General features: G+C 39.9%; 1 protein-coding gene across 1 annotated transcript; it reads right to left on the bottom strand.

The window, feature by feature from the left end:
• Nucleotides 1-13,868: 13,868 nt before the first annotated feature.
• Nucleotides 13,869-49,143, bottom strand: DERL1 (derlin 1). The gene is made up of 8 exons (XM_027854009.1): nucleotides 48,933-49,143; nucleotides 33,187-33,298; nucleotides 29,016-29,080; nucleotides 27,807-27,833; nucleotides 26,569-26,664; nucleotides 25,417-25,469; nucleotides 21,475-21,585; nucleotides 13,869-15,609 (listed from the first exon to the last, which is right to left on the bottom strand). Exons 1-8 carry the CDS (start codon nucleotides 49,083-49,085, stop codon nucleotides 15,468-15,470), a joined length of 759 nt encoding a protein of 252 aa, XP_027709810.1. The 5' UTR covers nucleotides 49,086-49,143; the 3' UTR covers nucleotides 13,869-15,467.
• Between the last annotated feature and the right edge of the window lie 22,946 nt (nucleotides 49,144-72,089).

The raw sequence follows: 72,089 nt of genomic DNA, 5'->3' as shown, positions 1-72,089 counted from the left end.
GTGCCACCCCATTGGTGATTGTTTTATTTGGCCTCTCAGCTCTGGTTAAATCAAATACCTGGATTTGGGATTTCTAAAAAATTGGTACTCGGGAAATGAAATGATCTGGAGCTTTATTGTCATGCAACTTAGCAAGCAGGTAGACAAAATGCATTATGGCAATATAAACAGAGCTTTACCACCACATGCAAGAAACTCATCCCAGTCTGAGGGTAAAGGAGACATGCTGGGAAGGGAGCACGCTCAAAGTTGGGGTTCATGGGACAAAATTATATGCCCTAAAATGGGCTTGGTTAAAAACAGGCAATCAGTGCCAGAGGTAGGAGGGTGCATTCCTGTCAGCCTCAAATGTGGTGGAAGAGTTCTCAGGGTCCCTTAGTGATACTTGACTTGAATGAAGCTCAGGGTAGGGGGAGTTCCTTTATCAGGACCACAAACAGGTGACAGGGTTTAATGTTAACTAAAGCAGGAGGAGAATAACTCAAGGCCTCTACAGTAGGTCAAGAATTTGTCCCATCAAAAACTGCAAATGTTATCCATTTGACACAGAGTTAACAGTGGAAAAATACAGCTGTCTGTTTTGCCTATATATGTCTATGGACATTAGGATCACTTAGCCTAAGAGATTCCACATTGGAGTCCTATCATTATAATATTAAACAACAACATCAAACAATATAAAGTTTGTAATTATCACAGTGGCACAATTTTCAGGTTATCATCTCTCTGCCTCCAGCTCTCCCTGGCTTCCTTCAAGTCCCAGTTAAAATCTTCCCTTCTATAAGAACTCTTTCATGATCCCCCTCAATTCTAGTTCCTTCCCTCCGCTGATCAGCTCCAATTATCCTGTATCTATATTTTTTGGACATAGTCGGTTATATATTGCCTCCCCCATTAGGTTCTGAACACCCTTTGGTTTTGCCTTCCTTTATATCCCCATGTGTAGTCCATTTTAGGCACTTAATAAATTCTAGTTGACCAATGGCTAATATCCAGTTCTGTTGGAGGGCTCCCAGATCCTGGAGTCAATAATAACTTACCCCTAGGATCTCAGAGTTGGAGAGGTCTTCAAAGTCCAACCTGTATTGAAGAATCTTCTTTAAAACCCCAGTAAAGGACTGTCTCCCAAAATAGCCCGTTCTACTTTTGGACAGCTCCAATTGTTAGGATGCTTTTCCTGATACCAAAGCTCAATCAGCCTTTCCAGAAGGAACTGGTTCCTGAAACAGAAATCATGGGAACCATGGAGGGGAATGATCACTGATAAAGAGTGCAAGGAAAGTCTGGCATAGTCGGGCATGCAATCTATTTTGAGAGAGGGGATTTCAAAATGCTGAGAGAAAGGATAGGTAGAATCAGAGAATCATACCTGGCCACCATCTTTACGATCTGACTTGCCTCCTTCATTCATGCCACCCATCCCCACCATGCTAGGACAACAGAAGAAGTTGTTGGGCTTCTTGCTTCTTACTACCACTTTCAGACTCTTCCCTTACCTCAATGACTCAGCGACTTCTCCTTTAAGGTTCATACTATCTAGTTGTATTCTAGTAATAGGGGATTGGCCAAAGAGCCTGATCCTTATGAATATATGCTATGCATTCTACTAATTCAATTTACACATGGATTTCATTGAGGCCATTGGAGAATACCTTCCCATTGGGAAATGGGTGGACATGAAAAGGTATTATTTTCTGCCTTCTTGTCGCATAAAGGAGCTTTTTGGTTGGCTGATGAACCAGAAATGAGGTCTTTCTTGCTCAGCAGCATTGAAGTAAGGAGTCAAGGACTTGTGGAAGCCTTCCAGTGGGAAGAAAGGCCACTGCTATGTGCTGTTGCTTCTGTCTCTGTTGTGTCTATTTCCTACTCTTCTGTGAAGGAGTGTCAATCTAGGCAGTGATCTCATGAGCTTCAAAGGAGAGCAGAGGTCTGAAAACTAGAGTCTAGGCCAGACATTATGATTCCTCCCTAAGGAACAACCAGGACATAGCCTAGCAATAGAATGACTCTGCAGTCAAGATGCTGGTTTCTATAAGAAGGAGGAACCTGTCCATCTGCTATGCTACATTTGAAAGTGAAGTTGGTGGGGCTAACATGTTGTAGAAATTGTTTTGAGTCCGCTCTCTAGATTAGATACACAATATATAGAAGCAAATGAGCACAGCAATCTAGTTTTGAGAAACCCAAAGATCTTAGCCATTGCAGCAAGAATTTACTATTTGACAAAAACTGCTGGGAAAACTGGAAAGGAGTCTGGCAGAAATTAGGCATAGACTAGTATATCACATCATATACCAGATAAGCTCAAAATGGGTATTTGATTTAGACATAAAGGGTGCCATGGAGGCAGCTAAGTGGCACAGTGGATAGAGTACCAGCCCTGAAGTCAGGAGGACCTGAATTCAAATCTGGCCTCAGACCAAACACTTGACACTTACTAGCTGTGTAACCCTGGGCAAGTCATGTAACCCCAATTTCCTTAAACAACAAAAGAAAAAAAAAAGAAACATAAAGGGTACTATGGTAAGCAAATGAGGGGAGCATGGAAAAAATTAACTGTCAACTCTATGGATAGGAAAAGAGTTCACGAACAAACATAGCGAGGTTCATGGGAGTTAAACCAATGCAGACAAAATGAGAAAAAATACAGGAAACTGGGGGGAGGGGAAATTTACATCAGATTTCCCTGATAAAGGTCTCATTTCTCAAATATATGGAGAACTGAGTTAAATTTATTTTTTAAAAAAACATTCTCCAATTGATAAATGGTCAAAGGATTGAACAGTTTTCAGAGAAAGAAATCAAAGCAATCAGTAGTCATATAAAAAAATCTTCTAAATCACTAATAATTAGAGAAATGAACATTAAAACAGCTTTGGAGTATCACCTCATAACTATCAGATTGGCTAAGACGACAGAAAAGGAAAATGATAAATGCTGAAGGAGTTTAGGAAAAGAGGTGCATTAATGAACCAATGTTGGTGGAGTTGTGAACAAGTCTAACCATTCTGGAGAACAATATGGAACTATGTGCAAAAGGTTATAAAACTATACCTACCCTTTGACCCAGCAATACAACTACTAGGAGAGCAAAGAAAAAGGAAAAGGACCTAAACACACAAAAATACTGAGAACAGGTCTTTTTGTAGTGGCAAAGGATTAGAAACTGAGTGGATGCCCATCAATTAGGGAATGGCTGAACAAATGATAGTATATGAATGTGATGGAATATTACTGTGCTGTAAGAAATAATGAAGGGATAGTTTCAGAAAAACCTGATAAGACTTTTTATATTCTTACATAGTTATTTTTTAATAATATTTTATTTTTCCCAATTACCTGTGAAGACAATTCTAATAGTAATTCTTTTAAAAATTGAGTTCCAAATTTTCTCTCTTCCTCTTTCCCTCACCTCCCCCCTCCCTGAGATGGTAAGCAATTTGATATGAGTTACATGTGCAATCATGCAAAACATATTTCCATATTAGTCATAACTGTGAAAGAGGACACAGACCAAAAGAAAAACACACATACACACACAGAGTGAAAAACAGTATGCTCCAAACTGCATTCAGACTCCATCATTTCTTTCTTTGGATAGCATTTTTTATCATAAGTCAGTTGGGAGTAGTGGTGGATCATTTTATTGCTGGGAATAGCTAAGTCATTCAGAGTTGATCATCATACAACATTGCTGTTCTGGTGTACAAAGTTCTAGTTCTGCTCACTTTACTTTGTACCAGTTCATGTAAATCTTTCCAGGTTTTTCTGAGAGCATCCTGCTTGTCATTTCTTATAGCAAAATAATATTGCATCACAATCATATACTACAACTTGTTCAGCCATTCCCCAAATATGGGCATTCAATCAATTTCTAATTTTTTGCCACCACAAAAAGAACTGCTATAAATATTTTTGTACATGTATGTCCTTTTCCCTTTTTTAAAAAAAATCTCTTTGGGATACTAGACCTAACAGTGCTATTGCTGGGTCAAAAAGTATGCAGAGTTTTATAGCCTTTGGGGCTTAGTTCCAAATTTGCTCTCAAGAATGGTTGGATCACTTTACAATTCCACCAACAGTACATTAGCGTCCCAATTTTCTCACATCCTCTCTAAGTTTTTCTTTTCTGTCATATTAGCCAATTTGATAGGACTGAGGTGGTACTTAGTTGTGTTAATTTGCATTTCTCTAATTGATAGTGATTTAGAGCATTTTTTTCATGTGACTAGAGATAGCTTTGATTTCCTTATCTGAAAACTGCCTGCTCTTATCCTTTGATCATTTATCAATTGGGGAATGGCTTATATTCTTATAAATTTGATTCAGTTCTCTATATATTTGAGAAATGATGTCTTTATCAGAGATACTTGCTGTAAAAATTGTTTTCCAGCTTTCTGTTTTCCTTCTAATATTGGTTGCATTGGTTTTGTTTGTGCAGAAACTTTTAAATTTAATATAATCAAAATTATTCATTTTACATCTAGTAATGCTATCTTTCATCTGGTCATAAATTCTTCCCTTCTCCATAGATCTGATAGGCAGACTATTCCTTGCTCTCCTAATTTGCTTATGGTATCACCTTTATATCTAAATTAGGTACCCATTTTGATCTTATCTTGGTATATGGTATAAGGTGTTGGTCCATACCTAGTTTCTGTCAAACTTTTCCCCTGTTTTCCCAGTAGTTTTTGTCAAATAATGAGTTCTTGTCCCAAAAGCTAGAGTCTTTGGATTTTCAAACGTTAGATTACTATGGTTATTTACTACTGTGTCTTATGTACCTAATCTATTCCATTGCTCCGACATTCTTTTTCTTAGCCAGTACCAGATAGTTTTGATGATTACTGTTTTATAATACAATTTGAGAGCTGGTATGGCTAGGCCACCTTCCTTCACATTTGTTTTCATTAATTCCCTTGATATTCTTGACCTTTTGTTTTTCCAGATGAATTTTGTTGTTATTTTTTCTAGCTCCATAAATAATATTTGGGTAGTTTGATTGTAGATGTTTATGAACTGATAGCAGTGAGTAGAACCAGGAGAACAATGACCATAGTTAACACCAATATTGTAAAGAGAAACAACTATGAAAGACTTAGATCAATACAAGATTCATCACAACTTTGAAAGACTTATAATAGAAAATGCTACCCACCTCCAGATAGAGAATGGATGGACTCAGAGTACAGAATGAAACTTTTTTCTTTATTTTGATTGACCAGGAAGGGGGGACGGGAACATGGCTAATGCAGAATATGTTTTGTATGACTTCATAGTTATAATGGGTATTGTATTTCTTGCCTTTTTAATGGGTGAGGGAAGGGTGGAGGGAGGGAAAGAATTTGGAACTGAAAATTTTTTTATTTAAAATTAAAAGGAAAAAGTTTGGGCCCTATTCTCCCTGGGGACCAAGGTGGTATAGAGAAAAATGTGCCCCCAGGTATTGGAAGGAAATGTTATACTTCTATAGTTGCTAAATCTTCTCAGCAAATATCACTTTGTAAGAGTTAATTGATGGTAATTGGTTAAATTAAATGGGGGCACCAGTCACTGGCAGTTAATATTGGGCAGAACACACTGGAATAATCAGCTCAAGCTGATGGCATTTAAGAAGAATCACCCTTCAAGGATTTCTTTAGCCTTATTCTGGGCCATCTGATTCATCAGTGTGTGTTGGGATAATGATCCTGAGAGATTACAAAGGCAATCTCATCCTATACTGATCCTGGTGGTTATAATCTCTAGTTTCCAAGTCATTCTTCCTTTCTCAAAATGTTCAGTACATGGCTCACAGCTGCCCTCTCTTCCCCAAACTTAATCCTCATACTTGAGAAATTTATATGCTTATGTCCCCTCAAGAACTCTTGCTTCCCAGTTCATTGACAACCTCAATACCCAAGTCCATACCTTCATTCCATGGTAGCCATACTAAGGATGCTCATACCCTTGATCTAATCACCAGTATGTGTTCTACCTCCACAATGTTTATCCCAATGTTGTTCTATCTGACCATAGCCTCTTACCTACCTCCCCTTTGTGCCTCCCTTCACCAAACCTGTTCTCTATCATCTCCACAACCTCCAGTCACTCTACCCTTCCCTACTTTCCCAGTCCATTACCCGTGCTCTGGCCTCACTCTATTCCCTTTAAAATCTTAACCCTCTAGTTATCCAGATCAACTTTACACTGTCCTCTATCCTTAAATTCCTTGTTCCCTTGACCTTTCACACATACCTTGCTCAACTAGAATACTCCCACCATCCACCTTTTTTGCTTGTATAGATATGATGTTGAACTCTGAAACAGGAAGCCATGCAACTATGCTGACTTTATCCTGTATATAGTGTGTTTGTATATAGTTGTTTGCACATTGTCTTCCCCATTAGACGATGAACTCCTTGAGAGCAGGGACTATCTTTTGCCTTTCTTTTTATCCCTAGAGCTTGGTGCAGTGCCTGGCACATACACAGTAGGGACTTAATAAATATGTACTGCTTGACTGAGAATGCCAACCAGTTACGGATGTTACGGATGTTCTTTACTTCAAGCAGATTCCTTCCCAGCTCTCTTGTTGGGAAATGCAGAATAGCACATAACCTTGCACAATGTCTCTCCTTTTCTAAGTATTTCCTATGGTAAGAACATCAGACCCATGAGCAAGGACCATCCATGTGCCTTGGAAAAAAATAACTATCCAGCAACACAACCCGGTAGAGTTGGTTTCTGAGGAAATCACATGACAGGAAAAGGGTTCAGCATGGGCTACTGAGAACAGGTAGATCATACACTACAAACATCTGGAGATACTGCTGTGGGGTATATATTCAATATTAACAACTCAACTTACTGATTTCCCACTATATGTCAGGCACTGTGCTAGGCAATGGGGGTGTCAAGACAAAGATAAAAGAGTACCCATCTTTGAGTTTACATTATATTGGGAAGGTATTGTGTACACAGGTAACTAATCACACAGGGTAATTTGAGGAGAACGAGGGCACTACCAATGGAAGGGGAGAAGGGAAACCAGAAAAAGCTTAAAGGAGGAGGAGGAAATTGAATAGACTAGAAAGCCATTCTATGATGCAGAGGTAAGAAGGGAGTAAATCCTAGGCATGGTGGACAGACTGAACAAAGAAACGGGACATGAAAGCTTGAGTTCAGGGAATGGTAAGAGGACACAACGCCTGTAATGTAGAGTGTGGAAACAGGGGAGAATTTTCAAATAAATTCGTAAAATTAAGTTGAAGGCAGATTGTGGAAGGCTTTAAATGCCAGGTGAGGAGTTTACCTTTCTATACTGGAAGCAATGGGGAACTACCAAAGATCTTTGAAAATGAGAGTAAATCAGATCTGTGCCTTAAAAATATTATCCTGGAAGCTGTGTGGAGGATGCATTGGAGAAGGTAGAGACCTATAAAGGGAGTCCAATGGGGCTGTTGTGGTTCAGATACTAAGTGATGAGGGCCTGAATTAGGGGAAGGGCCATATTAAATGGAAAGGAGAAGTTGAACATGAGAAATGTGAAAGTAGAATTGATAAGACTCAGCAACTGACTTGGATATGGGGAATTAAAGAAAGAATCCAGAATGACCCATAGGTTGGGAACCCAAGTGACTAGAATAGTGGTGCTATTGATAGAAAGAGGGAAAAGAGGCAGGTTTAGAAGAGACGATTGCATTTTAAACATGCTGAGTTCTGAGTTGCTAATACATCCAGGTATTGTAGCTCAGGAGAGAGAAATGGTTAAATGTATACAGCACTTATCTGCATATATATAACAACCCATTGGAGGAGATCACCAAGAAAATGCAGGAAAGGAGAGGGCCCAGGGTTTATTATGGAAGACATATCCCCTGAAGCATAGGTAGTGATGATCACTAGAAGCACCAGCTGCATATACTAAGTGAAGTTATTCACTGAAGTAGAGGAGTAAGGGGAAAGTCATTGCCTTTAAGATGATGAAAGTCACTTAGAGAAGAAACAGAAGTGTAGACATGAACTGATGCAAAATGGATTGAGCAGAACCAGGAGAACATTGGAGACAGTAATGGCAAATTGTACGATAATCAACTGTGAATGAATTAGCAATCCACCACAGCTCCCAAAGGACACATGGTGGAAAATGCTATACACTCCAGAGAAAGAACTGGGGAATTCTGAACGCAGATCGAAGCATACTATTTTTCACTTTATTTTTTTCTTTCGGTCTGTGTCTTCTTTCACAACAAGGCTAATATGGAAATATGTTTTGCATGATTACACAATGTATAAACTGCATCAAACTCCCTACCATGTTGGCAGGAGGAGGGGAGGGAGAGAATTTGGAACTCAAATTTTTTTAAAAATAAATGTTAATAACTGCCTTTTCATGTAATTGAGGAAAAAATATAATTATTAATTTTTTTTCTTAAAAAACAAAAAGCTCTTTATAATCTGGTTCTGTATTACGTGACACATCATTCCCCTCCTATGCCCTAGACATAATGACCCTCTTGCTGTTCTTCACACATGATGCTACATTTCTGTGCTTTGTAATTCCTGGCCTCCTTCAAGACTCCACTCAAGCATCACTTTGTGCATAAGGCCTTCTTTGCTCTACCCAGCTGTTGGTACTACCCCCTTCGAAGTTTTGTGTAGCTGCTTTGCATATATCTGCTTTGTATATCTCAATGAGGTAAGTGGACAACAAGCATATATTAAGCACCTACTGTGTCATAAGTACTTTGCTAACATTAGGGATACAAAGAAAGGCAAAAACATGGTACCTGATACTAGAATGTAGGTTCCTTGAAGGCAGGGACTCTTTTGGACCTGACACATAGGTGATTATGAAATACTTAGCTGATTGTAAAATGGGGGGACAAATAAAGTATATAAAGCACTTTGTAAATCATAAAGTATTATTTGTCAGCAAACCATGTTCCTACCCTTTTTTTTTTTTCCAAAGCCTGGTCAAACTTACATCCAGGAAGCCTTCCTACACCGATTCATCCCAAATCCTCGTTGGTATAAGTGATTTCAGCAGTTCACCTTAGGGAGCAGTTGATAGTACATACACACATACTCCCACACACATATCTTCCGTTCTTGTAAATACTATATTTTTTACGGTAAATTCCTAGAAGGCAGGGACTTGTTTTATCTTTAGAGATGCTCAACATGGAATCACACATTACAGCAGGAAGGAAACTCAAGATCAGAGGACCATAGCTGTAGAGCCAAAAGAGGCCTCAGAGACCACTGAACCCCACTTGCTCATTTTACATTTATTCAGGCCCAGAAAGCTTAAGTGACTTGCCCATGGGCACACTAGTAAGGGCTGAGGGCAGCAGGGACGGGGGGGGGGGGGGATTTAGAATGAGATCCCAAGTTCAGTACAGTCTCTGCTATGCCAAGTTCATATAGTCAATCCCTTCATTTTACAGATGAGTCCCAGTGAGGTTAAGTAATCTACCCATGGTCACACAGATGCTAACAGAACCAAAACTAGAACCCAGGCCACAACTAGAACCCAAGCCTCAACTCCTCGTCCAATATACTTTCCACGGAACCATAGATGCTACAAAACCCTACACAAAAAAGATATACTTATTTTGGTGCTAAAAATATAAGTTCTCAGCAAACTTCTCTCTGCTTTAATGGTAATTTCAAAATGCCTGCTGGAAAATTCAATAGTTACTAACAATTGGCTGACCCTTGATTCTTTGGGAACAAGCAGGGATCTGGTACCAAAGTCAATGCCAGCAGATACATTTTCTTAAAATAAATAGTGCAATGCTGTATTTTAAAATGACAAGTTAAGAAAGCCAATACTCCCAATGTTAATAACCTCCTTGGACTGAGGCTGTTCTCTGCAGGTCTGTCCCTTCATGTGGAATCAGATCAAGTTTAAAAAAGCAATCAAGTGTAAACCACATTTGACTCCTCTGAAAAAGCCAGATTCACACAAAAGAGGATATTTGGGCAAAATGTGCATGGAACTTCAATTGTAAAGGAAGCAACCAATACGAAAGTTGCAGAGCCAAAAACAATCATTTTGGATCCTGGGAGAATATGGGGATTTCAGGGGTGGAGGGGAAAGGGAAGACATTGCCCCATGGTGGGGAGGGAAGAGAATCAATGGGCTCTAAATTTCAGCATCCTTAGGCAAAGCCAGTTGCCTGTCACTGTTGAATGAGATTAGGAACTCCTAGACCACTAGCTCTATTAGCCTATCTTTAGCAGTATCAATGAATGATGACATTTGATGCTAACTCCCGGGCATTATTTGCAAAGAGCACCATGAGATCTTGGACAGAGATAAACAGGCGCCCTGGGTTCAGCCTTTGCAAGTCACTAGTTGTTTAAGCTTGGACATCACATTCCATCTCTGGATCTGTTTACTTCTTTGTAAAAAATATTAAAGGATTTCCCCTCTGTGTGGATGGTTAGGGAGGCCAAATTCTAATAAGAGATTACAGATCTGATTTACAAAGTTCTGGATGTAAACTGATAGCAGCATATTACTAATAACAAAAAACTCTGTGTAACAGTGTATATGCTCAAAGAGATGTATGACCAGAAAGGAAGGCAAGCAAGTCGTGTGGTATAAATGAAGGACCACTGATGGGCAGCCCATGTGGTCCATCTATACCAACCTGACAAAAGACCCAAAAGATGCCCCACCATGTTCAGTAGACCTACTGTAGATACTATAACACATGGAAGAACACAGACAAAGTGCATGGATGAAAAGGTCTACACCACCAGAGGGAGTACCCACATGGATGATATTAAAGAAACAAAATGGCAGGGCAGGGGTGTTGGCCTAGAAGATTTCTGAGGTCCCTTCTAGTTCTCAAGTCGCAGGATAGAGGTGAACAGCCTTTTGAAAGGGTAGCAAAAGGCCTAAGTTGCCAAGTGACTTGAATATTATCCTGTTTGGTATTGGTAAAACCAATACCCTGGCAGAATCACCTAACTTTTCCGCTCCTGCTAAACTTCTGTGTAAAACTTGCTAAGTGCCCACTTGCTAAACAGCTATTTTCTATCACATTATTCTGGCTGCCCCCAAAACAGCAGCTGACATTATTTTTGCTGCTCTGATTAAAACACAGCTTGGCCTTACTTATAGGGAGTAGCAAATTAAAAGTATTTAGAGAAGTCCAGATAAAAATGCAACTAACAAGTGTCAAGGATTCTAAATATTTTTATTCATTTGTATATTAACTGTACCATCAAATCAGAGCAAAGAAGGGACCATAATCATGGGATTTGAGGTGTAAAAGACCATAGAGATCATTCAATTCAACTTCGTGGGATCATCACCACAGATTAAAGGCTAGGAGGAATCTTAGTGGTTCAGCTGATCCAACCTCCTCCCCTTTGATAGGTGAGGCAAAATGAAGGCCAAGAGAGGTTAAGTGATTTTCCTGAGGTCACCCAGGCAGTAAGTGGCAAGGCTAGGATGTGAACCCAGTTCCTCTGGCTTCAAATCCAGTGTTCTTTCCTGACATGGAAATATCTCTGCAGAGCCTCCTACTGCTCAAGTGATTTTAAGTCTCACTTAATGGGTTTTTTAATTACTATTACTGCGTTGCTTCAATTTATCTTCCTAATACTAGACTCTCAAGTCTCACACTTGAAAATTAGCTCACATTTATAGAGAACATTGTAATTGTCAAAGCACTTTGCTCACAAGCCCATGAGGGAGGAAGCATTATGATGAGGCCAGAGACATTGCACACAAATGGTTAAGCATCAAAGAAGGGGAATGAAGCAGTCTTTGGGCTAAAAGTCAAGTGCCCATGTTGGCAGGTCCAACAAACATCCCTCATGCCCTCCTCCTAAGTAAATCCTTTCCTTTCAGTAATTCAACATGTCTAGCACCCTACATAAAAACCAAATTTCCAAGAACCTCTCACTGGTGCTTAGAGAAGAATCAACCCCAGAAGAAGATAGGAACTTGTTTCATTCTAAAAAGAGACACATTCCATACAATAACCTCAGTTAATATCAAGTGGTCTTTCACTGATACCAAAAGAGTCTGGTCGCCATTAGGTCAACGAAAAATTCTGAGAAGGACTAGAATTCTAGCTCTGCTTACCTTTTTAACACCCCATTTTCCACCGATGCCATAAGTATACACAAGTATACAAGGTTTCCTGAGGTGGGGACCCCTCGGCCTTGGGGCCACATGTGGTCTTCTAGGTCCTCGGGTGTGGCCTTTTGACCGAGTCCAACTTTTACAGAACAATTCCTTTTTTTAAGGGGACTTGTTCTGTGAAGTTTGGATTCAGTCAAAGGGCTGCACTTGAGGACCTAGAGGGTCACGTGTGGCCTCGAGGCTGCAGGCGCCCACCCCCCCCACCCCCCCCTCCCCCGCTTTAGACAACACGCTGTCCTTTATCCTGGGTCTATAGTAGGAAACTTGAAGGTTGATTTATGTCTATGTTGGCATTTCTGAAATGCATGCATGAAAGTCTCACATGCCACAGACACCTCAACCTGCTCGCAATCTCTGCCTATCAAAAAGCCATTTATCTTGAAATACCTAGTTCTAACAGCCCCTCTCCTCCCTGACTCTTTCCTAATTCCCTGAGTTACAAGTAATCTTTGTCTCTTCTGAAATACAACACACCCACTTCAATGCCTTATCACTGCTGCCTTGTTTTATGGTTATTTGTGTGCCTATCTTAACCCTCTATATGGCCATAAGTACCTCGCTAGAAGGAACTTCATCTCATACAATGCCTCCCATACGCTGGAGCTCAACAGTCTTTAAGTAGGTACAACATTTATGAAGTAGACATGCTCCGAGGTTCATGCTGAAAACAGTTTCATTCTTCCATGAATTCAGGTGGTTTTGTTAAAAGCTTGTTTTGTCACAGCAAACAGAAAAGGTTGTAAAGGGGATTGGGGGAGGGAGGGCACTTGCTCTGTCACTAGTCCACAAACTAAACATGCCCAAGAACCACTACCATATAAATTATGTAACTTGATGACAGTGATACCTTGTGATAAAGCCACTATATTCCAAGTACAAGTCTTCACTGTCCTCAAAAACCAAGACAGGCATAGGAAGACAGCTGCTCTAGTCAGTCAGTCAACATTTATTACGCTTTAGACAGTGCCAGTTAACTGTTTTGGATATACTACTGAGCATGTGCTGTCATTCATCAACAAAAATGAGGCTACTGCTTCCTTGTCAGTAAAGTGCTTGGAGTTGGTATCCAGTTATGGGAATGGGTGGCAATGAGTTACCCGTAAGCCTGTACTGGACCCCTTTGCAAATGGCTGAGGCTAGGAGTACAGTCTGCAGCAACAGGGCGCACAGGGTATGAGGTAAGAAGCCCCAAGGGCTCAAACCCATGACTTCAGTCTCACGAGCGCCATCCCAGAAAATGGTACTATGAAACTGATAGTACAGAAAGTTTAAGGAAACTTACGACATACAGACGACCTTCAAGTTGTAAAATTTAATTTATCATCTTTATGCCAACAAAATGTTTGATTACACAAAGAAATATTCTCAATACAAAAGCACAGAGATTCCACTGTCATCATAGGCTTTAGTGAGCTGAACACGTGTAAGGAGCACTATTAGTTAAGATCACTCCAGTCTCAAGCATAAGGGATCCTGAAAAGATCAATCAACTATATCTCTTTAGAAGTGTTTCAGAGAGAGAATGTTATGATGAGCACAGTGCAGATCACTTGTGAAGCTTTAGAAACCCCTGCAGTTGATCTTTAAACAGCTGGTGCTTAGCTCACCATCGGACTCCAATGTAAAAAAGAAAGTATCAAACCAGTATCAAAGACTACTCCAGAGATGCCCAAGACCACAGGTAGTACAGACAAAACACAATAGGAATAATGGCTTCTAAAATTGTATAAGGAAACTTTATTTATGGCCAACAGCAGAACATGTACAACAATAAGTTTCAGATGCTCTCTGCCTAATTTTTTTAAAAATATAAATAAAAATGGACGGGAGAGGCAGGTGTTAAGAAAGCAGACGTAAATTCAGTATTGAAAATAAGGAACTATTCTTCCACCAACAAAGCCCCGAATAACAACACACATAACATCCCTGAATTTCTTGTACATGCCTGTGTATGGAAAAACAAAATGCATCACTAGGGCCCAGAATGGTGCCTCTTTCAATGAGGCTGAGGAGCAGAAATGTTTCAAGCTAGTTCATCCTGACTCAAATTTGTGGAACTACTATAAGGACATCACAGCAAAGTCAGCTGACTTGAGACTAAAAACATACATTGAAAAAAGAAACATTTAGCTGTGTAAACACTGTAGGCTTCAAAAGCTTTATTTGGTGGCAAACCTTGCTCTGATGGGGAAAAAAAATAACCCACTTAGGAAAAAGACTTCCAAATTATTTTGGTTCACAAAAGTTATACACTCATGTCTCAGAATGACAAAAACAGAAACAATTCTAAATAACTTGATAATCCAAAATGTATTTGCAATCCATTTGGACCTTCTTGTGTTCACCTTGAAAATATTTACCTTTCAATGTATAATGCAGTTTGGGATCAATTCACATGTTTTATTTTGTTTGTTTTTTAAAAAGGGGGAATCTGGCAAGCAACACTCTCCCATTCATAATCCATGATGGACAAGGTTGTTAATCCTAATACAAATCTGCATGGCTCAATGACTCAATAAAATGTCAAATGAAACATAAAAATATCTAGAGAAGTGTGACAAATGGTCACGGGTTAGGTCTGGCTGCAGCTCTGCAGAAACACCTGCAGAGGGGTCAGTGCTGGGCCTCTTCCAACACCCAACATGCTAAGAGTCAGGGCCAAAGCCAGCTTCTGTCCTTATCTCTTCTTCCACTCTCAGCCAATCTTCTCCCCATCTTCTTTCTCAAGTTCTGATGCCCTCTCTTCCTTTCTGCCACCACAGGCAAGGAAAACTGTCCTTCCACAATAGCTCCTGGCACTCAAACCAACCCCAAGAGTCAGCATCATAAGGTAAGAGAGCTCACCATAAAGGCAGCATCACAATGAACGACTTTCTCTAAATTTCAAAGGGTGATGGCATTTTCAGTAGGGTGGGGAGAGGAGTGGGGGGTGGGGATAGGAGGATTTTCCTTAGAATCAGTCTCTTGACAAAGTTTGGTTACATTGCCACAGAAACAAAAATCTACAGAGCTATTCAAATTTCGGCCAGGGTACCCTGCCCCCTTCAGAAAAGGGGGAGGAGGAAGAGAAGACACAAAAACAGCCGCTGGTTTTGAAAGATGCGGAGTGGATGTTTCTTTCTTCAGAGTAGTAAGAGTAGAGCGTGATCACTAATTTGGAGGGAAATTTAACATTTCTCTTCGGGACTTTTAACAATTTGTCTTGTATTGAAAACATTACATTCTGCATGGGCCAGATCCACCAGCATTAGATAAAACACAAGTCTTAAGCACAACCCACACCAGGATCACTGTTTGCTGAACTCCTCTGAGTTTCTCACTGATCTCCTAGTCGGAAGCCCTGGCCCCAGTTGTGCCGTCCACCTCCACCAAGCTGATGTTCTGCACCTCGACGCATGCTCGCAGGTGGAACACCAAATCCAGAGACGTTTCCTCTCCTACTAGGAAGCCACCGGTACCTGGAACAGGGAAGGAAGAGGCAGAAGAAGAGGGAGGAAGAGAAAAAAGAGACATAAATTTCCACATAACTGAAGCCTTAAATTCACACCTCTAAAAAATAAATTCTTACTGGGTAAGCATTCCTCAGTTGCAGAATATAAAAATACCAACTCATACTTATGCAGCATTTTCCTCACAAATATTTCCACAGCAGCCTCTTTCCCAATTAAGTACTAGGAAGGGTTTTTTTATAAACTTCAATTACATCACCATGGTTGTTGCATCCAAACAAAAAGAATCCTAATTTTTTATCTCCCTTCACATTACAGTCTTTAGTCCTTCTATTTTAGAGATGCACAAAACTCTGCCAATGCTTCCTAATGCCCACTGGAGTTCCCATGCATTTGCCTGACATCCTGAGCCCACATCTCCAGGCCTTTCCACCTAGCACAGTACTCTACACTTTTAGGCACTAGCTGTTTACTGTGAATACAAAATAAAATAGAAACCAACAGAGTAAATGATTAGGTTTAAATCATCCCTGACCTTTGACCCAGCAATACCACTTCTAGATCTGTATCCCAAAGAGATCATAAAAATGGGAAAAGAACCCATATGTACAAAAATATTTATAGCAGCTCTTTCTGTGATGGCAAAGAATTGGAAATTGAGGGGATGCCCATCAATTGGGGAATGGCTGAACAAGTTGTAGTATATGAATGTAATGGAACACTACTGTGTTATAAGAAATGATGAGCAAGAAGACTTCAGAAAAACCTGGAGAGACTTGTATGGTCTGATGCTGAGTAAAGTGAGCAGAACCAGGAGAATGTTGTACACAGTAACAGCCACGCTGTGCGATGACTAACTTTATTAGACTTGGCTCTTCTCAGCAATGCAAAGATCTAAGATATCTCCAAAGGTCTCAGGATGGAAAACACTAACCAATCCAGAGAAAGAACTACAGAGTTTGAATGCAGATTGAAGCATACTATTTGCTTTTTTTTTCTTCTGTTTTGTTTTGTTTCCTCGTTCATGTAGTTCCTCCTATTGGTTCTAATTCTTCTTTACAACATGACTAACGTGCAAATATGTTTAATAGGAATGCATACGTAGAGCCTACATCAGATTGTTCACCCTCTTGGGGAGGGAAATGGGGAGGGAGGGGAGAAAATTTAAAATTCAAAAGCTTATGGAAGTGATTGTTGAAAACTACAAATAAATTAATTAATAAACTTCCTTAAAAAAAATCATCCCTGAGCATCAATTTCAGAATAGGTCTGCCACCTCCCAGCTGAGAAGCTGCTGTCCTAGAAAGACATTTCTTACCCTCCCCAGTCCGGGATAGTAAGAAAACAGCTGTGTAAGTGTGTTTAGATTTGCGCTATTACATTCAAAATATATTTTCAAGGTTTGGAGCAGGGAAAACAAAGCAGAGAGCTGAAGCAGCTTCAAGCTACGGGAACATTACTTAATAAAAAAGCTATTAAATGGATAGAGCCATATCCTGAGTGGAATCTAACTCACCTGTGCTACAGCAAAGGGTACAGGCCCCAGGAGCCCTCTCCTTTGCACACTGCAAAATCCTCCCCATCCTTGGAGGCCTCGCTCCAAAGCCAATCCCTCCACAACAAAGCTTACACCAATTACTCTAGCCCACACTGAGCATTCCCTTCTCTCTGAACTCCTATTCCAGTTAATGTTTTCTAGCACCACACAATCTGGCTCTTTTATTACCTGCTGATCTTATGTTGCTCTCCTGTGGCTTCATATGTGTTCTGTCTCCCCAACAGAAAAAAGGCCAGGTTCCATGAAGACCTTTACCCCTACTTTTCTTTATCTAGCATGGCCACTTAATCAGTACTCAATAAATAATTCCTATTTAAACCCAGCATGATGATTGAGAAGTACCAAAATAGTACCTGTATGGATGGGCTAATAAATCATGCTCTTCTTATGGACAGTTTGGACAAATGGGCGAGTTAAATGACTACATCGTGGATTCAGGCTGCATAACTGAACCCAAGGAGTAGTCACATTAAAGGGGTGATGTTGATTTGCTAAAGAGTACCCACGGGACTGATGGTGGACCCCATGCTATTATTCAACATTCCTATCACTCAGATGGCATCCTTACCAAACCTGCAGGTGACACAAAAGGGAGAAGGGCATGGATGACTGTCAAAAACAGAGATCTCCACAAACCAAGATTTCCAAGTCTAAGATGAAAAAAGTCAACAGTGATAAACATATACTATACTTAGGCTCAAAAAAACCAACTTCACAAGTAAGGAACAGGGAGATAGTGCTAAACAATAGTTTCTCTGAAGAATACCTGGGGGTTTTAGTGAACTGCAAATTCAAAATAAGTCAATACTGCAATATGCCAGCCAAAAAAGCTAATGTGATCTCAGGAAGCATTGAGAAAGAGGCACAGCATCCATAATGGGGGAAGTGATAGGACAGATACAACTAACTACTTCATGTATTGGTCAGCCCATATCTAGAATACCATACTCAGTTCTGAGCACCACATTTAAGAAATATATTGACAAGCTAGAGAATACCACCTGGGGACATTCAGCCTGGAAAAGATAAGACTTGGTGCAGGGAGAGGTCATGATAACTGTCTTCATGTGGCTCTCATGTAACCCTGCCATATGTGGCCCCAGAGGGCAGAACGAGGAGCAACGCACGAGACAGGAAGAACTTCCTAACAAGTGAAACTGTCCAAAAGTGGCCCAGGGAGTTACGTAGCTGCCCCTTCATTTGAGGTTTTCACCACTCAGAAACATCCTAAAGCCGAATGGCTGGACTAGATAGATAGCCTCTGAAACCTCTTCTAACTCCCTTGATTCTGGTGCTGACCATTCTCAGTCTTATAAATGAAACCTATGATTTCATTTCCCCCGACATGAATATCATCTCTCATTGCATTGTTTTCTTTCTTGAGAAGCACAATGAATCGCTCTTCGTCAGAGAAAAGTAACTACAGGAGCTATCTAACGTTACCCCTCTGGGATTCCATTTCAAAATAGAATGCCAAAAACACTGCCACATCTTAGCATTCTAACACTGACATTTCCCCCGCTTTAAACAAATAAATGTTGAATATTAGATTAAAGTACATTTTCAAAGCCTCTTTTTCAACAGTATGATGACTGGTTCTAACATAATAACATTCATACAAAAAAAAAAAGACACCACACTAAGGGCAATTTTGCTTTGCTACTGTAAGACAATACTGAAGCTGTTTCTACTGCTCAAACATATTACAGGGAAATTAAATGCAAGTAATTAGTATAAAAAGACACCCAATTATACATAATCAACAAAAATTTATGGTAATTTTGAAGCAGTTATTGCTTTTGCAATGAACACATTTTAAGTTACATTTTGTAATCTGATCATCTTACAAAATTTAGCAGAAAGGCTTCCACCAGCCGAGAAGCTCCAGTAGAAAGCAGGGGCTCTGGTGCCATTAGAAATCACAGAACTGTCTACCTCTGTGCATGACCAATCACAAATCTAACACAGACTGCTGCATTCAGTGACCCAGGATGTATGGAGGCTGGGAAGGAGCAGGCAGAGAGAGAGAAGAAGCTATCTGCTTCCTCCAAAGGAGGCAAAGCAAACTGTAGCTGATTTCGTTAATACAATTATCTTGCACAACCAGAGAGATGTGACCCAGAGATGAAAATCTGTTATTCAGCTGGTGCTCCCTATGATCATTTAAAAAGCAGGTTTGCCATTTGTGTTCAGAGACTAGAAGCGACAGAGTTCACAAGAGAACTAAGCGCCTTCTGTGCCTCCAGTCCCCAACCTTTAAACCCTTCTCCTGACCACAACCCCCCACGCACAAACAGCACACGAAGGCTCTTCCTAAACTGTCAGTTTCGGGAATCAGGACAGCAAATCAGCCAAACTGACAGGGTGACAAAACGGTTTAAAAAGTAAAAAAGCACAATCTAGACACGAGTTGTTAGGATTTCAAAACATTTTTGTGTTTCAGACTTGAGATCAGACGTGCCTTGCCAGCCAGGCTCGGGCATCCGGATGGCTCTGTGGCTGACCCATTCTTAACAGGCTTTTGCTTCTTTTATCAGATGCTCACAGAAAATCATTGGATTCCACTTTCTGAACCACGGAGCCTAACCCCCTCATTTTACAAACCAGGGAATTTAGGCAGGAGAGGTTAATGGACTTGCCCAATGGAAGAGCAGAGTCAAAATCAGAACTAAAGTCCTCTGACTCCTTGCCCCATTCTTATGCCTGAATTTATGAGGCTATATTCTTTTTGTCTCCTTTCTAGTCAACAAGAATCACGTAAGAGCTCACAGGACCAAAGACCGGAACAGAACTTAAGAGTCTCATTCAATCCGTGCCCTTCATTTTACAAATGAGGAAACTGAGGCTCAGAAGTGAAGTGATTTGCCCAAGGTTATATAGGTACATTAACTATCAGAGGCATGATTTAAACCAAGGTCCTCCAATGCCAAATGCAGTGACGCTCTTCCCTTGAGCATGATTTGGGGCTTTCCCAAACTCTAGGAAGATAGCTGTACAGAAAGAGGCCACAAATACGTATTCCCAAGGCTTAGCATGGTTCCTGGCACACAGGCCCTTAATAAATGCTTGTGGACCAACTATCAGGATTTTAGAGCAGGAAGATGGACACAATGATGCCATCAGCACATTTCCATCCCTGTGGGGACCTTGACATCCTACCACAGCCTGGGTGAACCCTTCAGAAACCTCCTCGTACTAACTGATTTTGTTATTATTTGTTAATGCTAAAAATTTGAGAATTGGGGCATATAAATGACATACAGCTAAGGAGCTCAAGTTAGTAAGTTTTTTTTGGCACAGGTTAAAAGCATTAAATAATTCTTTTTATGCACTCTCTAGCACTTGCTTTAACCTGGATTCTTACCTTTGGGGTTCTGACCTCTCTACTTCTCCCCTCTATGCCTAAAGGGAGCTACTGCTCATCAGATTTAGTATTCCTTTAGGGCTGTTCCTGGATTCAGCCTGGCCCAGGGCAGCACTGCCTCCTCCCCCTGCCTGACCACCAGAATTACTTGACAATATTCACATTCAAGGATTCACAACAGGTGTTATGGATGTGCTTCTGGACACTCTCTACATCTACTTAAGAGAAGGTGCCTTTTTTATGCCTCATGTAACTTACTTTGCTGGGCCAATCACTACTTCCAAGTGCTCAGAAATGGGGGTAAAAAGCCAAGTCAGAGCTGGTGGCTTGAAGAAATTTACATGTTAATAGCAACCCACCCTGATTTCCAAATAGTAAGTGTTACTCCAAACGGCAGGTATTCTACAAACAGAGTGGACACAATGTTGGAATGAGAATCAAGCAAACCATTTCCGTAACCCATTAACCCTGTGACCTTGGGCAAACTGCTCAAACTCTTTTAGCTGCAGTTTCCTTATTTGTAAACTGAGGGAACAGGGCTAGATGACTGCTTTCCAGCTGTGGATGTCTAAGACTCCATGGTAAATATGGAGTAAAACAAAGATGGTGCCAACCCTCTATCTAGGGGAGCTGCCCCTAAATTCAGTCACGTTGTTGGGCAGGGGGTATTTTTCCCAACTACTGTGGGAATGGTGTTTCATGGGCCAATGGTCTAGCTAGCCATTTACAGACCTATAGAAGGATCAGAGGAGTAGCTTAGGAATTGAGAGACCTGTCCTTAATCACACTTGGCTTCCCACTAAACTAACCCTGTGATCCTTCTCAAGTCATTTACTGTCTGTGCCTCATATTTCTTCTTCCAATATGAAGTTAATTCCTAACCTATAGAGCTGGCAGGACTGGTGAAAGATAGGTGGCAACAATTAAAATGGAAAAAAAGAAAACCACTCACAGACACTGAGGTGTAGACAGAAAAGTTCTTCCTCCCAAATCCATTGGGTATTTGAACATTAAGAAGTAGTAGAGATGTCCAACAAGATTTCCTATCAGCTCATTGATAACCCTGAAAAATAAAAGTCACATTATTCTACAAGAATTTTGCAAACAATGAAAGGCTTACAATGATGACAAGACAGCTAACATTTACATAATGCCTTACAGTTTAAAAAGCATTTTCAGACGTTACCTCACTTGATCCTCACAACAACCCTTTTCTACAGAAAAGGAAATTGAGGCTAGGAAAGGTGAGCTGCCCAGGATCACAGAGCTAGTGTGGCATCGGAGGCAAGATCTGAATGCAGGTCTTCCTGAGCCCTATCAACTGTGCTCTCCTGAGGTGTCAGCAATAATGTCCTACACTGTGGCTCATGAAGTGATCAAACCCCAGGGATGATCTAAGACTTCTATGAGTCTCTGCTCCGAGCAATTTCAGTGATGGGAAGGGAGAATTTAGCCCTGCTGAGGCCTGTTATTTGAAACTCTTCCAAGGCCATTAGTCCTAACTATTCACTTCGGTTCATACTCTGTGCAAAACGCTTTGCGGGCCAAAGGGGAAATACACCCTGACTTCAAGAAGCTTACACTCTACCGAGAGGAACAGCATGTACACAGATAAGAAGGTAAATAAAGAGCAACTGGGGCCAGGGAAGTAGGTAAGAATGGCTTTGTGTAGGAAGTGTCACCTGAGCAAAGCCTCGAGAAAGACTGAGGAGGCATAGAACTCTAGGCACTGGGCAGCCAGTGCTGAGGCACAGAGATGAGACAGAATGGTTCGTAACGGCAACATCAAAAGTTGGCCCATCTGACTAGACCATGGTGGGGCAGGGTAGGAGGAAGAGGGAAAGGGAAAGAGAAAAAAGTAATGTGAAATCAGTCTAGAAATACAAACTGGAGTCAAACTGTGAGGCTTTATAAATGCCAAACAAAGACTCTGTATCTTATCCTAAAAGCAAGAGGGAGCCACTGAAGTTTGTGGAGCAAGGCAGTGACACGTTCACATGTGGGCGTTAGGCTTATCAATGTGGCCACTGCGTGGAGGATGACTTGGAAGAGAAAGAGACTGGAAGCAGGGAGGAGAGGGGGTCAATTAGGAGATTATTTCAAAAGTCCAGACAAAACACTACAAAAGCCTAGAATAAGGATAATGGGTAGATATAAGGAGTTGGATGAGAGATGTTGTACAGTTGCAATCAAGACTGGAAATGGGGAATGTCTTTTTTTTTTATTTTTTGGTTTGAAAGGATAATTTTTTAAATTTAAGTTGTTCATTATTTCTTTTCTTTTTTAAAATATTTTTATTTTAAATAATTCCCAATTACATTAAAAATTTTTTAACATTTTTTAAAATGCCATTCTAAATTCTCTGCCTCCTTCCTGCCCCTCCCCCATCCTTGAGAAGGCAAGCAATTTGATATTGATTATACATATGCAGTCATGCAAAACAGGAAATGGGGAAGGTGAAGAAGGAAAAACTTAAGATGATTCCTAGGTTGTTAAGCTAGATGACAAGAAGAATGACAAGTACATTCAACAGAAACAGGATACTAAGGAAAAGGGATGATCTCAGGGGCAAAGAAGAGTTCCATTTTGGACATGCTACATTTGAGACTTCCTTTGGACTATCTGGGTTGAAATGTCTAGCAGACAATTCGTAATACAGGACAGGAAATTCAGGAGAAATAAAATTTTGGAACCATCTGCACTGAGCTGATAAATGATCTCTATGGGAACTGGATCTTCAACAAAGAGAATATAGAGAAAGAAGAGAGGAGGGCCCAGAACAAAGCCCAGGAAGGGATGATGATGACGATCCAGCAAAGGAGACTAAGAAGAACTGATCAGACAGGTAGGAAGGGGGAGAACTAAGGAAGAGCAATCTCATGAAAACTCAGGGGAAAGAGAATTATCTAGGAAGAGGGGGTGGTAGTCAACAGTGCTAGATACTGAAGATATCAAGGGTGAGTGAAGGACATTGGATTTATTGACTGAGATACCCTTGGGAACCTGGAAGAGATCATTTTCATAGCATCACAGATCTGGAGCTGGCTTTAGTCAAAAAGCCTGAAAGTCAGATTGTAAGGGGCTGGAAAGTGAATGGGAGATGAGAATGTAGAGGAACTTAATGCAAACTGCTTTATCTAGAAGTTTGAAAAGAAGAAGAGATATAGAATGATAGCTTGAGGTGATGGCTAAATCAAATGAAAATTTGGTTTTACTTCTAAACACCCAAAGGAGGGGATGGGATGAAGGACTCAAAAAGAGAGGTTAAGACTTGGCAAGAAGAAAGTCTACCTCTTCAAAGACCAGAGAAAAGATGGAGTAAATAGGAGATGATGTCAAGGGGATATGAAGTATGGAATTAGGAAAGAGAGAGAATTCATACTAGACAGCTTCCAACTACCGTTACGAACCCAACTTTACCAAAAAAGAAAAGGGTAGTAGGAAAGATAGAACAGCTTAGTGGGAAGTCCTACTGGCAGTTTATTCCCTAAAACATTAATTTGATGGATGATTAAGGCACCATGACTACATTTATAAAGGGATGTCTGACCTCCACTGGGCACCGCTATACTAAATATTTTCCCTTTCCAGTTCTTCTGTAACCCGACATTTAAAAATTTCTATGTATTTAATATTATAGAGGTCACCATCTCTCTTCTCTCTCCTAGCAGCCGGACCCGGAAACCTTTATTTTAAAGGTGATCTTGCTTATTGTCAGCAGCCAGTCAATAACTACAACTAACCCTAGGTAGCTGTTTGTCAGATAAAGTTCTTCTCTCCTGTTTTATCAATTTGTATTGGAAGAGTAGTTTCTTTTCCCAGGTTCCCTGTGCACACACTGTTTTTCCCAAGTTCCCTGTGCACAAACTGTTTCCATGATTAACTTTTTCAGTTCACTAGCATTCTCAGTTCACTAGGACAGTAGAGACAACCCTGACAATATATTAGTGGACAGAACTGACATCCTGCCTACTGGAGTCATTCAAAACCAGATGACTCTTCACAGAAATAAAGAGTTCTTAGAATGTAAAGCTTCTTGAGGGCAGGGATTATTTCCTTTTTGTCTTTTTACCACCAGTGCCTGGCATGTAGTAAAAGCTTAATAAATGCTTACTGAAATGATGAACACTATCTCCACTTAGCTTATTATTTCTACCTACTTATATTCTTTATTAAATTTTAACTGAATAACATTTTTATTCCCATTAGGTCAAATGTCTTCCTAAGTCTGACGCACCATTCCACACCTAAATAATGTCTGATACAGATCCAGACTATCACACAGGAAAACAATGAAAGTACATTCAAGTGGGAGGACTCTGAAATTTGGCCTCACAGGCAAACTCTGACGGTACTTTAAAAACTGTTACCACTTCAGATGACAAATTCCACCTAGAAAAAAACTTGCACATCTGTGACTGGTAGGATGATCTCGACATAAGAGTTTCCTAAGTATTTTAAGATTATTGAGGATAAAATGAATATTTTAGTTAGAATATTTAAAGATGAAATCCCTGAGGGACAGTCAGCCCATATGCAATTTTAGACATTCACCAACTCAATCTGAAAAATGAATACATGAAGAAACATTGCATAAAGAAAGAGGTCAAAGACACTTTCTACCATGACTAAAATGTGCTATCCAACAATAATGAATTATCAAAATAGTAATCATTTCCTAACCTACATCCTTAGCACTCTAGGATTCAATAAGCTGCAATAGTAGGAACAGAAGTATGTTACGTTAGTGCAATGTAGTTATGGTCAATGGGAATAGCAAAACATTCCAAGCTAGTGTTCTCTATTTTAATATATATAAAGATTGAAGGGACAGTAAAAGAGAGAAAAGATTATTAAGTTCCCAAAGAAACAAACAAAATATAATAATACTTACGATCCTCCAATAATGTAGTTGAATACAAGTATGACCCAAGGCAAGTAACAGGCCTAGGAAGAAATATACAAACAAATGATATTAGGCTAGCACCTTGTTAAGTCATGATAAGCAGGAATGGAGCTCTAAAAAGTCCTTTGTGAGCCCAACAATCACTTCCAAACTCTTCACATTAGAGAAACTAAGACCATATATGGGCAAGATCATATATGTACATGATCGTGAAACAGGTCATGTATACATGTGACCTTTAAACCTCATGGTTGTGGTTTGTTATTGTTGTTGCTTCTAACTGGGGAGAAAGGGAATGAAAGAAAATCCAAAAAGCACCTTTCATTTGTTCATTACACAAGCTGCCTGTGAGGCAGCAGCCAGGGGAAGGCATTATTGAGACCTGTACATCAGAATGGTGAAGTGACTCATCCTGTCCCAGAATATCAGAAGCCAAAGGAGCTAGGATCAGAGCCCCAGTTTCTAACACTTTACTGGCCCACACTGTCTGGCCCCCTTCATCTCTTGGCTTGTAGGTATTGTTTACAGCACACTTTGTACTTTTCAATGGAGATGCTGTTCACTGGCCTAAAACAAATCATTTCTACCATGCATTAGCTATACAAACTCAGGCAAAGCATCTAGCAACTCTGGTCCTCAGTTTCTTCAATTATAGAAAACAAGGGAGCTTGAATGTTTCTATCACATAGCTGATAGAAGGAGAAACCAAAGGGTGCCCATTCCAGTCATTCATTCATTCCATGGGTAGGCCTGAAACTCACACAACTGTACTCAGATGAAATGAGAACAGGAGAGGGGAAAAGCTCAAAAATAGGATTTTAAATAATGAAGCATTTCCTCCTACTTGACTTCAACAAGAAAAAACTTGCCTGCCTTCAGACAAATTGACCTTTTTGTGAGGTAAAGCACCCACCACCTTTTGCTCCAACAGGTGTTACCCATATTAAAATAGCATAGGAGTTCAGACAAGGTTAGTCTTTTTAAGTAGACTAAATAAATAAAAACTCGGCCCCTGGAGCTGCCTGTAGTATATTGCTCTGCAGTGACCTCTTCTGGAGGAGCCAGAAACTGAAGAAAAGAAGGCTGAGCCCTCCCTCCAGAAGGGTGAAGGAAGATGAATTTCTCCTTCGGGGAATGTACCTTAAATCGTGTTCCAAACCAAAATGATACAATCATTTCTCTGTTCAGCTGGGCCCAGACATAGAGTACTGACATGATCAAAGGAATCATCAGCAACTGCAAAAGAAATTAGACACGTAAGACAAGTGAACAGAGAGACTTACAAAAAAATCTGGCTAGTTCTTGACTTTTTCTAATGCCTATCCGGCTAGAACTTAACCTGATAAGACATTCAAGCACCTCGAATGTGGTACTATTTTTGGTGGATGTAAAAAGGAAAATGAGGGAACATATACCCCTAAACTGGAACAGGAGGAAAAAAAAGAACATGATCCAAATCTAGTGGGGTTTATATTCAGGCTATGCAAGTCATAATCTTATTTTTTTAAGTTTACAAATAAGCACCTGGTCATCATTCAATCAATCAAGCATTTATTATACACCTACAATGTGTCAGGCACTTTGCTAAGTGCTGGGAATACAAAGAAAGGAAAAAAAAAACAACAACCAGCACCCGATCACAGTGAGTTCCCAGTCTAATGAGGGAGACCCAGAAACGATGTACAAGCAAGATATATACAGGATAAATTGGAGATAATCAAATAGCCACATGCCTGACCAAAAGGGAAAAATGAAAGGATTAGTAACTAAAAGCACAGTATAACTACTACTACTGTGGGGGGAAAAAATTGAAATCTGGAAATGAATGGATCAATTCCACCAGGCAAGAAAAGGTCAGATGCAACACAACCTACCCACTCTCAGATGGATTAAGCAATACACATAAATCAGTCCAATGTATATTTTATTGGACAAGCACTCCTGGGGAGTGATAGCAAAAAAGGAAGGGAGGCGGGGTGCCCCGAAACTCACAGCTGGGAAATGCTAACAAACACACAAGGAATGCATATAATATAAAGAAGAAAATGCATCCCGATGATTTTGCTAGCAAGCGGGACAAATACTTTCTCCAAATTCTATTCCTCTTTCCCCCCATTTGAAAGGCATTTAAGAAGCATCACACCCATTATCTTAAGAGAGAGTGAAAGACAACACAATACAGAAGCCAGACAAATAAGTCCCCAAAGCACTGGTTCAAATATCACCAATTTTCTCATGCAAAAAGCTTATTCTGAATAAAATAGTAATATTTTAAAACACCATAGCACATACAACACACAAGCAATTCTTCTGATAAAGCAGTTAAATATATTAAAAAGCTTTGCAAATCAGTATGTATTTTTAATGGAGGTACTTACCTGCATGTCCATTATTAAACCAGTGATCTTAGTTTATATAGTTAAAGAAAATAATGTGTAAAATCAAAATTGCTTTGGTTATTGGTTTTTGATGGTGGTTGGTGGTGACATTTTTTCAATATAAAAGTTTTTCTTCACAGAATCTGGGTTGGCAGTTTTACGTTGGGGGTTTATCTAGTCCAAGACATTCCTCTGAAGCAAGAGAGCAAAATTAAGAACTAAAAAACATTTTCCATAGTTCAATTTGCTTAAAATGTCCAAGCACATACTATCTGCTGCCATGGTCTGTGGTGACTCTTCACATTTTAAAACAGACAGCAAGAAACAAGCAACGGTAGAAATGAATTGCTTCTATGTACGAAACTCAAATCTGCCTAGCCTTTGCTCTCTAAGAGTTTCATCATTTCTCTCTCAGGCAGAGAGGGCAAGTACGTATCCCTCTGGAATAGGGACTGCCAATGCTCCTTGGGGCTGTGCTCATTACTGGACTTCAAAGTGTGGCTACAGTCAGAAAACAACTTCCCAAAAAGGGAGAAGAAGACCCAACAGGGCCGTATTTACTGGCTCTCTTCCAAGCTGAAAATGGAAGTTTAAAAGCCCACAGGCAATTTTTCTTGCCGCCAGCCTCACCAACTCTGCAGAGGATCTGAACCACTGAGTTCCTTCCTTCTGCTGCTCTCACCGTCTGTCACAAGAACTCAGAAGATGGTGGGCCCGGCCTGCTGACAATTCTCTTGATGCAAAGAGCAAATTGGACTCCATGCTGTCCTTTTATGGAGACACATTCTTTATTGGAAAGGGGGGCTTAATTACCACTGAGTACCTGAAGCCAAGGGAAACAACATGGTGACAAAAAGGTGCTGATTTCAGACTAAATTTCCAGGATAACCACAGTTTTCACAAGCTCCCTTAAGGTACTGCATGTCTTCTTTCTGTAGTCAACGAGCTGTCACACATGAGAACACAAAGAACAGAAAGCAAGAAGAGGCATGAAACCCTCACAAAAATGTGAAAAGTCTCACAAAGGAAATAGTGAGCAAAAGCATCACAGCTCTTCTTAACCCTGGGTGGCTTTTAAGAAGAGGCTGGACTAGCTAGCAAGCAAAGAGACCAACAATGTGCAGGGTTTGATGAAATCTTGTTTGGATTTTCAAAACACACAAGGGAGGGGCTCATTCACATGGAAAGTAATGACGAGCAGAAGGATACAACGATGCAAACCCAGTTAAAAAGGAGCATGAACATATAGTCCGCTGGCCTTCCATCAAAAGCCCCTGGAAACAAAAATAAACAAGTTCAGATTTCCTGATCAAGATGTGTCCTGTGGCAAAAAAAGAAGTAAACAAAATAGCACATTTCCAGAATAAATGAGGGAACAAAAAATAATGCTGAAAAACAGTCAATTTCATGGGGGGAGGAGAGAGGGACGGAGGGGAGAACCTCCCGAATAAAATGATAAAGGGCTAACTGAAAATAAACTTTTCTGACATCTTAAATGATGCAGATATATAAGCCTCCAAACTAAAGTCACTCGAGTAAAGTCAACTCTGGTTCCCCATTGGAATTCCAATATGCTTTTGATGCACTGCCCTGGGATCAACTCCAAAGGTCTCTAAGGATAATCACACTCTTAAGTGTCTCCAAGGGGGACTGGAGGGATGAGAAGTAAGGGCAAGCAGCAGTCAGCCAGCAAGCAGCATCACAGAAGATGCCCTGGACAAAGCCCAGGAGGTCTGGGTTCTTGTCAAAGCTTTGCCACTTAATTTGCATGTGACCTCAGGCAAGTCACCTGACTACTCTGCACCTAACCTCATCTGTTATTTTAAGGGGTTGGATTAATGACTGTAAGGTCCCAGGTTTCTCTAAAATTCTACAATGTATGATTATCAATAATTACATTTCCATAACACCTATAGTTTACAAAGCATTTTCATGTACAATGTCTCATGTGCTCTTCATGACAACCCTGTGTGGTAAACAGAAACATTGTATACATTTTATAGATTAGAAAACTGAGAATCAGAGAAGTTTGGTGACTTGGCCACAATCACAGAGCCAGTAATGACAGTCAGGGCTTGACTCCAGGCCCTCTGCCTATAGCAGACAGCAAGCAAAGGTGTAACAAAAGGCTAGTGGCCGCATACTAAAAGTAGCATGGCATAGGCCACAGTCATTGCATTGTAACTGGGGCAACACATGATCATAAAGTCAAGTTGGTCTTCCTTTTACAGGAGGATTATGTTCTTGAAAGTAATACAGAGAAGGAGAAGGGGAGATGACACATCGAGCAGAGTAAGATGATGGGAGAAAGAACTGGTCTGAGAAGAAACAGCAAAATATTTCTTTAAAAAAATCTTAATTTAGTATCCTAGACCCCTCAGCTCCAGAAAATCATTCACTGATCCTTCAAAATCCATGTAATAATATGCAAATTCTGTAATTTGCAAAGTATTCCCTAATGAAAAGAACCAACTTAGTGAAAACATGTAATAAGGAAATACTATGTTCCAGATGTCAATCATTTTTTCAAATATCTATAGTCATGTATATGGTACTTTGCATTTTGAAAGTATATTTAGTTCTAGAAAATCTCTCTGATGTAAGGAGAGGAGGGATCATCCCCATTTTATAGAAGAATCAAGAACCAAAGAAAGGAAGAGACTTGCCCAAAGTCACACAGCAAATTAATGTCAAAAACAAGACAAGTCCTAGGACCCTCTGATTTCCAGGCCTGGGTTTATTTCACGTCACTGGAGCACACACTCAAGCCTGTACTGCCATCTCACAGAGAGAGCAGCATTGCCCAGGTGTACAACTCCTCCCCGACATTAATGATGGTGGTCAAGGCCCAACAGAACAAATAAAGAGGCAGCACTAGCCCCTCCTTGCCCTTCCTTCCACAGAGAGGTGTGTCTACTAGAAAAGTTAACTTGTCTCCATCAGCCAATTATATGAAAAGTAACACTGGCTAGCACAGGGCCCAACATACAGTACACACTTAAGATGTGTGAGTTGAATTAAATTTTATTAGTCATAGTAGTAATAATAATGGTATTTATATGGCATTTAAAGTTTGCAAAGCTCTCCCTATATGTTATCACACTTGATTTTTATAACTCCCCTATAAAGGTAGGTGCTGCTATTACTAACCACTCTACAGGTGAGGAAACTGAGGCTCAGTGTAGTTAAATGACTTCCCCAGGGTCACACAGCTAGTAAGTCAAGAGTATTCTTGGTTACAAGGCATCTTTAAGGAGGCTGAAAAGAAAACCAGAAGGAAATCTACAGTCCCAGGGGAACACAGGTCAGTCTAGGAGGAAGTGCATAAACTAAAAGCATCAGTCTTCTCCAAGTTCCTTTGTTTCTCTGCCACATTGAAGCATGGGGTATTCCGAGCACAACACTGAGAAGAGATCAATGTTAAGGTCTCACAGTAATGAATCTGCCTGAAATTCCGATGCCATTTTTGAATGAAGGCTTTATGCCTTCAAGATGGCTTTCAGTCTTAGAATTTTTTCAAAGACAACTTCAGAATTTGAGTACTTAAGACATTGTAATCACACAAACTGAATAAACTGACATTTTAGTTACTTGACTGAATTAAAACTTGCAAATTAACAGGCCTCAAGTTGCAATTTCCCATTCAAATCAGAAGCCTCATAAATAAGCAAGCACCCACACATACTGAGTACCTTAAAAATTTGGTCAGGCTGGTAAATATTCAGGCAGCAACACCTGGGGCTGATAAAAATTGTATTAACTCCAATTTACTGAGTCTAAATAGTATGGATAGAGCACTGAGCTGAAAGACAGAAACCCTGAGTTCTAGTCCTGACTGTCCTAAAAAAGCTGTGCAGCCTTCAATAAGCCACTTAAATTTCCTGGATTCCAATTTCTTCATCTCAGCAATGAAGAGACTAAACAAAATGATCTCTAAACTCTTCTACATCAAGCTTCTTATGTGACTTGGTGGGAATTCATGATTGCTCAGTGACATTTGTGGAGAGTCAGCTTTCAACTGTTCATGCAAATGAGCGGGGTACAACTGGAAAAAAAACATTCAACACATTTGGCCTTGAAATGCATATTATTTTTTCCACATGTCTATCTAATTATGTATAGTTTCAATTAATATTAAAAATCAGTTTGCATTTCCTAAGCAAATACTGGCTGGCTAAGCAGAAATGGGTTCAAATAAGCCACACACACCAGGAAAAGCCAGCCTGGATCTAAAAACTAGCCACTGATAATCTACCTAGATGACATTTGAGTATTGATATCCAGAGTACAGATTTAGAGTTGGAAAAGCCCTCACAAGTCATCCAAAAAGACTATTTCAGTAAAGGAAGCAATATGCTCAGAAAGTATATGCCAGAGGGTTGGGATGCCATGTGAATGCAGACCCTAGTTCAACACTGACATTTAGGAGATCTTCTGTCATCAAACAGCTGTGCAACCTTGGGCAAGTTACCTAGCCTCTCTCTGAGGTTTCCTCATATGTAAAATAAGAATCTGGAGGAGTTGGAAGTTCTTTCCTAAATCTATGAAAGAATATACACATATTCAGAATAATGCTAGTATTCTCTATATACATTTTTGTAATAGCTCTTTGTTGAGAATATCAGCTTAAGAAAATTGCAACATACTTTTTTTTCCAGTTTAAAATAGTAAATAAGCTTCATATTTCCCAAACAACAAAGATGTAACTCCCATTTTTCAGTGGCATTAAGCTCTTTATAAGAATCATGGGCAGTTGAGGACCCTTAATCTATATACTGGACTAATAGCCAGTTTATTTTAAGAATATAGTGACTCTGAAGTCAGTCAACCTTTTCAAAACCATTTAGACTTAACAGTCAAATTATCTACACATTTTTATCATAGTAGTATCGATTTACCATCTCTTAATATAAGCAGCAATTCACAAGAGCACACAAGAGTACGACAGGGAATAAATTACCATTTAGTGAACAGCAAATTTTAGCTGAAGGTTGTTCCAGTATACCTATAATCCAAACCATAAATCTGGAAACCTATCATAGAATTATAGCCCAAGTATGGAGCTAAACTGAGCTTTTGAAGTTTCTCTGTAAATGACTTCCTTCCACTTAAGACTATATCTGGCCTCAATTACCCAAGATGGTTCACCTCACCCCCAACCAAAAAAAGTATAAAAGTAAAGTGAACCTACCCAATTACAAATGAAAAGTCAATATTTAAACATGGGGTTTTTCTCTGGTATCAGGCATACTTTAGGTTTCTCTTCTCCCAATTGCCTTCAATATCCCATCAAATAAGAAAGCATTTGGACAGATGTATTATGCAAAGGCCACACTGAAAGCCCACACCCATATGGAAATCATTGTAAAGAAAAACATACCTGTTTCTAGTCGTGTAGAATACTGATATAAGAAATATAAATTCACCAAGTAGAGAAATCCGGTTCCTGGGCCAACTGGGAAAAAAAATGTTGCAGTGATTGGCCTCCATATCTGTCCAAATCAAAACAAAGATTCATAAACATTAATAAGTTTAGCTCATTCTGAAACAAAATAAAGCCAAAATTAGACCCTGGCAAAGCATTTTCCCTTAATGGCAATAAGCATACTGCTAAGCAATAATATCTCAAGAGTTGAAAGAAATCATTACTTAAGTCAGCTATGTGGCCAGTGGCTAGACCATTGGACTTGTCAGAAATACCTGAGTTCAAATTCTAATTCATAAACACACTAGCTGTGTGACTCTGGGAAAGTCACTTAACCTTTCAGCCTCAGTTTCATTATCTACAAAATGGGGATAATAATAGCACCCACCTCACAAGGCCATGATGAAGATCAAGTGAGAATAACATATTTAAAGTGTTATATAAACGTTAGTCCTATAAGTCCCTGTCTTGCCAACATCCAGGTTTTTCCTGGGATCCAACCTCCAAACCATTTGGGAGTAGGAAGAACTCCCACTAGTTCTGGAAAGGCTTTCTCCAGTATAATAAGAACAAAACAACAAGAAGCATTTATATAGAGCTTTCAGGTTTGCAAAGCAAAAATAGTGCCTACCTCGCATGGTTGCTGAGATGATATAAAGTGCTTTATAAACCTTGAAGTACTATATAATAAATATGAATTCTGGGTAGCCTGCAACTAGGCACTCGAATCAGTGCTGTGTTTCACCTTTGCGTGTTTGTCTGCCTTCTTTGATCTCCGAGTGTGTTCTGAGTTGAGAAGCGGAGCAACTGGATGCTGTAGTAGATAGAGTGCTAGTTTTGGAGTCCAGAACATCCAAGTTCAAATCCTGTCTCAGATACTTGGTGGCTGTGCAGTCCTGGCCAAGTCACCTAACCTCTCTCAGCCCTCAGTTTCCTTATTTGTAAATGTGGGTAATAATAGTATCCTATCTTACAGGGCTACTGTGAGAATCAAATGAGATAATATTTGTAAAGTGCTTTGCAAACAACAATAACCAACTTTGCTGGCATCTTTCAATACCAATTAACCTTGGGAAACTGGAGGACCAATCAGCACAGAGAGGCTGACCCAAAGATGGAAAATAGTAAGTACCTTTCTATCAGTTCATGCCCCTTCTGGCCCTCTCTAAATTGGCAGGTACATACCAGGTAGAGGGTTCCCAACAATATCCTCTCTCTCTATGCTATAATACCTGACTATAGAATCACAGAGTCTAAAAGTTGGAAGGGACCTCAGTAAAAAATAGTTAACTGTACCTCAGCAAGAATTCCCTCTACAACATATCTAACAAGCAGTCTTTGTCTGAAGACCCTCCAATGAGAAGGAACTCATTACCTCTGGGCATAGCCCATTCCGCTGTGTTAGAGCTCTAACTGTAAGGAAAAACGTCCTAATAATCAAGCCAAAGTCTGCCTCTTTGAGGTTGTAATCTATCAATAAGCAATTATTAAGCACCTACAATATGCCAGGTACTGTGCGGAGGTGCTAGGAATGCAAAGGAAAAAATGAAATATCTTCAAGAAGTTTCTAGGCTTTTGGAGCTCATCCACACATACAGGCACACATGAAATGCTTTCAGAGAAACAGTGGGGTCTGGGAGGAGCCCAGAAAAAGCCTCAAGCAGAAGGAACTAAGTCCCTGAAGGAATGCAGGCACTCTAAGAGATGGAGGTGAGGAGGGAGGGCATGCCAGGCATAGTTCCACTGGGACTGGGCCACATCTAGGCAGGAGATTCATTGTTATTGCCTCTTTTGGTATGCTATATCATTACTTAGCTTGGAGAGGAAATCACCCAACACCCGTATCTTCCAGGCATTGGTAAAGAAAGTTAAGAGAACAACAATAAAGAAGAATAAGGACTAAGGAACTGGAAAGGCAGGTTGTGAAGAGTTTTAAAAGTCAAACTGCAGATTTGATATCTGATACTGGAGGTAACAGGGATCTATCTACTGGAGTTTATTGAGTGATAAGAAACTAGACGGATAACAACAGATTTGCTTTACATTCCCAGTTCTGTTTTGTTTTTTTACCATTCAAAACAGTCCACAGACAATACCTCAGAACAGGAGTCCTACTGTTTCTCTTCCATGTCATTTTCTGGGTTGCTGCTCTCATTGGAAAACAAAGTCAACAGGTAGAAGTCTAACCTTAGGTTGCACCTCCTCGGGGAATCTCACAACACTAGATTACAACAACATGTTGGCTGAAGCTATCCTTACAGCTCTACAGCAATTCCTTTTCTTAACTGAGCTGAAACAGAATTTTAAAGCTAAGAGTGGCTTTCCAGTCCAATTCAGATAAGGGACCCAAGTCTCAGTACTTAACATCCAGAGTCCAAATGCCTTCCTAGTCCAGTGTTCTTTCCCCTACACTGCCATTTATGTTAGACTACATCCTAATAAACTGAAAAAGAAATGAGTGGAAATGACATTCAGAGGAGGCATTACCACCCCTGCTCCTTGCAGCCAAAACCCTTCATTCCACTGGAATGGGAGCTCCTTGAGATAAGCTCCTTGTCTTACTTTTCTATTTCAATTCCCAGTGCTTTGAACATAGTACGCATTTAATAAATGCTTTATTCATCCAAGAAACTATCATAATTCCTTCTGACTCGAGTTTTATAAACGTAATAGATACCACAGTACTATTTTAAGCAACATAATGCACACTTGCTTTAAAACTCAAAGCTATTGACAGTAAAAAACAAAACCCCTTTTCCCTTAAAAGAAGTTGGCTTTTATTTGCACTTAAGTGACTTCAAGGCAGCTAGGTGGTAAGGTGGATAGAGTGCTGGTCCTGAAGTCTGGAAGACTCATGTTCTAAGTTCAAATCTAGCCTCTGACACTTGCTAGCTATGTGACTTTGGGCAAGTCACTTAAGCCTGTTTGCCTCAGTTTCCTCATCTGTAAAATGAGCTGGAGAAGGAAATGGCAAGCAACTCCAGTAAATTTGCCAAGAAAACCCCAAATGAGGTCACAAGCATCAGACACAACTGAAATGACTTAACAACAACAACAAAATGACTTTAACCACATTTTAACTCTTCATTTGAAACTATTAAACTATCACAAACACTGAGTGGAAAGACGGCATGCTATAAAGTAGTGATATTACTACTGAAAGTACAGCTAAATCTCCTCTTCCTTTCCAATCTGACACCTTCTTTTATACATGATCACCTGCTCAAATAAATACTGATGGTTGAAGCTTTCATTTTATCTGCAGAATTCTGAGGGAAGGGAGTACTACCTACACACACAGGCAGACTACAAATGCCAATCAGTGTATATTAGCTTGGAATCAAATCAACTAGATAGAAGCAACATGATCTAAGAGGAAGAATATAATTCATATCTCTAAAATCCTATTACTTTGTTGTTGTTTAGTTGTTTTTCAATTATGTTCAACTCTTCATGACCCCATCTGGGGTTTTCTTAGCAAAGATACTGGAGTGCTTTGCCATTTCCTTCTCCAGCTCATTTTATGGATAAGGAAACTGAGGCAAATAGGGTTAAGTGACTTGCCCAGGGTCACACAGCTAGTCAGTATGAGACTACATTTGAACTCAGGGAGTCTTCCTGACTCCAGCCCCAGCACTATATCCACTGCACCACCACGCTGTCCTAAAAAAATCCAATGATTATGAGCCACCTAATAACCTTAGACACATAACTTATGCTTCAATTTTCTTATTTATCAACTGGGGATGATAATTTCTTACCACATCATTGTAAAGCTATAATGAAATACGGCATGAAAAACTGAAAGCTTACACAAACACAAAACATAATTATTCATCTTCTGTGTGGGCCATATGGAGCTTTGTTTTAAATGGCAGCAGAGTACAACAAGAGTGAGATGTCACAATCCTGGGGTTGAAAGGTTCCTCAGGGACCATCTAGTACAACATGCACTTGACTGAGAATCCCCTCAACATTTCACCTTACACCAAGCAGAATGAACAAGACAACAGAACAAAACTGGTCAGTGTTGGAGGGGCTGTGGGAAGGGAAACGCTTGAATGAACTTTTATCTGAGCTATCAATGAATGCAGCCATTCTAGAAAAGTCACTGACCTACACATGCATACCCTTTGATTCATCAGTACCACTCCCCAGGCAAATATCCCAATGTGGTCAGAGCACACAGATACAAAAATACTCATAACATCACTTTCTACAATAACAAAGGATGAGAAAAAATGTGGCCGTCCACTGATGAGCAAGAGCTGAACAAACTGTCAACTATAAATGTGATCATGCCACAAGAAAAAAGAATGTGAAGATTTGGACGAAACCTGAGAAAACTTGCATCAACTGATAGAGGACAAAACAAGCACAGCCTGGAGAACAATTTACGCAATGACCACAATAACGTAAAGGAAAATAAGGAAAAAAGCTCATTAATGAAACATTTTTTAAACGATCCAAGAAAGAGCAGAAGGATGTTCAGAAGGTCCCACAGGGAAGCAGGGTAGTTTTGTTACTGTGTCAAATTTAACTTTTTTTATCCTAACTACACATAACAGAAGTTCACTTTCATGTATAATCCTCTTTTCTGTTCTTTATATAGTTAAATGTTCATGTTTGCGAAGTTCACAATAAAAAAAGATAATTTCTATAGAAGGAAAAAACCCAGAACTCTGATCATTACAATGACCAATCATGATTTCAGAAAAGTAAATCTCCCCCCCTCCCAGCAGAGGGATGGAGGGCCAGAGGTATGCAACAAGGTGTCCAATGTGTCTATCCATGTGTACATCATGGTCACTAGAAGAGGTTCTAGGGGTGGGGAAATGATAGTTATGTTAAAAAATAATGATCATCAACATAACCTTTAAAAACCAATCTCTACACTATCCTACCTATTCAGAGAAAGACAAAGTATTTTCTAGTAGCCTCGACTAACTTAAAATTTTCAGCTTTTTTTTTCTTTCATTCAGCACTTCTTGAAACATTTCAGAAGTTAGGGTTCTGTAGAAGAAAAACAAAGCAGCATTAGTTCAACACTTTGAACCCGCCAGTAAAAGAAGGGCTGTCAACTGAACTAGGTCACTAATAGAAATAATCACTAAGTAACTGCTCAATGTGCAGGGCTGCCAGGGAAGGAGGGCAGAGGGAATATGTGAAATCAAGAAAGGGCAACTGTAAAACAGGAAGGCTCACTACTTACAAAGAGTTGGGAAAGACAGTTTTCTTACTAAATGTCAATCCCAAAGTTGCATACAGCAAATACAGCTCACAGAATGCTGACAATTAGCACTGGAACACCAAAATCATCTTGATAGTTAATAATGTTAATAATTATAACATTATATCATGCCTACTATGTGCCAGACACTATGCCAGCTGCTTTGCAAATATCTCATTTGTTCTCAATAATCCTGGAAGGTAGGTGCTATCATTATCCCCATTTTACAGCTAAAGAAACTGAGACAAATTTGTAACCCTTGCCTCTATTTTTTAATTGTCCTAATCACAGTAATTACTGCCGGCATGCATGTAGATTCTGCCACAGCCCAGACTTAGGTGATCTGCTTATCTTCTATTTTTTATAGTATGATCTTTAAATACTAAGGTCACATTCATATAGAAAGCATTGTTACATAGCTCCAATTTGAAAAGTTCTTCCCTCATTACAAACCTGTGAGGGAAGTGAAGTATTACCCCTGTGTGGGACAGCCATGGCCCTTACCCAAATTAATTCAAGGCTTCTCCAGGTGGAAAGTAGAAAGGATTTTATTTCAATCTCGAGAAAGGGGGACTCGCACCCAAAAGCAGTTCGATGCAAGACCACAGGTGGTGTCAGTCAAGCAAGCATTTTTATAGGTTCTAACCGCAACCCCTCCCTAGCCCCCTACCTCTTATCCCATTGGCTGGGCTTCAGAGGGCACAATCGAAACACAAAAAACTACCCCAGCAACAGCAGTGAAAATTGCAGAATTGTTACACAGTTTGTACCTGTCTCTCCCTCCTTCAAGTATCCTCTTAGTACATCCTGTTTTTGTTCATTTCAGATCCTGGGTACACATATACCTTATTTTACTCATTTAAGTTTAAATTTTATGAGGGGTCTTCACCAATCTCACTCATCCCCATTTTGCAAATAACATCATTTGCTCAAGGTGCAACTAACAAGTTCATAAGGGCCTTAAAGATCATCTAGCCCAGCCCTTTCACTTTACAGATAAGAACTCGTGTCCAGAACCCCTTTAGCAATCTGGAGAAGCCAAAGGGACTCCTCAGGATGATGTTTTCAAAAAAGGAGACAGCTAGGACGGCATGGTGGATATGGAGTCAGGAAGGCCTGAGTTCCAATCCAGCCTAAGACACTGATTAGCTATGTGATCCTATGCAAGTAATTTAACCTCAATTTACCTCAGTTCTCTCACCTTCAACATAAGGATAATAACAGCACCTACCTCCCAGTGTGGTTTTGAAGATAACAGGATATAATATTTGTAAAGCACTTAGCTCAGTGCTGGGCACACAGGAGGCATTTAATAAATGCATGTTTAAAATTTATGTTTCAAAAATGCATAAAATAAAATACAGACTTACACAGGAAACCAAAGGCTGGTGAAAATGTAAATGTAATTTTTTTCCCCATTCAACTTTACAGACTGCTCTGGAATTTCCCCGAGGAGCCCTCACGTTAAGAACCTGTGGCCTAGAAGGCCTCTTGGGTCCCTTCCAACTCGTACTGTGCAATGGTCTGACTTGCTTAGAGCCACAAGGTGGAGTAGAGTCATACACACAGAGCAGGGGTTTAAACTCAGCTCCCGATTCCAAACCCATGCAACACTGCCTTGTCTACACAAATAAGCATAATAAAGGGCAGAAAAAAAAAGGGGGTGAGCATCATAAGAAATACAGAGTGTCAGTCAACAAGCATTAATTAAGTGCTTCCTACATGCCAGGCACTGTTTTATGGCATTTTGAAAGAAGGTGTGATCGCAGCTTGTTAGAAGGATCAAGTAAGATTTCATGATAAAACTGGCACTTGAGCAAAGCCTTAAGAATAAGTATGACTTGACAAGTAGAGACAAAAAGGCATCACAGAGAGAAAGAAGACTATAAATGGAACCCTGGAAATGAGAATGGGATAGAAGAATAATACAAAGTTTCTGCAGTGGAATAGTAGGAAATAAGGCTGGAAAGGTAGATTAGAGTCAGCTTGTAGAGAGCCTTGACTAGCAGGCAGAATTCGAACTTTAATCAAAAGGGAAATGGATACAGCTAGGTACTGCAGTGCATAGAGTGCTGGGCCTGGAGTCAGGAAGACTCATCTTCCTGAGTTCAAATCTGGACTCACTTTCCTCATCTGTAAAATGGGGTTAATAATAGCACTTTCCTCTCAGGGTTGTATAGGGCAGCTAGATGGTGTAACGGATAGAGTGCCAGGCCTGGAGTCAGGAAGACGAATCTTCCTGAGTTAATTCTGGCCTCAGATACTTACTAGCTGTGTAGCTGTGTGATGCTGGGCAAGTCACTTAACCCTGTTTGCCTCAATTTCTTCATCTGTAAAATGAGCTGGAGAAGGAAATGGCAAACCACTCCTGTATCTTTGCCAAGAAAACCCCAAACAGGGTCTGGAACAACAACAATAGGGAAATGTGGAGTGACTGAAGGTTTTTGAATGAGACAGTGACAGACATGATCAAAGCTTGCTTTGGGAAAGCATAGCAACAAGAGTGCATTGTAGACTGGAGAAGGAAGACTGGAGAGGTTGGGACCTATTGGGAGATAACTTTAATCATCTGGGTGAGAGGATAACTGGATGTGGGAACGAACAACAGACAGAAAAGTCAAAGATAATTCCAAGGTCCTGAACTTGAATTACAAGAAGAATGACAGTGATATTCATATGAATAGAGATGTTAAGGGACAGCTAGGTGGCGCGGTGGATAGAGCACCAGCCTTCGAATCAGGAGGACCTGAGTTCAAATCCGGCCTCAGACACTTGAAACTTACTAGTTGTGTGACCCTGGGCAAGTCACTTAACCCCACTGCCCAGCCCAAAAAAAAAAAAAAAAAAAGTAAATAGAAATGTTAAGGTACAGATCAGGGATAGTGGGAAGAGTACAGTACAGAAAACGTACTGTGGGAGGTGGAGGGGATGGCTGAGGGGTTTAGTTGATTCATCCACATCATGCCCCCAACTATAGGTATCCCTCAGGGCTCTGTCCTGGGTCCTCTTCTCCCTTCATAGTACTTCACGTAGTGATCTCATCAGCACCCATGGATTTAATCTCCATCTCTATACCGACAATTCTCAAATCCACCCTTCCCTCTCCAATCTTTCTGCTGACCTCCAATCTCTCATTTCCAATTGCCTTTCAGACATCTTTAAGGTGTCAAGTAGACATCTTCAACTCAACATATCCAAAACTGAACTCATTATCTTTCCCCCTAAAGTTCCTACCTTCCTTGTTACCATAAAGGACAACACCATCCTCTTTTTCCCTCAAATTGGCAACCTAAGTATCATCTTTGACTCTCTCTCTCTCACCCACACACACCCATATCCAATCTGTTGTCACAGCCTCAGTTTCACCTTGGCAACATTTCTCCAATACATCCCAGTCTGCTGGTAGGTCTATGGGCCTGAAGCCTCTCCCCACTCCAAGCCATCCTCCATTTAGCCACCAAAGTGATTTTCCAAATGTGCAGATCAGATCACATACTCCATAAACTCTAGAGGATCCCTATCACCTCTATGATCAAATACAAAATGAAGTCCTCCATAACCTAGCTTCCTTCTACCTTTCTAGTCTTCTTACACCTTTGGTCCTACCACATACCTTTTGATCCAGTAACACTGTGCCCCTGGCTGTCCCAGGAACAAGGCACTCCATCTCTAGGCTGGAGGCATTTTCTGTGGCTGTCCCCCATGTCCAGAATGCTCCACCCTCTCATCTCTGCCTACTGACTTCTCTGGCTTCCTTGAAGTTTCAACTAAAATACCATCTTCTACAAGATGCTTTTCCCAATTCCAATGTCTTCTCTTTCTTCTTTATTTCCTATTTATCCTGTATATAGCTGGTTTGTACATATTTGTTTGTTGTTTCCCCTATTAGACTGTGAACTCTTTGAGGGCAGGGACTGTCTTTTACCTCCTTTTGTATCCCTAGCACTTAGCACAGCGCTTGCCACATAGTATGCACTTACTAAATATTTACTGACTGACAGATTGACATGACAGTCATGTATAGAGAGGTGATAGTTGATGCCAAGGGAATAAATTAAATCACCAAGGGAAAGAATGTCATGATAGAAGAAAATCAAAACTAAAACCCAGAAAAACAACCAAGGACACAGGATCTCTCTACAGCCTTGGATTGAGTGGGTTAGACTTATTTCAGGACATATGAAAAAACCTAATTTGAAGATCAATTCTCTCCCACTTTAGTGTGAAGTATTTTTTTTAAAAGAAAACAAAAAACTTAAGAAAGCACCACTCAAAACCATTTCAACAACAACTAACATTAGAATTGTATTTAATTATGGTGTGAATGCAGTAAGTAGAAGTATGAAAAGAGAAAATTTAATTTGTCATGGAGATTATCAACAAAATACCTTTATTAAACACTAGCTACATAATTTGCTAGGTATCATACAAAGGAATGAAATAAGACAGTCAGCACTACTATGAGCTGAGATCATGGAATATACAAATTTTCAAATAGCAAATGCTGTCATTCATTATTTTATTAACCTAAAGCTTTAGAAACCAGTAGTTCTGATTCCTTAATACAAATCTTCAATGAGAGTCAGAGTAACTCAAGGCCAGACTCAACACACTTTGAAAGTGACCCCATGTTCACTGAAGTATTCTTTAAAAGGCAAAGAAGAGAATAGAAGGAAGTTCAGAAGGAAACATAGGCAAGCAGGACTGCTTTGAAAGTAATATGTTGAATGTATTATATACTTTTTTTAAAGCAAGTTGTATATAATAGATTCACAGTTTCACAACGATTCCCTTTTTATATTCTACTTTGAATATGGAAGTGTTCATTTTTCATTAAGTTCAAAATAAAAATAATTTTCTTACAAGTAACCTCACAATATGAAGTTCAACTACTTTGTAACCATGGATAACATGGAAATGTTTTGCATGATTTCACACGTATAATTGATATCAAATTGCTTGCCTTCTCAAGGAGGGGGTGGGGGTGGGAGGGAGGAAGGAAGAGAATTTGGGATTCAAAATTTTTAAAAATGATTGTTAAAATTTTTTTAAAATGCAATTGGGAAACATTTAGCAAAATAAATGAAAGCATATTTAAAAATAAAATAAAATAGTTTGTAACATTTTAGCTAATTAGAATCAACTTCGAAGGAAAATCTTCCCCGCAAACAAGGTTCTGAAGTTCATGAGAAATTATGTTACTTTATTCTTATGAATGTAAAATACGAAAGCTAATTTTGAAAAATAGAGCAATTAGAAAATCCTTGTTAAAATAATCAGAGTTAAAGAGGCAATGATGAAAATGAAAATCTGAAATTGCCACTTTATCACAGGCTAAACCTAAAAGCTGAATCATTTTTTCTGCTAAGGTCAAAACTATAATTTCAGTTTCTATTTCCGTAGGTTGAAAAAACAGGTGGAAAGCAAAGAGTTTCAGAACATTTTAGGAAATGATAGGTAAATTTGTTACAAGTTCAATTTAGCGACCAATTTACATGCATATTTTTATTACTACCCCATATTATGTTAACAATTACAGAGCGGAAGAAAGGGCATTTGTCTAGCTCCAGCCAACATAAATTTTCCAGTTCTAATTTACCAAAAGTGTGATTCCTGATGAGTAACTTAATCTTTCTGTGCCTCAGTTTCTTCATCTGTAAAATCGTAGTATTATCATTTAATAGCAACTGACATTCATATGCATTTTAAAGCACTTGAGACACATTATTTCATTTAAGGCCCATTTGACGTGAGATGAGAAAAGTCTAGTATTAAAGAAGTTAAGTTTGACTTGCCCATGCCCGCAACACTAGTAACTGTCAGAGGCAGGATTTGAACCCATGTATTTGTGATTCCAAATGGACCACACATCCATAACAATGCTTGCAATTAGGGTCTCAATTTTCTTGCATATAAAATAGGATATTGGGCAAGATGAGCTCTGAGGACCTTTCCAGCTCTATTCTATGATCCTCTGACCTACTATAGGATTGTTAGGAAGAAAGTGCTTTTTTAATCCTTTGGTTAAGTCCCTGGCCTATGATTTCACTGCTTTAGTGGAAGTCCCAGTATGGAAAACTCCCTCTACCAATGTAAATTTGCAACTCGGTAGCTCTTAGGGAGCAACTTAGGTCAACTGACAAGGGAAGTGATTTGCCAACCACCACAAAGTTAGTATTGTGTCAGAGACAAGACTATATACTCTGTTTCCTCTGCATTTGTAATTCTTAAAGGGATAAATAAAGAAAAGGCTTATTAACAGCAATAATAATAATTCTATATCCTCCCCTTGCCCAAGCTGATAACAAAGTTTTCACTGCATGTCTGTAAAAAAAGTGAGGCATACAGAGTCAAATGAGATTGTTAACTTCTCTTCCAGTGAAGTCTTCAAAAAGAAAATGGGATTTCATCACCATTATGAGCCATGTTAATGATGACTGGGAGAAATAGAAAGCTAGAAATATGAGGATGGTACAGGGTAAAAAAGAAATTCCAGACATTATACACTGCAAGCCTGAGAACACAGAGTAAATTACAAAAAGTAATGAGAGATATTGGTCTAGACTCTAGCACCTATGACAAACACATTTATACTGCACCAAAGTAAAAATAATTTACTTTTACCTACTGTTCCAAACAAATAAGCTACAGAGAAGACACCTGTAATTAAAAAGCTAAGCAATTGATTTTAAGTTACAAATGGGAATGAGGTAGGTGTCAAACACATAGCCCACAACACTCCTCAGTGTGGCTACAATGAGATTAATGTAATAGGAAAAATTTAACAAAACAAATACAAATAGAATAGAATACAAATAATGGTAATATGTAGCTTTCCTAGCCAATATGCTGCCAGTGGAGATTCTTATGTACTTGGTCCCTGTTTGTATTTGAGTCTGACACCAGTTGCCTACAGGATATCTGAGATGTCTTCCTCCTCTAAAACAATAACAGAGTGGAGAAGAAGAATACAAAACATGATAAAGTAGACATAGCAATAGACAGGAAACTGCAACTAACTGAGTAGCCATGACCACTTTCTGGGGCCTCAGTTTTCCTCATCTGTCAAATGAGTAGACTCAATAAAATCTTTCTAAAATCGTGTGTGTGTGTGTGTGTGTGTGTGTGTGTGTGTGTGTGTGTAAACACACGTATTTGAGTTTTGTTCTCAACAAATCAAGATATACTTTGTGCCTTGATGAGATTTGAAAATCTGAATATATCTCTCTGTACACACAAACACACATTATATTCTCTACAGGTGATCCACCAAATAAGATAGGAAGCATTCCTCTAGCTTCTGTTTGGCATTCAAAGCCCTTCATAATCTGGCACCTTCCTACCTTTCAAATGTTTTTACCTTACTCCCCTGCACATGCTCTCTGACCCAGTGACCCTGGCCCCTGGCTGTTCCTTATATACTACACTCCACCATCCTTCTACAAACATCTTCACTGGCTGTTCTCCATGGTTTGACCACCCTCCCTCCTCATCTCCACCTCTTGGTGTCCCTGATTTCCTTGAAGCCTCAGCTAAAGCCCCACTTTCTACAAGAAGCCTTTCCCAGTCCTCTTTAATCCTAATGCCTTCCCTCTGAGATTACCACCCATTTATCCTGTCTATATCAAGTCTGCACCTAGTTGTTTGCATGCTGTCTCTGTCGTTAGACTGGGGGGTCCTTGAGAATAGGGACCATTTTTTGCCTTTCTTTGTAAACCTAGTGCTTAGCACAGTCTGGTATATAGTAGGCCCATAACAAACAATCACTCCACTCCCTGACTGACTTCTTTTCTTTGAGTAGGGATCAGAATATATAGACAGACCTGGACTCACCAGGGCTTTTTTGTATTCCACATGGCTTGATTCATGCTTCAAGAATTTCTGAGTGAAGGATACAATCAGTAAATGGAGAAGAGAGTCAACGAAAGGTACAGTGTAATAGGAGTCATACATCTGAAAGTGATTGCCATGCTGTAGCGTAGGCCCACTGGATTATATAAAAAAAATGAACTTTGGTGCTAACTCAATTCTGAACCAAACGTCTGATAAGACTACAGGAAGGAGAGGTGAGTCAAAGGAACCATTAGAGTTGTTTACATGTGATACACCAGTCTCCTCCCCACCTCATTCCCAATCCCAACCCCTACTTAAGAGTCCATATTACCACTTTTCCCCCTAAAAACACCGAATGAGAAAGACTAGGTCATCAAATCAATCAGTTTTAAGTTGGGGGGGGGGGCCAGGCAGGCAAACAGCAGCAGAGCCAGAGGCCCATAAGATCTAAGTTCTCCACTTCCTCTCTACCACTTACAAATTTAAGGGCCATTTAGTAACTATAGACTATGAGCACTTATAAGTGTCAGGCATTGTGCTATGATCGATAAAAAGACAAATGTGAAACACTCCCTGTTTATATTCCAATGGGGAAGGCAACATTATTATACCCATGTATATATATTAAACATATACAAAACAAAATAAATACAAGATCGTTTTGGGAGACAGTACATCAGCTGCCTAGGCCCTAGGGGACCAAGAAAGGTTTTGTGAAGAAATATATAGTGGTCATTCACTATTTGTTGATTCATAAAGCAAAAAACAGAAGAGAAACAAATTTGGTCATTAGCTGACAATGACAAGGATAACCCTAAGTAAAAAGAGAGGAATGCCTTTATAACACTGAGAGTGAGAAAAGAGATAACAATACATAGCATGCATTATATTAGATTTTTGCTGTTGAGAAATATCATGGTATAATTTCAGGGATACCAAATTCATGGCCTGCAAAACTCCCCAGTGTGGCCTGAACCAGAATAAAATATAGTAGGTAAATGTTTAACAAAATACAAATACATTACAAAACAGATATTGTTAACTGTTCTTTTCTGCGTCAACATGCTGCTGGAAAGGATCCCTTTCTTTCTGAGTGTGACACCACTGGAGTAAGAGGACTTAGGTTCAAATCCCAGTTCTGCCACTAACTAGCTATGTGACTGAACAAGTTACTGAATCTCTGAGCCCCATTCCTCATCTAGAAAATGGGGATAACATCTGTAGTATGAAATCTAAAAATTGTGAGTGATGTGCCACATCACGTGAGTTATCATTATGATATTTCAGAGAATGTGATTTGACCAGGAATAAATTTGAATCCATAGAATAAAAGAGTCTACTATATTACTAGGCAGCTAGGTGGCACAGAGGATAGAGTGTACCTGACCTGGAGTCAGGTAGGTTCATTTTCCTGAGTTCAAATTCAGCCTTAGACACTTACGAGCTGTGTGACCCTGGGCAAGTCACTTAACCTTGTTTGACTCAATTTCCTCATCTGTAAAATAAGGTGGGGAAGGAAATGGCAAACCGCTCCAGTATCTGCCAAGAAAACCCCAAATGGGGTCCCTGAAGAGTAGGACACCACTGAATAATGCCATCATATTAGCACATAAAAGCCTTAACACCTTAAAGTAAGTGAATTTCTTCAATAATGCTGATATCCACATCAGAATCTGACTTCGCCTGTGCTTCCCTCAAGATATAATCATATCCCCTTTGAAAATTAGTGGCACTCATCAAAGACTTCTTCCAGTAAGACCTCAAGTCGAATCTAAAGAAACTTCATTCACAAGAAAAGGTAAAATGCCAAAAGGGCCACCCACACAGTCACCCAAGTGAGGACACAGGCTCCCAAATAAGCCTACACCTTCTCTCTTCCTTCCATCTGGTACTATGACACTTTAGACATCTGGGAACTAATCCCTTGGGAATTGTCACCATCTCTTAATTTCCTCTTTTGTGTCTCTGGGGCTGGAAGGAGGGAGGGAAGAAAGGAAGAAGGGGGAGAACACCGTAGTTCATAAAATCACTCAGTCTTCAGTAATGCCTTACTCTGAATCCTGTGAATATAATCCAATTTAGGAACGTCCTAGGCTACTAGGCCGATGACCGCAAAGGGTGCTTTTGTGTTTGGAAGATCTGATTAGTCATCACATAGACACGATTTAGGGCTGTAAAGGTCTATCCAATCCAACCTCCTCATCTCACTGATGAGGAAACTGAGGCCCAACATTAATTAGGATTGTCCAAGATCGCCCAGATTCGAACCCAGTTGTTCCAGTCGCAAATCCCAGAACTTTACACCACCCTGACTCTCTAGACTCTTATCTATTTTGACTACTTAGGCCTTATTTTACTGAACAGAGGGAAATGAAACGAGTTAAAGAACGAAAATACTCAAGGAATAGGAAATCAGACCAGCCTTTGACCTCTCCACCCTATTCCCTTGGACTTGACCCCACCCTACACTCCGAAGCCCACATTCGCACAAATGGGACTACAAAACCCATGATTCAAAGTGCGCCCAGGCCCCAGGCCGCCCGGGCTCCAACCGCCGCAAAGTTACCTGGGACTTGTAGTTCGCGCTTCCCCACCCCCCTCGTCTTCTCCCTTCCCCAGCCCCGTGGGGAGCCGATACCTGGAAGTGGTAAAGGAAGGCGTCAGGCCAGAGTAAGAAGTAGCTGGCGTTGATGAGGCCAAGTTTGCCGACGAAGGGCACTACGATGGCGCCGGCGAACCAGTACCGCGTGATGACCGGGATACTCCTAAACCAGTCCCCGAGATCCGACATCTTCGCAGCTCCGGCTCGCTGGACCAGCAGCGTCGCCGATTCCCCGCCCCCCCGCCCGCCCCCGTGATACGCGGCCGGCCCCGGCTCCGGCTCCGCGACGATGTGGAGGCGGAAGCCACGGCAGGCGGCGGAGACAGGCACAGGAGGCGGAGACCAGCGGGTGCAGCCCCCAAGACGTGGCGGGGCCGAATTCGGGGCTAGAGAGCGACGGGCGGGTTGTTCCGGAAAGGAAACTTCCCCTTCCGACTCCAGGGACGACGCGACCGGAAGTCCAACCTCTTAAAGGGGAATCGCAACCTTAAGGCTTGGAAGGGCGACTGGAGGTGGGGCGGAGAGGGAGAAGGGGCGGGGAACAGAGGTTGTCCAGAGCAACAACGGCAGATGTGTCAGCCAATGGCAGGGCTGGATTCTTTCCCTTCTCTCCCCCCCACCCGCTCCTACCAAGCTCCTGGATGCACGGCTGGTGAAAGGTTTAACCTGGGCCAGAGTTGGTTATGAAAATGTGCCGTGGTGGGAGAAGATCCGGATTGAGACTTCAGAGATCGTTGCAGTGTGACCCCGAGAAAAACGTTTACCCTTTCTTTGCCTCAGTTTCTTAGTCTGTAAAAAGAAGAAATTGGACTAAATGGTCTCTAGTCCTGCTAAATGGTGTGTGGGTTAAAATGTTCTTGAAGTCGAGAAGACCTGAGTTCAGATGCTTCACCAGACACTTGCAAGATGTGTGACCCTGGGCAAGGCACTTAACCTCTCTCAACCTCAGTTTGCTCATCTGTAAATGATGACATAACACCTCCCAGTGTCCTCAGTGAGGATCAAATGAGATTATGCATACACACACATATTATATCTATAACTATATATAATTATATCTATAATTTTTATTTACATACATATATAACTCTGCATAGCAATATATGTAACTATATATATAGTTATAGGGCAGCTAGGTAGTGCAGTGGATAGAAGTCTGGGCCTGCGGTCAAGAAGACCTTTCAAATCCACCCTCAGACTCTAGCTGTATGACCCTGGTTAAGTCACTTAACCCCGTTTGCCTCATTTCTTCATCTATAAAATGAGCTGGAGAAGGAAAAGACAAACTACTCCAGTATCTTTGCCAAGAAAATACCAAATGGCATCATGAAGAGTGGACTGAACAACAATATATAGTTATATATGTAAAACTACATATATATAAAAAGCTAGTTATAAACATTATATATAAAACTATAATTTATATATAAATATATAGTTATAAGTAACTATATATAAAACTAGTTGTAAACATGTATAACTGTATGTATATATAACTATATGTAGTTCTCTATATAAAGCTAGTTGCAAACATAAAACTATGTAACATTCTTATATATGAATATATAGTTATAAGTAACTATATATAAAGCTAGTTGTAAACATATATAAATATATGTACAAATAACTATGTAGCTCTATGTATAAGACTAGTTCCAAACATGTAAAACTATGCAATTTACCTATATTTATATATAAATACATAGTTATAAATAACTGCGTATAAAGCTAGTTGTAAACATATGTTCCTTTTTATGTATATGTAACAATATGTAGCTTTGTCTATATATAAAACTAGTTGCAAGCATTAAAAGCACTCTATAAATGTGAGCAATTATTATCTAAGACCTCTCTAAATCATATAAAATATAGGATCTCAGGAATGGTTTCTCTATCCATTCACTTGAAAGCCACTGGTCAGGAAGAAAAGTCAGAGAGAAAAGAAAAGGAAAAGAAAACATTATATGTAAAGAAAAGAAAGGAGTTTCATCAGTTACATATGATAGATTCTAGTGAACAACAGAACTTCCTCCTTCCATAAACTTTAACTATTCATGAATTCTCCTGTCCACTGCACTGGATTGCACATTCCTTGAGGTCAAGGATCACGTGTTCTTGTCCCCTACATTGACAGAATAATGGATCCTACCTCTAAAGCTAAATGGAACCTTAGAGGTCATCTAGCCCAACCCTCTCATTTTACAGATGAGGAAATTGAGGCCTAAGGAGGTTAAGTGACTTGCCCAAAGTCACCCAGGCATTAAGTCTCAGAAGTACAATTTGTACCTGGATCTTTTGAATACAGAGTATTTTATAAATAATTATTGAATAAGTATCTTTAAAAACAAGACAAAATCTCATCTCATCTCATCTCATCCTCTAGTCCTGTCCATTAGGATTAGATGATGCCTTCATAATCCTCTTCTGCCCCTATATTTCTATGAAAACCAACCTGATGGTCTCACTATAATGATGAACAGCTGCCACCGTATCTATTGTTAGCTATCCAGAAAAGGAAATTCTCCAGTCTTTTCCAATAACTTATTCTGGAATTTAACAGTCCTTTCTTATAAGGGAATTCTTCTTATATCCTTGTCATTGTCAGAAGTATTTATTTATTAAATTACTACCTGCTATCATTAAGTTATTCGATGGTAAAGTACAATTAAAAAGTTGAAATAACAAATAATGATAACCTTCGATGTCAAAAGCTTGAGACAATTTCTACTAGATGATGGAGAAATGCCTACGACAAAACTTTCTTGTTTCCAATTGAAATATTTCCTATGATCCCTTTGATAAGCAGGTTGAAGAAGGTGGATCAAAGGAGTCTCGGATCAAATTAAAGAATTTTTTTTAATAACTAGATAATGAAGTATAAAGGAATTACCTAAATAACTTCATAGGCAGCTAGGTGGCACAACAAATAGAATGCTGGATCTGGAATCTGGAAGACTCTTTTTGAGTTCAAATCCAGCCTTATACACTTACTAGCTGTGTGACCCTGTTTCTTAAGCCTGTGCCTCACTATTATTATGGTCTAGGTTTAAGGCTACAACTCCCATGGATGCTGTGTGTACTTGTGAGAAGGAATGAACTTCCTCCTTCTCCTCCTCCGCACACCATCTTTGGTTTCACTTCTTACTGAGCCCTAGTCATTGAATGGGTGTGGCCTCAGACAAACTGAGACCTGGGAAAGACCTTAATTTAGAAAAGCCAAAGTCACCCACCATCTCCAGGGCCATCACCAGTCATCTTTACCTTTGTCTGGACTCTGATGACTCTGGAGGAGGGAGTGAGGCTGATGACTTCGCACAGCACTGCCTCACTCAAATCCAACTCACAAGTCAAGACATCATGCTCATGATGTCATTGGTCCTCTTCGAGAATGAAGGACAAACAATAACACAGCTGTGTGACCCTGGGGAAGTCACTTAATCCAAGTTGCTTCTGTTTACTCATCTATAAGATGAGCTGGAGAAGGAAATAGCAAACCACTCCAATATCTCTGCCAAGAAAACCCCCAAATGGGGTGACAAAGAGTAGAACCCTACTAAAGAACAAAAAAATGATTTGGTAACAGCTGAAAATCAGCTACAGACTGACCTTTATGATATAAAGATTCATAGTCTTTAACAAGTGGTCCTGTCAACTGTGGAATCAGTAAGTTCTAAGTAAGATATTTACTCATCATTTTTTCCTGGTATCTCTTTGGAGGGATGGGACTCTCCCTCCGGGAGAGGGATTCTCTGTTCTCACCACTGGCGATGGCATCCTTTTGCAGAAGCACATGGCTGTAGAAGACATGTGCTTTCATGCCCCGAGAGGATATTACTTCCTGAACCCTAGCTTCCTCTGTGACAAGAGGTTTTGAAGAAATAGAGCCTGACACCTGGAGCTAAAATCCTGCTAATAGGACACATTACACCTCACAGCTAAGAAGCCAAACAGATAGAAGTGGGAGGGCTTTCTGCTGATTCGGAAGGGATCTGGTTCTTTCTGAAAGAACCTAGTAGTGCCGTAGCCGTGGATTTTGACTTATCCAGAAGTCGAAGGCATCGGAAACTATAGCTAACTAGCAGAGCAAGGGGCCCAGGCAAGATATCCCACCCATTACTGAGAAGCTTGGAGACGTCTCAGGAGGACATCAGGGCCTTGCAGCATGGAGAGTGTGAGTTACCTCTCCGTATACATACTTTGACAACTCTTCCCTCCCTGTGTGTGTCTAGCCATGCGTGTTCCCCATTTGACTTCTATTTATGTCCCTTCTCCCCACTGATCTTGAGTATATTTGGTTGTCATTGTTATCCCCATCACTTTTGTCTACCCCTCCCTACTCTACCTACCCCCACCCCCCCCAAGAAATACAAGCCCCCCTTTGTAACAGAAGAGCAAAGTAAAGCAAAATACCAGGTGTTGCCCAAATCTGAAAAATGCATATCCCATTCCTTATCTCTAATCCATCACTTTTCTATCAAAACCGTGATTCATCATCATTATTCTGGAGTTGCAGTTGATCATCCCTTTGACTTGCTCTTTACAAGAATGATTATGGTCTAGTGGAAAGAGCAGTCTCTGAGGCCAGAGAACTGGGGTTCAAATCCAGCCTTTGTTTATGTGACCCTAGGCAAGTAACAACCTCTCTATAACTTGGTTTTTTCATGTTGAAAAAATTGGACTAGAGGACCTCTTAGGTCTCTTGCTAATCTAGGGGAAAGGGGGGAAGGGAATAAACATTTATATAGTACCTACCATGTGCCAGGAACTGTGCTAAGCACTTTACAAATATCTCGTTTGATCTAGATCTATGATTTTATGGTCAGATCATAGATATTATGGTCAGCATATAAATATTTATTAAGTATCTACCATGTGCCAAATACTGTGGTAAACACTGGGTTAAGGGGATAGAGTAGAAGATGGGGCAGGAAGGGATATAAAGAAAGGCAGAAGACAGAAATTTAAGTTTTATAAAAATAAACCTGAATCAGAAAATTAACTTAGGTAATGTAATGCAGAAGAGTTCAGATAAAGAGCAGCAGAGCCCACAGGTTTAGAAGTTAACAAAATTTTATTACTTCTCACAAGGAAGGATGCCAAAAGAGGATAATCTCAGTGTATGGCCTTCATTGTGCAGCACTCAGTGGGGTGGCTTCTGAATATGGAAACATGCAATGGTTTTGCTTACTGGTCAAAGGCCCAGAGCCTCAGGGCACAAACTTTAATATCATTTTATATAAAGAGACAGCATGGTATCAAAGACCACCCTGTAATCCACAGGGAAAGATAACAATATAGCTGGGAAGAGTAAAAAGAGGACATTTTTAAAAATTGGCTAATAAGACATGAGGCATAAGGAACAGGCACTCAAGGAAGTTAACTCAAACTGTGCCATCCAGCAAGAGACCAGGTAATGTCTAGTCTCTGGGTTTTTGGCCTTAGCCTATTTGCATCCTGAGGATTGGGGCCATACAAGTCAAATCAATTTTCATTGTCCACAGCGAGTATTGTTATTTTTATTACATTTATGTGACCCAGATATGAGCAATTAACATCTCTTTAGTTAAGTCTCTATTTCTATAAAGAGTGTTTTGTAATTATATTAATATAACTCATGTTTGTCTTGGCAGTGAACTCTCAAATAATTTATACATTCTGTAATCATTTTAATGGAATTTATTTATATCCTCTTGTAGGGTTTTAGCCATAATATACAAAAAATTTTCTGATTTTTGTAGATTCATTTTATATTCTACTACTTTTATGAAGTTGTTAATTATCTCAGTTAATTTTCAGTTTAATTTCTAGGTTTCACTAAGTAAACCATCATATCTTCAGCAAAAAACAATAATGTTCATTCCTCTTTTTCTTGTCTTATTCCCATTGCTATAATTTCTAGAATTATATTAAATAATAGTAGTGACAATATTGCTTTACCCCCAACCTTAATGGAAAGGCCTTTAGCATTTTTCCATTACAAATAATGCTAGCTTTTGGTTTTAGATAGATATTGTAACATACTAAAAAAAAAAAAGTTCATTTATTTCTATGTTTTCTAGTGTTTTTAACACAAAGGGGTATTGTATTTTGTCAAAAGATGTTGACATAATGATGTGATTTTAATTTTTTTTTATTATGGCTACGATGTTCATAGTTTTCCTACTATTGACTCAACTCTGCGTTCCTACTATGAATACAGCCTGGTCATAGTATATAATCTTTTTATGTTGCTGAGCCTCCTTTGCTAATATTTTTTTCAATATCTTTACATTGATATTTATTAAAGTTATAGGGCCACAGTTTCTTTCCTGACATCTCTCTGGTTTGGTGATCAAAACCATATTTGTCTCATAGAAAGCATGAGACAAATATGGTTTGATAGAATGCCTTCATTTCCTCTTTTTACAAATAGTTTACACAGAATTGAAAATTGTTTTTATATTTTTGACAGAATTTACTTCTAAATCTTTCTGGTTCTGGATTTTTTTTCCTCTTGGAATTCCTTTATGGCTTGTTCAATTTATATTTCTGAAACTGGGTTATTAAATTCTCTATTTTTTTGTTTTGTTACTCGGAGTATTTTATATTTTTATAAATATTCATCCATTTCATTTAAGTTATCAGTTATGTGGTCATGTAATTGGGTAAAATGGTTTCTAATGATTTCCTGTTATTTCCTGGTGATAACTCTGTTAACCTCAGTTTCCTACTCTAAAAATTAAGTGGAGAAGGAAATGGCAAACCACTCCAGTATCTTTGCCAAGAAAACCCCAAAAAGGGTCATGAAGAGTTGTGCACAACTGGACTTGACTAAACAACAAAAGCAACTTATAATTGAAGTGGTCTGATACCACTCCTTGCCTAGTCTAGATCTGATCCTTAAATTTTCTTTTGTACCTTGTGATTCCCTGCTTTATGACCCCCCCTCTGAAGTTAAAATTTGTTTTATTTGTGCTTATTCCTTCTCCAACCCTACAATCTCCCTGTTGCTACCTATTTCCATGTTGAATTTAATAAGCATTTATACCAAACTATGTGTGTTTATGTATTTAGCTCTTCTTTTTTCCCAGTTCAGATAAGAATGTGGTTTGTGAGATGTCCTTTCCTGTACCCCCAATTTTGCAAAGTGTCAAACTCATAACCCATGTGCCACAAGGTTCAGGTACAACTCCAGAGTGGGCAAAAACCAAATTAAAATGTAATTAGGAAATGTTTAACAAAATAAATAAAGATATAGTACAACATAGATAGTGTTGATTTGTGGTTTTCTAAGTCAATATACAGCAGAGGGGATGTTTCTATTTGATTTTTACACCACTATTGTAGAGCACCCCAATAATAAGAAATAGATTTCTTTTTCTTCATCCTTTCTTCCCTAGTGTATTCCATTTTATGTCCCTTTTCTTTCCTCTCTTAAAATCAAAAATATGAAACCAAGACACTCCCAGGTCTTTTGTTTATCTTTCTTTACTCCTTCAGTGACCTAACAAGCCATTTGGATTCTGAAGGGCCATCTATCTCTTCTCCCCCATTAGAATGTTAACACTCCATCATCATTTAGCCTCCTCCCATTATTTAAACATATTTACCTTTCTTTGGGTTTGTTGTTGTTGTTGTTTTTATTTTGGTATTTTTTTTTTGGTCTCCTGCTTTTGTATTCAAAGGTTCTACTCCCAGAGGCAGCTAGTGGTACAGTGAATAGAGCACCAGCCCTGAAGTCAGGAGGACCTGAGTTCAAATGTGGCCTCAGAGCAAACACTTGACACTTACTAGCTGTGTGACCCTGGGCAAGTCACTTAATCCCTATTGTCTTGCCAAAAAAAAAAAAAAGAGAGTCTACCCTGGTGGTAACTTTTGTATTAATATCAAGATTGCTTGAAAGTTCTCTATTCTGTTAAAGATCTACTTTTTTAACTCTATAGATTGTACTCAGTTTTGCAACGCAATATTCTTGGTTGTAAGCTTTCAAAAAAAAAAAAACAACTTTTTGGTATATCATGTTCCAAGATTTTTTTCTCCTTTATAAGTAGTTGCAACTTAATCATGTATGATCCAAACTATGGTTCCTTAGTACTTGAACTCTTTCTTTCTGGCTGCTTATAATATTTTTTCTTTGACTCAGATACTCTGGCTTTGACTAACACATTTCTACATGATTTCAATTTAGGGTTTCTTTCAGGAGTTAATCCCTGGATTCATTGTGTTTTTGCTTTGTCCTCTTGTCCTAGAGAGGCAGTATGGCATAATGGATTGAAATTCAACCTCAAAGTAAGGAAGATCTTGCTTCAAGATCTGCCTCTGACACATACTGGCTGTGTAACCCTAAGCATGCCTTAACTTCTCAATGCTCTAAGTGCTCTGGGACTATAATTTCAAAAAAGGAACTGTTCAGAAATGGTATAAGGAATTTCTTAAAAAAGGATCCATTCTATTTTTTAGGTAGTCCTTATACCTGCAGAACCACAGGACTAGCCATATCCTCCTGGTTCTAAAAGATTTGTATAGTTTTCTTTTATGATTTCTTAAAACAAGGTATATACAATAACAGCAATATTATAACAATTATCATCTGTGAAAGACTTAACTATTCTAATCAATATAGTGATCCAAGACAATTCCAAAAGACTCATGATGAAAAATGATATCTACCTTCAGAAAGAAAACTGATGAATTCTGAGCATAAATTAAAGCATATTTTTTTCACTTACTTTATTTCCTTTTTTGGAGGGGGAACATAGCTGATATAAAAATATGCGTTGCATACTTCACATGCATAACTGGCATGCTTGTCTTCTCAATGGGTGGAGGAGCTGGAGGAAGAGAATTTGGAACTCAACATTTTATAAAATGAATGTCAAAATAAAATATAATCTTTAAAAAAAAAAAAGATGTGCAAGATTTTTTTGTGTGGTCCTGGTTTTCAGAGAGATTATTTCACCTGTTTTCCAGGTTAGTTGTTTTTTGATAGTAGATAGCTTATATTTTCTTCTATTTTTCTAACTTTTTATTTTATGCTAATACTTATTTTCCCATGCAGTTATTGAGTTCCAACTGATCCATTCTATTTTTCAGGTAGTCTACTGCTTCACTAAGGTTTTCCACCTTCTTTTCTAAACTATTTATTCCTTTCCAATTTTTTTTCCTCCAGAGCTCTTGTGTCAATCCTTATTTCATTTTTTATCTCTTGTTTTAATAACTTCCATATATTCTTAGAGCCCTTGTGGCCAAGCCATTCTTTTCTCTGAGACTGTACTTGAACTCATTGTTAATTACTCTCTTTCTGGGTTTGCCTCTTGAACTTCTCTCAACCAATAATATTTTTTCAAATTGCGTTTGGTATTTTCTTCTGTTGACTCACATCATTGGCCTCAGATTCTCAATTATACTCGGGCCAGACTGTTCCCTCTTGTATTCTGAGATAGAGTGGTAAGGCTTTGCTTGGTCCTATCCCCCATGTAGTCTGGATGACATTTTCTCCACCATGCTGGACAGTGACTAGGACACCTCCTTTACTCCCCCTTGCAGGTATCTCCAGTTGCTGGCTGGATCCTAGTGGCCTCAGCCCAGTCTTCCTTCTCATTGTATAGGACCTCACCAGAAATTGGCTCCATCCCTTGCTATGGGCCTGACAGACCCCAATCAGATGTTTCTGATTGTACTGGTACCAGGCTTCCTGCAAGATCCCTGGTATTTCACCAACCCCATCTCTGGTTGACTCTGATATGGGATGCTGTGTACTTTACTGCCTCAGTGCTGTATTTCCCTATCTTTTTCTATGTCTCTAGAGTGGGCTGCCACTATGGCTTCCACCTCTCTTAGCTTGTCTCTATTAGATCAGTAATTATTTGTGTTCTTTAATCATCTTTTTTTCCTATAATAATCAAGTGCAAGTGCAAAATTTTTTCCACATCTTTGGTATCTGTCTCAGATACACCATGTGAATCTAATCCTTCAGAGTTTCCATTACTATTTTGCCTCCAGCACATATCCTCTCTATGTATACTTGGTCTAATCCAACTCCATTTCCTGTCTTTTTTTCCTCTTTATTTCTACTTCCTATATAAGTATATGCATGACTTTTATGGCAGAGTTCAAGACTCTACTGTCCTTAATGGCAAAACACAAACACACACACACATGCATCAAAATCTTTGCAAACCTTTTCCTTTTTTCTTGCACTACTTCCAGGCTAAAGCCTTAAGCACTCTTGGGATGGCTTTGCTTAATGAATTTCTCACCAAGCTTTCTTTTTTTTTTTTTTTGGCTAGGCAATGGGATTAAGTGACTTGCTCAGGGTCACACAGCTAGTAAGTATTATGTGTCTGAGGCCGGATTTGAACTCAGGTCCTCCTGAATCCAGGGCCGGTGCTCTATCCACTGTGCCACCTAGCTGCCCCGTCAGTAAGCTTTCTTTAAACTGGTTTTACCCTTCCCTGATTCTGTTTTATGAGGTAGTGCTAATCATAATCTTCCTTAATCCTCCTCCATATGATATTACAAACAAGTTTATATTCTAATATGGTGTTGCCACATCTTTTTACTTGACTAGTAAGTCAAGTGTTGATTAAAACACTTTTTATACTGTATTGGTCACCCTTTTAGTGATGGGGATGGCATCTGAACCCTTACCCGTCTTTGGGACCTGGACCCCAAAGCCCCTGAACCCAGATCTTTGGCGTTTGTTTAAGCTACCCAGCCAATCTCAGTTAATAATCCTTTTAACTGCTCTCTCACTGGGCTTCTCCCACCACTTAACTCCTTCTCTTGTCTGCACCTGGCCCACTCTAGGCTTCTTGCCACTCCTTAATCCCATCCAGATCTTCCCACAGTTTTTCTGTTTAAATGTATCAATTTTATCCTCATCAAATGCCCAGATTCTTAAAATCTGGCCCTCAGACTCACTAGGAATCTTGCCCACCCAAACTGGTGTCATAATACTTGCTCCTTGGACTGAAAGAAGGCTTGAGTGGTTGAATTCTTTTGGGGCAGAGCTGCCCTGTATTTCAGGGTTCCTATATTAGCTAAATTTCTATATATTCATTGTAGTCTCTGAGTTCTTTCTTTGGTCTATATCCCATTTTTCATCATCAATAACTTGTTTAAATAAGTATGTAGTTGTTTTAATTGGTCACTATATCTTTTTCTTGTTTTTTAAGACTAATTTTGGTCTTTGCTCTAACAAGTCATTGAGTTTAGGGCAGGGGTGGGGAACCTGTGACTTTGAGGCCACATATGGCCTTCTAGGTCCTTGGGTGCAGCCTTTTGCCTGAGTCCAAGTTTTATAGAACAAATCCTTTTATTAAGGGGATTTGTTCTGTGAAGTTTGGATTCAGTTGAAGGGCTGTACTTGAGGACCTAGAGGGCCACATGTAGCCTTGAGGCCACAGGTTCCCACCCCTGGCTGAGGGTCTTCAGAAAACTGAAGCAGAAATACTGTTACATCTATAATGAGTCATTTCCCTTCTGTTAAAATGTAATCTTTTTTTGTGATGTTTTCCTGTACTCACTAAAGTAGACATGATATAGGTATGAAGCTTCTTCTAGTCTAGAAGTTTATGGCCTTTCTCATTCCTTGTTCCTGACCCATATTTTCCAATATAAGTTTATAATTCTTGCTGTCCTCACCTATTCCCACCTTCCAAGCTTTCTTCATGTTTAGAAGATATCAATGTAATGACTAGAATTTAACAAAAGGATGACTGTGATCGAGATATCCTTTGTTAGCAGGGGCGTACAATCTAGTAACCAAGGGATCTTATTGGCTGGCCTTCATTTGTACCAAAAGACCCAGAGTGAGGGCTAAGAGTATCTTTTGTACCCAGGTGTTTCTTTCTTCTAATTGGCCTAATAGTGCATCATCTGGACCTTCCCTGGAAGACATAAGGCAACCCTGATTGGTAGGCATTTTAATTAAAAAGTAGGCTAGGAGTTCTCAGCTCCTATCAATTATTTCATCCTTTTTCTTTTTCTTTTTCTTTTTTTGGAGGAGGTGGTTTACAAGTTAGGAAAAGCAAGGACTAAGGGACATAGCCCTGGGGAGGGACCTAGCTCTGGCTGGCTTCTGTTTACTGGGTAAACAAAAGCAAGGTCCCTGCCCAGGCAGATGCCGTGGGGGCTGGGACCCAGTGTAATTACTATTACATTCCTCAGCCAGCTTGGGAGAGGTCTGTTATAAAACAGCCTAAAAGATGGAGATTTTGACCAAAAATGATGTATTATAAGTTAATATTAAATATCAAATGATACAACATAATATTAATTTTACTCAGTATCATGTTCTAATGGAATTTATCTCTTCACCCTCTACAACACATGCTGCTACATAAGTTGCAATTATTGTCATGGTGGCCTTTTCCCCCCAAATATTTAGCATGAACACTGTAATATAAGATGATCATATCTCAAGTACCTAGGAACATTATTTCAAAGGACATATGATCTAACTGAGCAAACACAAAGAGCAGGACTACACCCATTAGTCCAAACTTAGAATTTATTTTACTGTCTGATTAGATCTTGGTCTGGGTAAATCTCTAAGAGCAATCTGCCACACTGGTTGGTTTCTGCATGAGGAAGTAGAAAAGGGGAAAAACCTTGGTCCTAATACAACAATTCGTTATTAAATATTAAAGAGAAATATTCATTTCTCACAATTGATAGTGAAAGTGTCAAGATCTATATGATTCCTGGGAAAGGCTGTATAGGACCTCATTCCTTTCTTCTAAGTAATATGTCAATTCTTTGGTCATTGGACAAGGATCTCACATATACAACACCAACAACTAAGTTAAAGTTTATAGATTTTCCTGAAACAGTGATTCTTAGCACCCTCTCCTCACTTTTCCTCCACTCTATCATCATTACTGAAGTAGGAGGTACACAGGCCCAAGCATTATTTTGTGTTGTTATTGTGGTCACCAGGGCCAAAGATTTCTTCATCAATGGCCAGCCTACTGGTGATGAGCTTCTCCATACTTAGCTAGATGCGGCCTTAAAAAGCAGACCTAGTGTATTCCTGGGAACAGACTTTTCTAATGTGGTAGAATCTGTGAGGTCTTTTGTTCAGCAGAAAAAGCCTCAAGGTCACCTCCATGCCATGATGAAACTTTGGAATAGGACTTGAACCTGATACTTCTTTAAAAACTTAAAGACAGCTCTTTATGTCCTTCTTATGTCTTCTCTTTTCCAAACTAAACATACCATGCTCCTTAAACCAGTCCTCAAAGAGCCCTTCACCTACCCAGCTTCCCTCATCTGACTAAGAAATAGCCTTCCATTTTATCCATGTCCTGCTCCAAATGTAGCATTTAATTCTGAACATAATTTCCCAGAAGTGATCTGATGATACTGTCATCTCCATAATCTAGGATACAAAGGCTCTCTTAATGAAATCTAAGATTCTGTTAGCTTTTTCAACTATCATATAATAATAATAACTAGCATTTATATAGCATCCAACTTATTCTAAGTACTGTGCTAAGAAAGTGATGAGATTTGAATAGACTGATTATATCAAGTACCACTTAAAGCTACTTTAAGAGACAATGAGATTCTAGTAGGTTGGTAAATGAACTACCAAAACAGGGGCCCCTACATCCCAGGCAAATGGACTGAACAATGGAATAATGTTGTGCCTAGATATTCAAAAAACTGTGAACTACACACTTCCCCTTGCCTACACATCCCTGATTACCTTATCTCCCCCACCCATGGCAAGTTTGCCTCATAAGAATCCCTATCATCTTCTGGCTAGGAGGCATCTCTCTTAATTAGCATCCCCCTCTCCCTTGGGGGCTGCCACCGCTCCCCTTAAGCTGGAGTATCCCTTAAGCTGTATCTCCCTTAAGGGGTGGAGGATCCTGCTTGGTGTATTGTGTTACCTGTGATAAACACCTTTACTTGATTTGGAGATGGCTTAAGTGAATTCTTTTGAGATGACCTTGCACCCCAACATTTTGGTGCCCACGAACCTCAACAAAATCACTTTCCAAATATCTCATTTGATACTCACAACAACCCTTGGAGATAGATGCTATTATTATCCCCATCTTACTGTTAAGGAAACTGACACAGACAAAGGTGAAATGACTTGCTTAAGGTCACAGAGTTAATAAGTATCTGAGTTTGGATTTGAACTCAAATCTCCCTGACTCCAAGCCCACCACTCTAGTCTCTGCAACACCTAGCTGCCTTATATCACATTACTGACTCATATTGAATTTCTATCTATAGAAACTTGTAAATCTTTTCAGACTGCTACCTAGCCTTACCTTTTCCATCCAAGGTTCAAGAAGTTGATTTTTTTTTAAACTCAAGTGTTAATCATTTATATTAATTTTTTTTTAAATTTCATAGTTTTAGGTTTAACCCAATATTCTAGTTTGTCAGGATCCTTCTGTATCCTTACTCTGAGAGCCAACATAGTAACAATCCTTTTCAACTTCAGATCATCTGCAAACTTAATTGACTACTCAGATTTTATCTGCTGCAAAGCTCACATAAAACAGCATCCTCATAGTGTTACTTTCTAATAGCTTGGTACTTTCAAGAAGTTCAAAGCATGAGCAGAACCAGGAGAACATTGTACACAGTAACAGCCAGACTGTGTGATGACTAACTTTGACAGACTTAGCTCTTTTCAGCAATGCAAGGATCTAAGACATCTCCAAAAGTCTCATGATGGAAAATTGTGAGGGACTGTCTGATGTTGGCAACTACCAGGTGAGCGCTGTGGCAAGAGTAGGGTAAGATCTGGGTATTTTGGAAGTCGAGGCAGGGGCTGTGGTAGGCGGAGTCGTGGTGGGCTGTGGTAGGCGGAGTCGTGGTGGACTGGGATGGGCTGGGTACGGAGAAGCCCTGAGGCAGTGGGCAGTGCTATGTGAGATAAGCTGGGTGCAAGGAAGTAGCCGGAGCTTGTGCTCCTGAGGCAAGGGACGGTGCCACGTGGGAGTGGGACGGCAGAGGACTGAGTTCCCTTTGCTTAGTCCCCTCCCTATATGCAACGTCAACCCCAGACGCCTCCATCTTGTGACCTTCCTGACTTCCTGGGTCCCTTTGTGTAGCACTGACCCCAGATGCCTCCTTCCTGACTTCCTAGGTCATGTACTCTGTCTATGCACTAATCCCAGACGCCTCCTTCCTGTATCCGGTCCTAGCCTCCTACGTCACTCCTTCCCCCTTGGTGTGCTAAACTCAGACAGCCCCTTCCGGTATCTGACCCTACAATCATTGGCTAGTAAGTGGGCTGGGGAGGAGGGGCTAAGTAGGTACTTAAGGACGAGCGTGGTCAGATCACGCTCTCTCTCTTGGCTCCTGCTCTGTTGCTCTGGCCTTGCTGCTTGGGCTTGCTGTGATGGCTTGCTGTGATGGCCTCTGAATAAAGCTCTGGTGTTGGCGCCTCCCAATGGCTCGTCTCTGTGTGTTTATCCGGCTGACGACCGAAGACTCAAGAGTGAGTATGACTCTGGCAGCCTGGTCCTTATAGGAGGAGAGGATCGGCGCGGCCGACACAAGGTCGGCGCGGCCGGTACAGAAAATATTAACCACATCCAGAGAAAGAACTATGGAGTTTGAGTGCAGATCGAAGCATACTATTTGCTCTTTTTTTCCCCTTCTGTTTTGTTTTGTTTCTTCTTTCTTGTGGTACCTCTTACTGGTTCTAATTCTTCTTTACAACATGACTAATGTGAAAATGTTTAATAGGAATGTATATGTAGAGTGTATATCAGATTGCACACCATCCTGGGGAGGGAGAGAGAGAAAATTTAAAACTCAAAAGTTTATGGAAGTGAATGTTGAAAAATAAAAATAAAAAAAAAGAAGTTCAAAGCACATCCCAAACCTGTAATTAACTAATTCCTTGAATCAGCTAAGTAGGCAGCTTTGTCTTCCCATTTTACAGATGAAGACACTGAGACTAGGTTGCTAATTTGCCACAGTTTTACTTAAAAACAGAACAGAACTAACCCAGTGACAACCACAGGTACCCTGGGAGACTAGAACTATTCAAATTGTGACTCTAGGTTTGGGGTGGGGTGGGGAGGGTAGATCTATAAACAGGAGGTACAGAATTTTATAATACTTTATTTTGTTGCTTTTTCTTTTAGTATTGAATAATTGGTCTAATAAAGTATACAATTAGGATCCTAATATGCAAATTTCTATTAAGTATAATGGAGAATAAATGAATGCATGGAAAGGCATTTATCAAGTATTTACTACATGCAAAGGATTGTATTAAGCACTGGGGATACAAACAGAAAAAAAAGATAATATCTGCTCTCTTACAGGAGACACAACCCAGATAGGAGGTTTCAGCTGCAAGTCAGATGAAAAAGCCCAGTGGCCCATAGACTATAGCAGAAAGTAGATATTAATGAATCTTCTGTAGTGTCATTTCCACCCATAAAACCCTATCTGCTTTTGAACCATTTAGCAGTACCAAGGATTTTAGTGTTGAGAACTTTCTCTGCAAGGTTTTCAGCACCTGCCGAGGGTCGTTGTATATCTACTGCACCTACAGAGTTGGTTAACAGGTCAAATTTCTGTAAGAGTTGCTTAAATAGACAATAGCTGTAGGGCTATTAAGATGGAATGGAGATTGTGGGTACTGCTGTTCCCAGGGCTCTTGGGTTTGCCTGCCAGTGAGTGGCAGTTGGATTGACAGTTGGTGATGGTGATAGTAGTGGGAGGGGTGGGAATTCGCACAGTAGGCCCTCCTCCACAGGGGTTACTCACCTTTATGATGACTCCATGCTGAGCTGAAAGCAGGGCCTCTAATCTGGGGGGACATTTCTGATTCGGTTTAGAGGTTCAGGGGTCCTGGGACCCTAAAATCACAACACACAGGTCCTGCCCAAAAGAATTCAACCCAAGCCTTCTTTAAGCCAAAGACAAGGTTTATTAGAACATCTCTCATGTTCTAATTCACTCTTAAGGAGTCTGAACATGGGTAAGCGGTGGCTAGATTTTAGGAATCTGAGCCATGGCTAGATTTTAAGAATCTAAGCAGTGGCTAGATTTTAGGAATCTGAGCCATGGCTAGATTTTAAGAATCTAAGCAGTGGCTAGATTTTAGGAATCTGAGCAGTGGCTAGATTATAAGAATCCCGGCCCTGGCTAGATTTTAAGAATCTCAGCATTGGCTAGATTTTAAGAATCTGAGCTGTGGCTAGATTTTAGGAATCTGAGCTGTGGCTAGATTATAAGAATCTAAGCAGTGGCTAGATTTTAAGAATGTAAGCATCTTAATGGAGACAAGATGGACCTTATATACAGAAAGCCTATGGGAGGGATCTAGGAGTGGCCAAGTAGTCTATGAGGCAATAGAATTCTAGGGACCTGGACCACATGGCCAAGGGAGAATGGAGCCTAGCTAGGATTAAGGGTGGGAAATGGCCAGGGCCATAGGGAGGTAAGACAATGGAGGGGAATTGGGTGTAGCCACAATGAAAAGCCAGGGAATGGGATTATAACCTCAGGCAAACTGCCAGAGATTTGGCCATGTGGGAAAATCCAGGGTTTTTCCTTTCTGGGGCCCAGATCCCAACTCCATCATTCCCCCCTAAAACAAATAGGACCCAAATTCTTTTGGGAAGGGGTGAAGGTTTCGGCTTCTGAAACTGCTTCCTGCTAGCAAGGGGTGTAGAGCTGTCCCTGCCTTGAGGGGGTCCCAAAGAGGAGGTTGACTGGAACTGAGCACAGGCTGCATTCAGGGAACAATGGGGAGACATTGACTGGTACCCACTGTTTGCTACCAACTGTAGGTGAATGGGCTGTAGTCTGGAAGACACAAATCTGACAGAAAAGACTGTAGGGCCCAGATATAAAGCAGGGACTAGATTTGGGGCCCAATTTTGAGAGGATAAATCATCCTTAGCTCTGTTTGGATTCAGATAATTCAGTTTTCCAACCATGCAGTATCAAATCCACTTCAGAGCCAGACTCAGGAATAGCCAGGTGGGTAACATACCCTTTCAAAGAAATATAATGGGGAAACTGAGCCAGGAGGATCCCATCTTATACTGAGGCTAAAATTGTCCTCTCAGCTTTTCCCGATGCTGACTTCCCACCAGTATCACCTTCTCTGAGTAGCTTGTGGCATTTCTCTCAGATGGTGGATTATTGATTATTGATGTATTATGACCCATCAGACAACTCAAAATAAAATCCTATGAGCTTTTACCTCAAACTGCAAGTTTTACTAATCACAGCTTAGGAAAAACTTTTCCAAGATTTACATCTCAAACTTAAATTTGTCCTGGTGTAAAAAGCCAATCATTAGAGATTTCTCTCAGCAAGCTATACATAACCCAAACAAACTTTTTGGCTAGTTTACACATTAAAACAATAACCAACAATAGCTAAATTATATGAAAAGTTGCTTGACATAACTGATACAGAAAGTTCACCAATTTGAAACTTGAAACAAACCTGTTACCAATCAGGTGACTTCAGTTTCGTTAAATGCATTTTCAAATTACTTTACACAGAGAATCAACATCTCATAATTAACAGTTAAAACTACAAATTTAAAAGAGCATTTTACCCAAGTTCAGAAGCCAGCTTCTTTACCTTGAGCAGGATGTGCTGAACCTGGGTGATGCTTCCAGGCAAAGGTTGCCCCAGAGCCCAAGGCCATTGCGTGAGGGGCCCACGCTGTAGCTGTTGCCCCTCCCTCCTCCTTCCTTTCCCAGGTGGGGGAGGGTGAAATCAAAGGTGGGGGTAAAGGGTGAAACTCTCTTCTCCTATGAGAGGGGTTAACAGATACCCTCTTGACTCAAGGGAAGGGAGTGACCAGGTTGTACAGGTATTTCAAAACTCCTTCAATCAATCACAAAACCTCCAGAATATGATATTTTCAGGTGTTCTAACTTTCCCCTGTAACCTCCATGAAGGAGAATTCAGGGGCGTAGAGGAAAGGGAGTAAGTAAGCCTTTGGGAACCAAAAAGCAACTGCAGTTTTTCCTAATTCCCTAGCGCCGAGGGAATTAACAGATACACTTCTGGATAGGGCATCATTCCTTGTCCTCTATGCTGTGGAAGGTGTACCCAGGTCCATGGCCTTGAACCATCCAGTGGACCAAGAGCCTGAGAGCGTCAGGCCGAGTGTGAGACAGCCTCGTAACTGTCTGCCTGAAAAGTGTCTCCAAGCCTTGGTGCTTGGAGAGCAACCCTAACTGCAGAGCAGGAAAGGAGAGGAGGGAGGAGGCTTACATACCTTCCAGTCTTGACTAAAGAAGAACTTGGGGTTAGGCAGTTTCCCCATACCGGCCACCAAAATTATGTGGTTTAGGGGTTCAGGGGTGCTGGGACCCCAAAATCACAACACACAGGTCCTGCCCAAAAGAATTCGACCCAAGCCTTCTTTCATCCAAAGACAAGGTTTATTAGAACATCTGTCATATTGGGTAGACTTTTAAGGAGTCTGAACATGGGTAAGCAGTTGGCTAGAGTTTAGGAATGTGAGCAATGGCTAGATTGTAAGAATCTCAGCAGTAGCTAGATTTTAAGAATCTAAACATCTTAATGGAGACAAGATAGACCTTATATACAGAAAGCCTATGGGAGGGATCTAGGAGTGACCAAGTAGTCTATGAGGTAATAGAATTCCAGAGACCTGGACCACATGGCCAAGGGAGAACGGAGCCTAGCTAGGATTAAGGGTGGGAAATGGCCGGGGCAATAGGGAGGTAAGACAATGGAGGGGAGATTGGGTGTAGCCACAATGCACAAGGGCAGTTGATGGGCTCAACGTGCTGGACTATTTCAATCAGGCCCAAAGTGTAAAGGAAGTTATAGTCAAGATGGTGGCAGTAGTTTAACTTTCTGGCCATATTCCCCCCTTCCTGTTTCTTCCTCAAGATTCCTTGCTTCTTTGTATAGGTACGCTATCTAGTAAACACAGGTTTACTTAAATAAACCAGTACTTTCCCCCCTATTATAAACATGGATAATCAATCAAAACAAATTTCCTCATTGTCCATGTCCTAAAAATATTTGGTTCATTCTTCATTCTGAGTCCTTCACTTCTCTATCAGGAGGTGGGTAGCATGTTTCATCATTAATCTTCTTGAAATTCTGGTTGGTCATTACACTGATAAAGCAGCTGTTCAGCACAATACTATTCCAAAAGGGACATGTGTAATCTCACCATATTTGAATGTAAGCACAATAGCACTCATTTTTATATACCATAACCATTCCCCAATTTCTAGGCACCCCCTCAGATTTGCCACCTCAAAAAGAGTTATATTTTTGTACATCCTTAGAATTTGTTTTGCTAATCTTTCCTTTAATCTACCCTCCTTCTAATTCCCCCTCTTCTTCCTTCTCCCCTTTCTTTCCTATTTCCCTGTTGAATTAAATATATTTCTGTACCCAATACTGTGTGTGTGTTCTTTCTTCTTTTGACCAGTTCAGATAAGATTGAGGTTCAAGTGTCAGCTGCTCCCCCCTCCCTTATTTTTGTATAGATGTCTACTTGTATACCCTAATTACGTAGGATAATTTCCCCTAACCTTCTTTCCCTTCCCAATCCCCCAGTATATTCCTTTTCCCCTCTCTTTCCATTCTTTTCTTAAGGTCATCAAGATATAACAGAACCACTACCTAGCCTTGTCTAATTGGATTCCCTTTATGAAACCTGATGATGATAGGGATCAAAGGAGACAAATATATCATCTTATTTGAATAGTAGTAGATTGACACACCCCATCCAGAAGAATGGTGAAGTTGATTTGATTATGGTTCCAGAACTGAAAAGGATGGAGAAGAGGAAGTCCAGGCAGCCATTTGGTGAGGTTGTAGCAGAGATGCCTTCCCTCTGTTAATTATTTCTTATTTATCCTGTATGTAGTTTGTTTGTATATATTCCTTTGTGTGTTGTCTTCCCATTAAATTGTAAGCTGCTTGAGAGCAGCGATAGTCTTTTGCCTCTTTTATATCGCCAGCTCAGTGCTTGGCACAGAATGGGGAATGAAGTGAAGCATGACGGTCAAAATTTTCCTGAAAATTTTGATCTTAGAGAACCCATCACCAACCAGGATAGTGGTACTCCACGACATATGTTCTTGTAGAGCATGGTCTCTTCCTGCTTCTTAGCAAGGCCTTTGGTGAGGCTGAGAAGGAACTAAGTGGGCAACAGGGAGTGAAGTGACATAAAGGAACTTTGAGTAACGCCAAGTGGAATTTTTTAGTGTAAGAGAATGCAGTGAAATGAAATTCTCTTGAAGATTCCATACTATACCCACTAGAAGTTGATAAGCACACTTGACAATTCCTCTGAATCTCTTAGATATCACTAAGGTTCCCACCATACTCCACAAGTGTCGTAACTATGAACTGTGTATACACATGAATAAATCAGTTGTGTATAAACTAGCCACTTTGCATGGATGTCTCCCTGTACCAGGATTTCTTTAATACTTAAAGAATCAATGGTTATATGGATGTTACTATCATTTTGCACCCAAGTGACACAGATTTCAAGGCCTCAAGGCTTTAGTAGTTGCTCTGCATGAGTTACTGTGGCCCAGGGATTCACCACTAAGTAGCTAACCTTCTGGGGCAGTTAGATGGCTTAGTGATTAGAGTGCTGGGCCTAGAAACAGGAAAACCTGAGTTCAAAAGTAACCTCAAACACTTATAGCTGTGTGACCCTGGGCAAGTCATTTAATCTCTGTTTAATCTACTGGATTTAATCCACTTGCAAAGGAAATGGCAAACCACTCCAGTGTCCTTGCCAAGAAAACTTAATAGACAGTATGGTCCACGGGGTCAAGAAGAGTCAGATAGAACTGAACAACAATAACAAAAGCTAACCTTCTGGAGATAGTCCTCTCAATCTTTACTAGGTTGGTCCTTGAACAATGTACAGAACCCATCACCAGAAGCATGACCATTCTTGAAATGTTTCCAACTTGCCAGAGCTTATATTGTAGTGACATAACCTTTGAGAACCCTGGGTCACCACTGTGCCACAAAGTCATTCACCTCTTTGGGTGTCAGATGATGTCTGAGGTCCCTTCTAATTTTAATCCTCTGATCATAGAAACCTTCTCCTAAAAGTCTTTATGACTCTGGCTCCTTAAAGTCCTACCTTTGTCATGGTTCCTTTTTTCTCTATCATATTCAGTATATCTAAAACATATTCATGAGTTAGTTTTTAAGGTTGGTTCCACCCTCGGGTAAAATAGAGGTCCTTGACCTTTCCTTAGTTTTTATCTGAGCCTGTACTCCCTTATTGCCATGTGGCCTCACGGATGCAAACCAAGAATCCCTGGATCCCAGTTTATATTTTATCAGTTTCTTCTAATAGCCTAAATCAAACTCCTTTGACTGTTCCTGCTATTTACCAACTATGTAACATTAAATAACTCATTTGATCTATTTTAGCCTCATCTCTAAAATGAGAGTAATAATACTTATACCACCATAAACCAAGCATGTTCCTTCATTTCCCACTGACTCTGGGACCTCCACTTACCTCTAGATACAGTATTCAGTATTTTGAGTAATACTAACTATATATAAATATGATTTGAATTCCCATTCCAGTATATGATTCACATATTCTACAAGATCACAAATGAAATAAATCAAATAACATAATGAAAATTTTTTTTGTTTTTGGCAATTGGGGTTAAGTGACTTGCCCAGGGTCACACAGATAGTAAGTGTCAAGTGTTTGGTCTGAGGCCGGATTTGAACTCAGGTCCTCCTGACTTCAGGGCCGGTGCTCTCTCCACTGAGCCACCTACCTACCCCATGAAATTTTAAAAGTATTTAATTAATACAGAAAAGACTAGACATGGTGACACATGCCTATAATCCATATTCCTGGAGGATGCCGAGCCTAAGGGGTCCCTTTAGGATTTCTGAGCTAAAGAGACGGGGCTAAAGATGACGGAGTGTCTGCACGAAGTTCAGCCCCAAGATGGTAAGCCACCAGACTGACTAAGGAGGAACAAACTAATCCAAGTCATATATGGAGCCAGACAGAGTTCCCATGCTGACCAGCAGCTGTATCAGGTCTGTGAGTGGCTGCTACACTTCCACCCTGACTGAGATAGAAAGACTCAATCTTCAAAAAAGGAAAAAGAATAAGTAAGATGATGATGATGATGATGATGATGATGATAACTAACATTTATATAATACATTAAATAAATTTGCAAAGCACTTTACATGTAT

The sequence above is a fragment of the Vombatus ursinus genome, unplaced genomic scaffold (assembly GCF_900497805.2).
Source record: "Vombatus ursinus unplaced genomic scaffold, bare-nosed wombat genome assembly UNPS02010284.1, whole genome shotgun sequence".
NCBI lineage: Eukaryota > Metazoa > Chordata > Mammalia > Diprotodontia > Vombatidae > Vombatus > Vombatus ursinus.
This window is presented reverse-complemented; position numbering and strand designations above follow the sequence as displayed.

What these genes read in the sequence shown, in the direction of transcription:
- DERL1 (XM_027854009.1), bottom strand. Translation starts at nt 49,085, where the DNA reads ATGTCGGATCTCGGGGACTGGTTTAGGAGTATCCCGGTCATCACGCGG. An exon ending in CCTTCCTTTACCACTTCCAG is followed by an intron (nt 33,299 to 48,932) that starts GTATCGGCTCCC and finishes TGATTTGGACAG; the next exon opens with ATATGGAGGCCAATCACTGC. An exon ending in AACTACATTATTGGAGGATC is followed by an intron (nt 21,586 to 25,416) that starts GTAAGTATTATT and finishes TTTATTTTTCAG; the next exon opens with GGTTATCAATGAGCTGATAG.